The sequence below is a fragment of the Sus scrofa genome, chromosome 1, assembly GCF_054392235.1.
Source record: "Sus scrofa isolate SSC_HxYL_T2T_F1_AM1 chromosome 1, Sscrofa_HxYL_maternal_Yorkshire_Landrace_v2.0, whole genome shotgun sequence".
Classification (NCBI taxonomy): Eukaryota; Metazoa; Chordata; class Mammalia; order Artiodactyla; family Suidae; genus Sus; species Sus scrofa.
The window spans coordinates 161,885,617-161,957,705 of NC_139383.1; positions in this window are offsets into that span (position 1 = coordinate 161,885,617).

The window sequence follows — 72,089 nt, forward strand, 5'->3', positions numbered from 1 at the left end:
GTGACATTGGTAAGAGTGAGACTTTGCAGATGGCTAATGAGCATGTACAGAAAACAGACTCCATTCTGCAGGATTGGGAAAAGGTAATGAACTTGAGCATTTGGCTCCAAGTTTGGCTCCAGGGGAGGCTGTCTATACCTGACCTAGCTTTGTAAGATTAAGAGAAGGCACAAAATTTTAAGAACTTTCCACCCAAGGGGAAACAAGGATTGTGCAGCAGCTGCATCCGTTGAAGATCTGAGAAAGCCTCAGACTCCCCAAGAGGACTGAGAGAAGGCATTTCTGTCCCGGGGTCAGTCGGTAAAGACTGGAGAAGGTGATTGCTTTTTCAAATGCAAAGTTGGCAAAGCAAGACTTCAGGGAACATGAAAAATCAAAGAAATGTGACATCACCAAAGGAACATCATAATTTTCCAGTAACCAACAGTTTAAACACGGAGAACTGCAATTTTCTTGATGAATTCAAAATACAGTTGACCCTCAAACAATGCAGGGGTGAGAGGCACTGATCTTTCTGCAGGAGAAAATCCATGTATAATTTTACAGTCAGCCTTCCATATCTGCAGTTCTGCATCTAGAGTCATCCAAATGTGGATTATGTAGAACTGGAGCACATATTTTTGAAAAACATCCATGTGAATGGACTCACTCAGCTATGTCAATCAAGGGCCAATTATAGTTGTTTTAGGGAAACTCAGTGAGATACAAAAAGCAAACAAACAAAATACCAGAAATATAATTCAATTGAAATTGAATTCAAGTGAAAAAAAAATATATCAGCAAAAGAAGAAATTTAACAGAGACCCAGAAATCATAAAAAAAAAAAGAAAGAAATTCTAAGGCTTGAAGACTATCATGAATGGAATGAAAATGCACTGGAGACTATCAGCGTAGAAGAAATACTCTGTGAGGCAGAAGACAAGCTGGGCATTACTGGAGTTCCAGGAGGAGAAGAGAGGGAGAAAGTGGCAAAAAGCTATTTAAAGAAATAATGACTGAGAACTTTCCCAAATATGGGGAGAGTTTTGGACATCCAAGTTCATGAGGCTCAATGCATCTCCAAATAAGTTCAACCCCCAAAGATCTTTCCCAAGACACGTTATAATAAAATGGTCTAACATCAAAGAGAAAATTCCTAAACCAGCAAGAGAAAAAACAAAAAATCCATCACTTACAATGGAACCCGCATAAGGTGGTAAGTGGATTTCTCAGAAGAAAACTTGCAGGTCAAGAGAGTGGGATCAGGTTAGTAATGGTCTGGTGGGCAGATTTGTCCTATGGCTGTGAGTCTGCATTTTTCTAGAGGCCAGTTTTACAGTGGGTTTGTGGACAAAGTTGGTAGGGTGCTTGAAATGAATGTGAAGCATTTATTTAATCATATGGGTTTCCTATTTACAGAGTTCATGTAACCACTGCCAGTGCTGAGTGCCTGTCTGCCAGTGTAGACACTGGCTGAGTCTGACAAGCTCTACTCCCAGAGCCTGGCATCTCATTGGCAGGGTGATTATGTTAGACCTTTTCCATCTTGGGGATGCTATGGTTCTTCCTCAATGGAATGGACATTTATTCTGGTTATGGGTTTACCCAGCCTGTCCACCATGATGGTTTTTTGTTAGGTAATTAATTAGTGTATTGTCTTTTAAAGGAAGCCTATATTGACTATAAGTTTCCTATTGGCAAGGTCATGTACTTTTGTAATCCACTTTTCTCCTCAAGTCCATCCTGGTTCTTGGCCCATTAGTAAAAGATCAATAAATAGTTGTTGAAACAATGGATACATAAAATGCATTAGGGTGTCCTAGAATAGAAGTAGGTGGGAAAGAGAAGTGGACTAAAAAGTCAGGGACTCATAAAATGGATCCCCAAATGAGACTAATACAAAAATCAATTCTTAAAAACCTTCCACATTTGCTGTGAGTGGGCCACAAAGTTTGCCTCCAGCTTTCTAGAAGCTAATATGAAGAAGGAAGTGGCGTCCATTACTTGAGTCACTGTGTCCATAACTCAGGAGTCCCGTACTTATTCCTGATTTGGAAACATCTGATTTTATAGCATCCCTTAATATATGCCTATTTCCATACTAAGACAAGATAGCATTTCTTTTAAGGACCCTTAAATTATACAGTGTTTAGTGAAACTGAACATCTGTTTTTAGAGCCTATCTCAATGTAGGCCTAATTTCAAAGGAATACAAATGTTTATGCCGTTTTCTTTTTGCTTCTCAGATTTTATCAAGAGAAATTTTAAAAATGGGTTTTTAAAATAAACTTGTACTTTGTATGTATGTAATTTAAAACAGTAATGAGACAAAAATAGAGGGTTTTTTAACTTTTGCATTTTTACTAACAGAACATTTTTTTCTAGTAAAATGTATTTCAATATATTAAGCAATAAAACATATTCTGTATCAGTTCAAGTGGATGTGGTAGGATTTCCTGGTCTTTTTCTTTGCTTTTCCAGTCAAGATCCCTGAAATACCTCCATTGCACATTTTAAGGAATAAATAAAATACAGATATTTTCAGCGGTCTTCCAATAATAGCTGTTTGAACTGAGTTACTGAAAGCTAATTGGTACCAGTAAGCATGAGATATTTAGTATTTTTCAAGTTCTTGAGGTTTAGCTGTCTGAATTCAAAACTAGTCATGAAAACTACAATGAATAATAATAATGACACCATTTGTTGAATATTTCGAGATGTTTGGTACCATGATGAATGTTGTGTGTCTATTGTATCATTGATTCCTTCACAGCAGCTCTGTGAGCCTAAGTTCTGTTTTCAAGTTACACGTGAAAAGACTGACTCTTATGGGTATCATATTGACATGGGTTATATATGTAGAAAATGAAGAGTTAGAATTAAAATCAAGGTTGCTTAACTCTAAATCTTTGCTCTTAATATGCACGCAATATGATTTTTCTTTCCTACATGACAATGCAACTGGTTACAAGACTAATAAGCTCTAATTAAAGTTAAGATATAGGAATAAATCTGTAAGCCTGGCCAGGCTTCTTTCTAGAAAATAATTTTGAACACTCTAATTTGCAGATGATGAATAATTAGAGCCCTAAAATCTGACAATTAAATGTTGATGATAATCTAGATATGGAAACTAAAATGATTTTGACTGAGCATTTTAAAATCAAGTTTTCCAAAGAATGCAAATGGTTATATGAGGTTACATGCTAGGGAGTTCCCATCCGGGCTCAGCAGAAATGAATCCAACTAGTATCCATGAGGATGCGGGTTTGATCCCTGGCCTTGTTTAGTGGGTCAGGGATCTGGCATTTCTGTGAGCTGTGGTGTAGGTCACAGACTTGGCTTGGATCCCACATTACTGTGGCTGTGGCATAGGCCGGCAGCTGTAGCTTCGATTCAACCCCCAGCCTGCATGCTTCCATATGCCACAGGTGCGGCCCTAGGAAAAAAAAAACAGACACACACTATTCTATTCCACTGCTTCCTTGCCCCACCCCCAGTGACACCATTCTAAGGCACTCTTCAGAATTTCTTATTCTGCTTTTCACAGATCCCAGACACATACATTACCTTGTGTACCTGTAGTATGACTATTCTAAATTGTGTTGTGTCAATGAACGTAAGTATCCAGTGCTATGTGGACAGATGTCTAGTGAATTTACTGATTTTTTTTTTATCACAAACACACAGTGTGGCAAAAAAAGCTTTGCATGTGTACTTTTGTGCCATAGCATGAGTATATCTTTAGAATAGATTTTTAGACATAAACATCTGGTTTATTTGGACCATGTCCTTGGAATGATGGTAGATGCTACATTTCCTTCAGTGAAGTTGCATGTATTTCAGGTCACAGTCAGAACAAACAGTGCATTGGCATATAGTTTTGCACTCTTCTAAGAGTTTTAAAATTTTGATCTGTGAAAACTTAGTATGTGAAAAATCATATACTATTCTTTAGGTTTCTATTTTTTAGTATAACTGCATATTTTCACTTATCTTGGGAGGTGAATGTCATTTTTATAACAATACATTGGAGTTTTTCATATATTGAATTATAAGAATTCTCTCTATATTAAATAGATTTATCTATTATATATGTTGCGAATATTTTTCATGATTTTTTGAATATTTCTTCTGGTTTCTAAAAAGTGTTTCATGGTTTTCACTGTATAGATCCATATGTTTCATTTCATTTTATTCCTAGGTGTTACGTCTTTCTGATTGCCACTATAAATTGGAACTTCTTTCTACAATACCTTTTAACCTTCTGTTTATAATTCTTGTAGAGAAAGTTATTGATTTTATATATGTTAAATTTATAACCAGGCATTGTACTGAAATCTCAGTTCCAAATAATTTTAAAAGATTTTTCTGGGTGATTCCCATCGTGGCTCAGTGGGTTACAAACCCAACTAACACGCATGAGGATGCAGGTTCCATCCCTGGCCTCGCTCAGTTAAGGATCCAGCTTTGCTGTGAGCTGTGTCATAGGTCACAAACTTGGCTCGGATCCCACGTTGCTGTGGCTATGTTCTAGGCTGGCGGCTACAGCTCTGATGAGACTCCTAGCCTGGGAACCTCCACATGCTGCAGGTGCGGCCATAAAAAATAAATAAATAAATAAATAAATAAATAAATAAATAAATAAATAAAAAATTAAAAAAATAGATTTTCTCAGATTTTCCAGAAATGCAATCACTAGCCTGAAACATATACTTCGCAATTTTAAAGAAATATTTATTTTAATCACATTGTTTATAAGTGAATACATTATTGTAGTAGTAACAAACTTCAGAAACAAGTCTAGGGCAAAAATCTTAATAAAGTTTCCTAAAGAAAAATCAATATTATCTTTTTCTTAGTATCTCCTACAATGTTCTTTACTTTTTAACATATTTATGTAACTTAGAAAAATATAATTTGTTGCGCATAAATAGACTATGATGTCCTATAAATATTGTAGTTTACTTTTTTGGTTCTGTATGTGATTATACTTAATTTAACTATATAAATACATAGTTTAAAATGCTGCTTAGTATCCATATTTTGACTGTGCCATTTTTATTAAAAGTATTATTTTGCCAATTCCAACTGATGGAAATTTAGATATTTATAAACACTCTTAAGAGATCATATCTTTTCAGGCCTTTTTGACTGGTATGATTTTATTCTCCACTCCACCTCCTGTATTTACATGATGTATGTATTCTTGGTGTGTGTACTCATTTTAAATGTTAAGACGTATTTCTAAATTTAAAAAAAGAATACATTTAGGGAGTTCCCGTCATGGCTCAGTAGTTAACCAACCTGTCTAGGATCCACGAGGATGTGGGTTCGATCCCTGTCCTTGCTCAGTGGTTAAGGACCCGATGTTGCTTTGGCTGTGGTGTAAGCTGGTGTAAGCTGGCAGCTGTAACTCCAATTGGACCCCTAGCCTGGGAACCTCCATATGCTGCAGGTGTGGCCCTAAAAAGCAAAAATAAAAAATAAAAAATAAAAAATAAAAAAATATATTTAGTTGTATATAAAACTATACAACAGAGAGGATGCTACCTACTTTTTTGTGACTATTATCCCTCTGAGGGAAGATACCATCTCTGTGTGATGCCAAGTCAAGGAGGTGATTCAAATAAAGCAAATCCAAGTAAATTTCAGATGTTCATATGAAAGTTGAATAAAAGAACATAGATTGTAGATATGAAAGGAGAGATGCACACTTTTGATAATTTGAATGCCTGCACAGTTCAATGCTAATTCTAATCTGGGACTTCCTGATTCCAGGTGCCAATAAAATCCATTTTGCATAATCTGAGTTCATTTTCATACCTGATGCCTAAGGAGTCCAGACAAATATAACCATTGGCCCAGGGGAGAAAAAAAGGCAAAAGAGATACTGCTATGTGATGTGATCTGAGTGAGGTGTTTTTTGTTTGTCCTACACGGGGACATCAGCAATCTTGTTAAACAGTCTCGAAACTGCTAGCTGTTTAAACCATCACCTCAAAACCTTGGGAGTCATAGTTTTGCATATCGAGTTTGAGTCTTTAGGAAATTTAGGAAAAATACATCAACACTTTGAAATACGTTGACTACTTCTTATTACATTCAATAAAGTTTTAAGGAGAATCACTATGATTAGTCTATGTCGGCATATCTGAAGGTAAAGGGAAAAAAAATACAACCATGATAAGAGAAGTCTTTTCATCCTAATGTGAAATACAGAACGGCTGATATTAATATAACAACAAGCTTTTTTTGGTTGAAAGGAACAATTACTTTCTCATTCCCCACCTCCACGTCCTCCCCCCCAGTTAGTGCCTAGATTTAGGAAATCACTTAAGGAAATTATGAGGACCTGAGAGAAGCTTGGGACCTATCTGACCTCTACCCCAACCCCCCATTCCTTCCCTGCCATTGTGTAAAAAAGGCGCTGAGATGATGTCTTCTTGTGGTGAACGCAATGTCCTGTGCTTTAGAAGACAGGTTTATTATAAACGAGGGCAAGGGAGATGAATGGAAGTCGAAACTCAGTTGCTAAATGGCAGCAGGTCCCAGTGAGGCATCAAGGAGTCAAGAATCTTTTTTTGTTTGCCAGACAATAAATCATTTAGACTTTGCAGGTGGCAGGTTTCTAGCACAAGGAACTCAATGTTGCCACAGGCAGTTGGAAAGCAGCCAAGGGCAGTAGGTACGTGAAAGAACGTGACTATATACCAATCCAGCTTTATTTATGGACACTGAAATTTGACCTTCACATGATTTTTCACACGTAATCAATCATTATTTTTCTTTCGATTAAAAAAGACAATTTAAACATTAAAAAAGGACTTGCGGGAGTTCCCGTCGTGGCGCAGTGGTTAACGAATCCGACTAGGAACCATGAGGTTGCGGGTTCGGTCCCTGCCCTTGCTCAGTGGGTTAACGATCCGGCGTTGCCGTGAGCTGTGGTGTAGGTTGCAGACGCGGCTCGGATCCCGCGTTGCTGTGGCTCTGGCGTAGGCCGGTGGCTACAGCTCCGATTTGACCCCTAGCCTGGGAACCTCCATATGCCATGGAAAATTTTAAAACTCTTAGAAGAGTGCAAAACTATATGCCAAGAAATAGCAACAACAACAACAACAACAACAACAAAAAAGACAAAAAGACAAAAAAAAAAAAAAGGACTTGCTGTGTAGCTCACAGCAAAAAAACTTCTGTATCCCTGTGGTCCAGTGAGGCACATGGTACATACTCATCAAATATTTTTTTGAGGCCTTCCTGTTGCGTCTCAGTAGTAATGAACCCACTAGTATCCATGAGGACTGTGGTTCAATTCCCAGCCCCGCTCAGTAGGTTAAGGATCTAGTGTTGCTGTGAGCTGTAGCTCAGGTCTGGCATTGCTGTGGCTGTGGTGTAGGCCGGGGGCTGTAGCTCCGATTTGACCTCTAGTCTGGGAACTTCCATATGCCTTGGGTGCGGCTCTAAAAAAAAAAAGACACACAAAATTATAGTTTTGAAAGAATAACTGAAGGAATGTAAGGAAAATTACTTGAATGATCTATGAGTGAAAACATGTTGGGTACGGTGTAAAGCAGGGGAGGGCCAACTTCAGGCAGATGTGACTTGCTGCCAGTTTCTGCACTGCCCACAGGCTCAGAATTTACAGATGAATATTCTCAGTTGAACTGGTGAGAGGGAACAAACATAAACTCTAAAAGCCAGTTAGGTGAAGAGTTAGCTCTCCCAGGATTTCTGTTCTTCCTTATTTGTAGATCTGTTACATTTATTTGGTGTTACTGTCTTTTGAATTTGGTCAATAACAAATTTAAGAGTATGTATGTGTTTTCTTGTTATGTAAATACCTACATAATAGCCTCACTTTTGCCTCTTGGCTCGAAAAGCTGAAAATGTATACTCTCTGGCCTTTTACAGCTGGCCTCTGCCCAAAGTTTGATTTAAGTGTTACTGTTATTATGATATATTATGATGGGGCAATTAAAAAATGTAAAATGTTAAAAAAAAAAAACAAAACGCTTTGGTTGGAGTTCCCGTTGTGGCTCAGGGGTGATGAACCCAACTAGTATCTATGTAGCTCAATGGGTTAAGGATCTGATGTTGGTGTGAGCTGCAGAGCAGGTCGAAGACGCCAAAAAAAAAAAAAACACAAAAAACACAAAAAACAAACAACAACAAAAAACCTTTGGTTGAGAGCAGGCCGTGTAAAAACTGGCAGTTTTTTTTTTTTCCCCAAGGGCTGTGATTTGCCAACTTCTGCTCTAGACAATCACTTTGCAGAGCCTTCAGATTCCAGAAACCTCGGCAATGTAAAACAGAAGTCTGATTGCTGGAGTTCCCCTTGTGGCACAATGGAAATGAATCTGACTGGTATCCTTGAGGATGTGGGTTCGATCCCAGTCCACACTTAGTGGGTTGGGGATATGGTGTTGCTGTGAGCTGTGGTGTTGGCTGCAGACATGGCTCAGATCCTGAGTTGCTGTGGCTGTGGCGTAAGCAGGCAGCTGTAGCTCCAATTTGACCCCTAGCCTGGGGAGTTCCATGTGCTGCAGGTGCGGCCTTAAAAAGCAAGATTAAAAAAAAGTCTGTGATTGCTCATCCTCCGAGAGCAATCCTTGCATCCTCCAGATCTGTCTGGACTGGAGTTGAATTTCTTACATAGCATATTCCACAAAGGAGAAAAGCACCCCAATTTATCTCTCAGTTGCCCACATGTTAGATAATTGGCAAGGGAGATCATCTTCCAAGTTGCAGAACCCGGGACAGACAAATTGGTTCCCAAAGTGACCACTTGATTGCACACTCTGCCATCAAATCTTTGTCATCACTTTCCAGCAAATTATGGCCACATAATGTGTTATTTCCTCTGTTTGCCTTTCCTAACTGGCAGCTTTCATTGCAGTTATTTTGTTTTCTATCCATTGCATGATACTAGGTATTTTTGAAGTAGTTACATTCATTTTTTAGCCACAGATTTTCAGATCGCAAGAAGCCAGCTTGGGAACTAAGAGAAATGTACATCTCTTGGGACAGAATAAAGTAGCTGTTATGTCATGTCACAACATTATTTGATGTGGGGACACTGTTAAAAAACAAAGGTTGTGTTGAATGCTGAGCAACAAAGGAGCAGGTCATGGCGGGCCTGCCTTTCTCAGTTTGTCTAAAAATTTTCCCTACTGAGATTTTTCCTTCCTCTTTGTGAGCAACAGAAAGATGGCTGGACAAATTCCTCATTCTTTGAACTCAAATATTAATACTCTTTCCTGATGTTAATCTTATTCACGTGTCTAATTGTAGTGACTAAACGTCCTTCAGTTTGCCTCAGACCTCGTCACTTCCCAACAGCTGATGAGATGTAAGAAGTCAGGAATGAGGAGCTTGACTTTTCTAAACTTGAGCACGGAAATAATCTCTGATGTAGAAACTACAAAAAGACATTCAATAAAGAACCCATTATATGTTCAACTTCAAGAAAATTTCCCTTTCTTTGAGATAACTTGTTTCCCTAATATGCATAAAAAAAAAAGCATAGGTTGCTTTGTTCTAACAATTTAAGCCTCTATACAGAAATTTAAAATCAGGCAATTTAAAAAAATACAAAAGAGTTTTGATTTTGAAGCAGATTCCCTACTACACTTCTTGCACAAATCAGATGGCAGTGCAAATTTTTCATTTCCTTATGTTTTTTTCTTCTTGGAGAAATATATCTAGACATGCTGTGTATTGGTATGTTTATGTGATTTTTATAATGTAGATTCACCACATAGTTTATTGATTCACCGATAAAATATCAGTTCTTAAAATGATTGGTTTTTTTCCACAGTTTCTGTCACTGAAGTATCTGAGGACTCGATGAGTATAAATGCCATTGCTAACAGTTTTGCTTGATAATAGAAGGAACTATTTCAGAAGCTATGTCTTAGGTGCGAGTGTTTGTGATTGGACTTCTACCCAACCACGTCTACAATGCCTGCCCCTATTTTTAGTGTGATTAATGATGAGGAAATGTTTTATTCATCATTTATTCATTTATCATTCAGTGGAAAACTTCTGTTTAGTACTCAAGAAAATAAAAACTAGAAATAATAGGGAAGGAGTTACCGTCGTGGCGCAGTGGTTAACGAATCCGACTAGGAACCATGAGGTTTCGGTTTGATCCCTGGCCTTTCTCAGTGGGTTAAGGATCTGGCATTGCCGTGAGCTGTGGTGTAGGTTGCAGACGTGGCTTGGATCCCGAGTTGCTGTGGCTCTGGCGTAGGCCGGTGGCTACAGCTCTGATTAGACCCCTAGCCTGGGAACCTCCATATGCTGCAGGAGCGGCCCAAGAAATAGCAAAAAGACAAAAAAAAAAAAAGAAAAAAAGAAATAATAGGGAAAATCCAAGCACCAGGTGATATTTGGATTTAGCGACTTAAAAGTTCAATTCCAACACTGAAATACCATGACTTTATGGTAGAACCATAATGTTTAAGTTCCACAAGCAGCTGTTAACTGAAGGAGGACATGAAATACACACTGCTTAAAAGGTGCTCTAAAACTCTTTAATCTCAGGAAAGACCTCATGAAGGCATTTGGATAATTGACACATAAATGAAATATTTGGAGAACATGAAAACCAACGCTTCTCTAAAATGTATTTTTTAGTATTCCAATTCAGGCTTCAAAAAAGGTGGATGGTGGTCACTTTTTCCATACTAAATCTGAAAAGAGAGACAGTACTTGTAACCTTGCCAAATTAGAGAGAAATTTTTTTTCTCCCACTGTCTTCTGGGCAACCCTTAGCGGGGCTATCATGCTGAAATGATTCCAGCTTGTCTTGAAGAAGCATCTTTAACTCAGGCTCATTTTTTCCTCTAGGCAACTATTTATTGGGCACTCCTATAAATGAGTTGAGAGAGACTTGACAATAAATGAAGAGCAGGGTCATGAAAGTCAGAACCACTTGCTCATAGGCCTGACTCGTGCTTTTAAGACTGGATTGAGTCCGTTCTCCTGACTTGCGTAGATGATGGATTACCCTGTGTACTCCCTGTGTTAGGTTACAGAGGGTCAGATAACACCTCGGTAAGGCAGAGAGAGATGGTTTATTTGGCAATTCAAACTCCAGATCATTACTATTATATCTACAAAGTTTTATGAATGTTTTCAGAATAAAATCATTAGCAATAGCCACAGGAATAAAACTTGTATACTTTGGGGAAAGGAAATAACTAATATTTCAGATGTCCTCTTCCCTTTTTTTTTTCCCCATCGGAGAAATAAATTGATAATAAGTCCACTGAAACAGGAAAGGCAGGGAAGAGAGCAGTTACATGGAGAAAAGACCATTAGTTCTAAGTGGTACTAGATGAAAGCAAGTTTGTTTTTGACAGAGTGAGTGGGAACTGTCAAGAGGGCAGCTGAACACAAACATCTGGCTTTTATAGAGGAGATCTGGAATTCAATTATAAATGGGGGTTGGCAGAAACAAAATTATGGAAATGGCAGGCCCAGACATAGTCTCATTCTCTCAGCATCTTCAGTGATCTCTAGGTGCAATGCGATCATAAGATTCTGGGGAATAAAATGAAATGGAAGATATCATTCCTTAATTTCTACTGGAAAGATGAAAGAAAACCAAAAATCCTTACCAGCACATGAAACCATGCATAACTCCAAGAGACTGGGCAATATAACACCACCACCTTAAGGAACATGCCACATTCAACAGTTTTGTCATCTGCCACAAAGTTTAATGTATCTGTGGGCTAGTTTATGACCCCATCAAACTTGAGTTAGCACTTCTGTATATCTTGATGTGTCCCAGATACCTCCCTAAGTGCTTTTGATGCTCTAACTAACTTAATTCTTACAGCAGCCCAGTGAGACTTTATTGTATTATCCATATTTGATAGAAGAAAAACCCAAGCCACAGGCAGGACCTTCCCCAAACACACAGAGTTAGTGTCAGAAATGGAATATAAACCTAACATAAGCATCTAGGCCTGCAGTGAGAATTGGCATTACAGACTCTGTAAAATATTCACTGAATTCATAAACACCTTCACAAATATCTGCATGGAATTGAAAAAGAGGGGGACTAACATTATGAATTTTTTTTAAGCTTTTATAGTGTTTATTTTTTTAGGTGAATGCCTTTGTGGGGATTAAAACAATTTTTCTTTTAAAGTAAGATTATGGGAGAAATACTTGAAGAGAATTCCAAGGAGGTTAAGAAAGTTGAGCTTGCCAGTTGGTATTACCAGACTCTAAGGCTGGACTACCTTTCTCTGGCTAGACATCTGCATCAGGATGGCAAGTGTTGGAGGAGGACACAGGGGTGACAAGCTGAAGGCTGGCTGGGTGGAGAGGAAAAGGATGGGATGTATTTGTACCCAGGAAACTCTCAAGCCTTCAGGAAAGTTGTCACTGCATAGAATGATGAGTGTGTTTGGATTTCCCAGAAAACATAGCAAAGACACATTTATAAGTTCAGGATTTGTCCAGGAGAAATAACTCCATAGGATTTCAAAATGTGGAGTCATAAAGATGTAAGAACTCCCTGAAACGTGCAAGACATCTCCCACAACAATTCTTGCTATTAGAAACTTAATTCAAGTTTGCCTACATCTCTGAGGGGTCAGAGATGCTTGATGAACATCTATATTGTATATAGATAAGCAAACACCAACAAACTGATTTAAAAGTGTGGTCAAATCACTCAAAGCCTAACGCTTGGGCTACAGTTTGGAATAGCATGTTCCTGAAACATACTACAAAATTATTTGTTATGCTGCTCTTTAGGCACTAGATGAACTTAATACAATTTAAAATGGGGATTTTTTTTTTTAATTTGCCATTTTAACCAGTTTTTGCTTGTTTGTTTGTCTGTTTTGTTTGTTTGTTTTTGCCGTGCCCATGGCATGTAGAAATGTGGAAGTTCCTGGGCCAGGGATCAAACCTGCACCACAGCAGTGACCTGAGCCATAGCAGTGACAATGCCAGATCCTCAACCCCCTGAACCACAAGTGTAACTCCAAAATGAGGATCTTTTTTTCCCTATGAATATCAATAATTAGATAGCTAACTTCCTTTTTAAAAGTTGCTATGAATTTAAATATATTCTGGAAAATCATCTTGAATTATTTGATAAAAAAGTAGCAGAAATGATTAAATTCTCTTCTGATTCATTCGATAGATTTTATTCCTTTCTTTTTTTCTTTTTTTGTCTTTTTGTCTTTTCTAGGGATGCACCCATGGCATTTGGAGGTTCCCAGGCTAGGCGTCTAATCAGAGCTACAGCTGCTGGCCTACGCCAGAGCCACAGCAACGCCAGATCTGAGCTGTGTCTGTGACCTACACCACAGCTCACGGCAACACCAGATTCTTAACCCACTGAGCGAAGCCAGAGATTGAACTCGCAACCTCATGGTTCCTAGTCACATTCATTAACCACTGAACCATGACAGGAACTCCTTATTCTAATTTTTAAGAGGTAGATACCCAACTCAAATAGTTTGATTGCATTAATTATCAAAAGAAGAGAAATATTAAGTCCCCAAGAAAGTTTAATCCTTTAAACAACTATTCTACATGGAATATGAAGGAGGAAAAAGGACATCTGGACCCAGGAATTTGGGGCAAATGCATAATTGTTTCTGTGTCAACCTGCTCGTGCTGGGGAGAGGCCTAGAGTATATGGAGTTAACCGTATCAACAATATCTCATAAGGAAAAACCAGAACTTATTTAAGCTCTGCCTAAAATAGCATTTACATTTGCTCTATAACTTGCTGCATTTTGGAAACTTCTACTGGGGGCTCAGTTCCTAGTCTTCTAAGAGTGCAGAGATGACAGGAAATCTGCCCTGCTTTAAGCTCTAACGTCATTCTCTTGGCATCTCCTTTACTCACTGCACAGAAGTTAGGCCTGCTGTGATAGTGATTCCTGTATGAAAAGCTGTTGTCACCACATTTTATTAATGTCCCCCAAGATATTCAGTGATGTCTACACTCCCTTGAAACCGTAAAAATAAGCTCCGTAAACTAATGCACTTCTCAGGGAAAAAAATATCAAGTCATTTATTAGCTCCACAAGACTAGAAAAAAACCATTACCTTGCCACTCACGAGCTATAAATTCTAAGTTTAGGATAGAAGTGAATATTTATTGTTGAAAGTTATGCTTTGTGAAATGCTTTTTTCATAGGTTAAACAATTGTGGGATATTTCTATTTCACTGAAAATATTAACTTAGTCGGTGATATTTTATTAATAGCTGAGGTCCACAGTAATAATACAGTTTGAGGATGATTGCTAAACTACTTAGTAATAAATACAAGGGGGTTAAATGAATAGGAAAATCCCTTTCAAATTCCTTCCACATATTGTAGGTTTACATATTTAAAATTATCTGTCTCTCTATTTAAAATCTATTTAGTTGCTTATCTATCAATATATCAATCAACCTATCTATTTGTCTATCTATCCTTGTATCTATTATCTATTAAATCTGCACATTTTCTTCCCGGAACAAAGACCATCTGCTGGATGTTAGTACATTGCATTATTTCTACTCTCCAATCAGATAGGTTTTGCAATGTCTTTTCAACATAGATTTTTTTTCTTGAATTATTATTATTATTATTACTATTATTATTTTGCAGTTTAAGGCCACACCCACGGCATATGGAGGTTCCCAGGCTAGGAGTCAAACTGGAGCTATAGCTGCCAGCCTATGCCAGAGCCACAGCAACGCCTGATCCAAGCCACATCTGCGACCTACACCATGGCAATGCCGGATCCTTAACCCACTGAGCGAGGCCAGGGATTGAACCGGCAACCTCATGGTTCCTGGTTGGATTTGTTTCCACTGCTCCATAATAGGAACTCCTTTTCTTCAGTTTTTGACAAGTGACACAAACTCCCTCAGCCTCAATTTCTCCAGCATAGAGAACGTTTTTAAACACAAAGAAATGCTGAAGGAAATTACCACAGATAAAAGAAAATTGCCAACAACTGGCCATATTTGTCTTTGCTTTCTGTCTCTCTGTCTCATCTCTGTCTTTCTCTCTCTCTCTCTGTCACACACCCACACATACCCACAGGTGATGCACACTTGAAAGCACAATGTAGAGAGCATACAGCTTTGCATCTAAATACACTGGCATCATCTTGAGGACAATGAGGACAATTACCATTCTCTAACAATGGTTTCCTGAAGGATTATTATACACACAGTTGCAAAATTCAGGGTTTTTGCCATTCCTTCTACATTAGTTCCCAGTTTTCTTGAAAAAAAGATTTTCACTTTTTTTCCTCCTATTTTATCTCTTCTTTTGGTGTAATATTATAGATTCTTAGATTTTTAATTATTTAAACAAGTCATCAATAGCAGTGCACTTGTCAAAGGAAAATAACTTTAATGTCATCTAATATGGAGTTCACATTCAAATTTACCCAATTATTGTAAGAATATTTTCATTCCTTTTAAATCTTATTCAGGACCCAATCTAGTTTTAACCTTCACAATTAATTATGTCTATTTAATCTCTTAGCCTGGAAGGGGTCCATGCCTTGTTTATGACATTGACTTTTTGAGGACTCACGGACAGTTAGTTTTCTTGTAGGCTATTTCTGACTTCCAATTTATTTGATTCCATTCTCTCTCTCTCTTTGAGTCTTAAAATTTTATTGAAGTACAGTTGATTTACAATGATGTATTAATTTCTACTGTACAGCAAAGTGATTCAGTTATGCATGTACACATATTCATTCTTTCCCAGATTTTTTTCCCTTGTAGGTTATCACAGAATATTGAGGAGAATCCCCTGTGCTGTACAGCAGGTCCCCATTGACCATTCATTCCATATACAATAGCGAGGATATGCCAAACCCAAATCTCCAATCCCTGAATTTCCCCCAAACTGGAAAGAAATCTGAAGGTTGATGATATTTCCATTACAAAGCTGAGGGTTTTATGGATGATTTTGTGTATGACCTGTTGATCCCCACGGGGAGTTATCATATCAGGTTTCCTACTGTTAATGGAGTCAGTTTTGTCAATTGGCTAAGGTGGTAATGGACAGATCTCTCCAAGGATTCATTAAAGAGTATCACATCTGCAAATTAGTTTCTCTTGTTCCCTATGCTTTGGTGGCCCTCTGATGCCTTTAAACAGATTACTTCTTGTTTTATCTGGCTTTCTTCTTATTCCTGTTAGGACTTTGGCTTGCTGCATGCTTCTCAGTCTTACCGGGATCAGCAGTCTTCTCACTTTTGATACATCCCTCTTATTTTTGAGCACTTCTCTTATTTCTGCATAACAAGGTGTCCCCAGCTGGTCTTGGCTCTTCCTTCCCCAACTTTCAACTTGACATTTTCCTTGGAATTCTCTGGTTTCTTTTATAAGGATTGGTATATGGAAGACAAGCAGGCTTGTTCTCTTCACAAATAGGATGTTACTGCTTCTTGTCTTCTCAGATTCTTTTTTATTATCTCTCATATTACTGATGCTACTGGTCCCCACTTCCATTGCCTTGAACATCTCTCCTCTGCTCTGTGCATTGTACTGGCTGGCACCCTTTTTTCTTCATGTCCCTGTCCATATAGTTCTAGGGTTGCATCTTCAAGAGGAAAATGCCATGTTAGGAAAATGGGCATCAGGCCTTCAAACCCTGTGTTTTCTGTCTCCTGCCAATGTCCTGACTCTCACCTTGTCTCATTTCCTCCTCAATTGTTGGACTCTGGCCTGAGGTTTACACATCTCCTCTCCTGCTTGTGATATCATTGCACTAAATATGTCTTTATTTCCAATCAAAATGCATTTCTTTCTCCCCCTTATTAAACTTTTCTTTCTGGATATAGGACATGTAACAAAAAAAAGCATATATGATGTCGGAAAGATATATTGCTAAAATTATTGAAAGTTTGCCTTTTACATTTCTATCCTTAATCTTTCTGAAATTGATTTCTGTGCATAATATAAAGCAACAATTCAATTTATTTACTTATTTTTAACTTGTGGTTAAGCAATTGTACCAGCACTATTTATTAAATGGTCCATTTTTCACCCACTGCTCTGTAATTGATCTTACATTATATATCTAGTTTCCACATATTTTTGGGCTCTCTGTTTTATAATATTGATCTATTTGACTATCCCCATGCTATATATGTATTATCTGTTGTTATACTAAAAATCTGGGTACATGGTAGGATAAGTCCATCTGATTAGTTCTTTTTCAGTTTTCATAACTATTATTAGTCTTTTATTTTCCAAATAAATTTTAGAACAATCTGATAAATTTCTCTGGAAAAGAAAAGCTTATGGCATATGATTGAGATTTCAATAGCTCTATAGTTTATTTGTAGTAAATTGATGTTTTTACACTTTTTTTTCTATCCATGATCATACTATTTAACTTCTCTTATTAAAGATTTATAGTAGTTTCCATAAAATCATGTGTATCTTTTCTTAGATTTGTTCCTTAGCATCTTGTATATCTTGTTGTGTTCCTTCATGAATTTTAGTCACACTTTTTTCTTTTTTTTTTTTTTTTGGCTGTGCCTGTGGCAAGCAGAAGTTCTCAGGCCAGGGATCAAATCTACACCACAGCAGTGACCTGAACCACAGAAGTGATAATGGCAACTTCCTTAGTCACCAGACAACTCTTAAGTCACATTTTCAATGTGTTCAGTACTGTTGGAGAGAAAGACAATTTGTATCTTGACATTACCTCTCTCAAACTGATACGATTTTATTTTGAAGATTATTTTTGGCTTCTGCCTAGATAATCATATCATTTCTGAACATTTTCAATATCATTTCTTCTTTTCCAAACTTGCCTTTTTTTTGGTTTTTTTTGGTAGTTTACATATTCCAATCTTGTTGCTGTTTTGGAGTCCCAGTGCAATGCTGAATGTAAATCACTCTGATAGTGAGTACTTACAGCATTCCTTTTTGATCTTCTGACATTCTTAAAGGTAAAGCACAGGCAGCTCTTTCTTTATAAATATCTACTTAACTAATAATATCTAACTGTCCCACATTTCCAAACAGCATTTAGAGCCTCTTCTGTAATGGATTTGTGGTGAAAAACCTTAAGACTCATATTTAGTTGAGCTCAGAAGTACAACAACTCAGAGGTGATGGAAAAAACAACTACCTGGGTTTACAAAATCTCAGGAAAGATATCACTTAATCCTACTTAGCACATGGGTGCATCCCCACCATCCAAAAGAACTTTGTCTACATTGCTGGTTTAAAAAGCTTGCCTCAAATACCACTAGTTATGAAGGAGTCATGTCTAAACCACACCGAATTATGTCAGATAGTTAAGGAGCCATTCTAATCTTAGTGTAGAGATCATGTATAATGAAACAACCAGGATAATAAAAGTTGAATTAGAGGGCGTGATTGAGGGGGGTGATTAAATTTGGGGGATGATTAAACACCCTCTCTCTTTCAATGTACAAGTCAGCTGTGCTATTTAAAGTGCTTCCTTTGTCAGTGAGAATGTAGCCAAAGCCCAAAGAGAAGGACAATAATAGGTGCAAGAAAGATACAGGAATGTGATTTTAAGAAGGAAAAGATAAGCATCTGATGTAATATATGCCAAAGAGGTCTTTTGCAAATGATTGGAGAAGACCTTTTTTTGGTTGTGTGCCTCAATGTCACAATAGAAATCTTGCTATTTAATGAAGAAAATGACACATAATTAATGCACATCTAAAGAAAAAAAATCAATTTGAAATATGATTCTAATGTTAGAATCAATATGAATCAAAGCAAATTTGACAAAAACATCAGTGATATTTAAATCTAGGACAATCATCTCAATCAATGGCTTTATTTTGTGATAAACTGATTATGAAGTAGTATGTTTGAATTAAAAAATAGAAATATTTGTGCAACAAAATCAAATATAACAATTATATTAATATGTTAAAAACATGATTCCATGTTTTAAATTTATCAGAGAAAGCACACTATATGGATTACACTCATAAAATTATCAACTGAAAAAATAATATTTAATCTGAATTTTTAAATGAAATAGAAAATAAATTATAAAAGTTTAAATATATATTCCACTGTTTCCTTTCATTCTTACAAACACATTACTATTTAAACTTGCACCTTTTCTGTTTTCCAAATAATAGTGTGAAGAAAAACAATCAAAAGAAAAAAAATCAAAAGAAAAAATGCTTGGGGAGAATTGTGTGCAGAAGTTTTATTTTTCAAAAAATTAAGTGATAGATTTTCATGTACCCTTACTTAAAAATTAAAACTTAAAACAAACAACAAGCAAGTTGCTAGTGTTTGAATTTGTGAAGGCATGTGACAGGGAATTTTATAGTCATTGGTTGCAAGAGAGCCAGAGGCTGGAGGTACAGCCTTAACAGATATTTTGACAAACTAATACTCATATTCAGGGAAATAAGTTGAGTTTAGAAAAAAAATTAAATGAGTACTTATGTCAAGAAATCAACAGCAAAATAAGAAAGAGAACAGACACCAAAACAAAGGATATTTGTTAAAAATATGCTTGAGGCCTATTTAATTAGAAATAAAACACAGTTCACTCTGGGCTCAAAACATGATTGTTTCTGTGGTATCCATTAACCCTTCATTGAATGGTCTTAAAGAAAATTCCATGATCAATACACTGACAAGCTAAGATAGTCTAAGGACTAAAAAACAAATAAAAAGAAAACCAGGTCAGAAAGTTTTGTTATTTTTAAATAGTTTATTTAACCCCTACAGAAAAGAGAAAAGAGTTACTAGGGTGACCTCTTCAGGGCCCATTAGGGGAAATTCATGCTGTGTATGTAATGGTTAGGATTAATCCACATGTTTTAAAAGGCAACCTAAGGACAGATTAACAAAGAATTAAAAGATATGAGATAGATTTATAAATGAAATTAGAAAGATTTATGCTATTCCCTTTAGATGAATAGAAGACATCCAGCAGATATAAAGAAGCAGATATTCTTAAAGTACCTTAAAGGCAATTATAAAAGGCAATGCTTTTAAAAGCATCATTAACTTTGTGTGTGTCTATGTTTGTGTGTGTGAGTGCCCATGGAGTCCTTGACTGGTAATTACTACTTTTGTGGAAAAAGGTATACATTACTTAGAGAAGTCAGTAAATACATTTACCACATTTTAACTTTTTTCTTAATTCCTAATTCCTTAACTGTGAAAAATAGACCTAACTGATTTGGAAAATATGCTTAAACATATAAAAATCATGAGCTAATAGAAGGGAATCCTCTTGCCTACTCCTACTTATCCTTCTCATAAAGAAATTATAAAGCATGAATTTAAAATGGGTCAGATGAAAACCATTTAAACTGTGATATATATACTCAGTTCAAGTAAGTTAGTGCTATGGGCTCATTGAGACAAATCCTTTATCAAGATATAATGCACTAATAAGAACAGAATGAGCAGTTTATGTAGACAATGCCTGGAAGACAATGTAATTTTACTCTATAACTTTACACTCATCAACACTTTCCCCTGTGCCCATTGGGCACATACCATTGCAGGAAAGAACTCTTGGCGGGGGAGGGGATCTCTCTTAAGTGTGGCTCCGACTCCCAAGGATTTACAATCTAGAGAGAAGCAAATCATTTCTATATAAATTAGGCCTCCAAATTTAATAAGTCTTCTAGAGATTTTTCCCTTGCCATATAAAGCAATGGCTTTAGAAAATACTTTCTGATCTGATAATACATTTGTTAGTTGTTGATTTTTTTTTACATGGATAATTAAAAACATGATATTCTGATACAATCATCTGTCTATTACATGACTTAACATGTTATGAAATGGGACTGGATTGAAGATCTTAGGTAAAGAAATACACAAAAAATTATTATGCAAAATTTGCTTAAACTGAAGAGAATTTTGAATAATCCATAACAGTGAGGATGAGATTATGTGACAATGTAGTGTCATAATACTGGAGTACATATTATTTTTTATAGTATAAAGTTAATTCTGTCCTACTGCGCAGCACTGGGAACTATATCCAATCTCTTGGATGGAAGAGATGGAAGAAAATATGAGACAAAGAGTATATGTATATATATATGTATGACTGGGTCACTTTGCTGTATAGCAGAAACTGATGACAACATTGCAAGTCAACTATACTTTAAATTAAAAAAACTAAAAAAATTAATTCTTAATAATTTAATCAAAAGAGGGTGTCTTCTGGAAGTGTAAATTATATGGTGCTTTCTAGCAATGACTATAACATCAGTGTGAATTATTACAATATATTTTCTGTGATGGAAAATCAAATCTTCTTCTAGTCCTTCATGGATGCTTACAGTTGCCGAAAGGAAGCAAACTAAGGTTGGCATTTTACTCTTTACTGCAGTTCAAAAGGTTAAATTTTGTGCCAACCGCCGATGTGTGATATATGAATTCAAAATATTTACTGGGCACTCTAATGAAAAGGCACTTTTCAGATCTTGGGGTACATCAGTGAATAAAATGGGCAAAAATTCCTACTTTTTGAAAATAATGTTCTAGTAGAGACATCTAGCAATTAAAAATATGCGGAATAAATACATAAGTTATAGAGGGTGTTGGTTCATGATATGCGTGTGGACTAATGATCAAGTAGAGTCAGATAAGGAGGTCAAGAAAACCCAAGGAGAGGAAGCAAAGCCTACTGTGTTATCTAGAATGCTTAGGGAGAACTCATTCAAAGGTGACATTTAGTCAAACTATGGAAGGTGAGAGTAATTAGGCAAAGGTGGTTTGGGGCAGAGGAACAAGCCAGTGCAACCCATGTAAAGGGTAGAGTAGTCATCATATCTGGGGAACAGCCAGAATGTTGGTATGAGTGTGGCTGAAGACAGGGAGGGGGTCCTGAGAAAGAAAAAGATCAGAGAATTTTGGGACTGGATGTTGGAGACTAGACTGGTCATGGGAAGGATTAGGGTTTGGGTAGTCTGAGCTTCGCAGATGACAGTCTTGAAGTGGCCTAAGGTCTTAATGAACTCTAGACAGACTGTAGTGAGTGACAAAGCTGCCAGTATCTGGGGCAGGGTTTGGCGGGTCCCAGGGCTTTCTTGATGATGGAGGTGGATGGTTACTAGAAGCCATGGCCCTACCCTTACTGTTGTGCTCACTCAAGACCTCTTTGGAGGAAAGAATACTTTCCTTGTGAGTAAATGTGAAAATTTAGGAAGTTGGGTTACATCACATATTCAAGCCCCCTGTTATCTTAGATGGTGGGGAGAAATGTTTCTGGGGTACCATCTGATACATCATATGAATATGAAGAGATGCCAAAGGAGATTCTCAATTTCAAATTTTAGGGAACAAAAATAGTACAATATAAAAATCTTCCAAATTTTTGTGTAACTGAAATTTAATCTCTAAATTTTAAATTATAATTCTGCTAGGCCAGGATATAATGAAATATTGTATTAGTGTTTTAATTGTTATTTCAGATTTTCTCACTTTTCAGCCAATTTATTTTATAAGTTGTTGAAACAAGCAATTAATTAAATTCACAGAATCTTGAACACAACATAATTCCAAGTAACTAGTTTATGTAAGTAGCATGTACTTAAAAATCAGAAATACATTATTTCTTGTTTAAAAATTCATTAGGTAATAATTAACTCATTGGGTGAAATTTCCTACATTAATTGAGAATTAACAACTTCTTATAAAAGAAGGCTATGTATAATGCATGTGGAGGCTTGTATAATAATTCCTTACAAGAATTGGTAGGAGTGTAATCTTTTGTATACCAAATCTCTTTTTAAAGCTTGGATGGGGCAGGAGCTGAGCCCCTACTATGGACGCTACAAAAGCCCCCAAATTGCATTCCCTAGTACTCAAAGCTGGAGCAAAGCAGTGTTATCTGTATCTGATCAGGCAAAATCCTATTCTGGAAATGGGATGTGGAGAAAATAATAATGCAAAAAAGATGAGGTCTGGAAGGGAGATAGAAGAAGAGCAAAGGAGGAAGAGAGTGAGGAGAGAGAGATTATTTTTAATCTGTGTAGTGGTGTAAATCATAAGTGATTTCAAATTCAATATCAAGTAGCAGTTGTAGAAAAGATAGACACTAGTATAGGACCAATGGTGTGGGAGATGTGTCCAGCCATGCTGACAGCATCTGGTGGGTGGCAGTGGTGATGATGTTTTAACAGATCTTTCATGTGGCATGAGTTTTTCAGGGATTATGGTCACATAACCATATTCATACTTGCCCATTTTCTGAGCCAAATTCTCCCTCTTTGCCCTTAATTCAGAGTTACTCAATATTCTGGAATAGGACAAAACGGAAAAACAGCTAAGTATCTCATGGAATAAAGTATTCATTAAAAGACAGGGGTTTGGAAGGATATGTGGGCACCTGCCTTTGCCCCTCCAGGTATACCCTCCATCCTTCCTTACCTGCTTGGTACCTGGAGGGCTGACCTCCAAGGATCACATCAGCACACTCCTTTGGCATCAAGCTTCTGGTTGTGTTGCACATAGGTGGGCACCTGTAGAAGACTGGATCACAGAAAATGGTGCTAGCTTTGTGATGGAACATTAAATGTTCCTTTTTTGCTTCTTCTGAACTTTTTTTTTTAATCTGTTGGGATTCTGACTGATATAGAGAGCCAATGTTAAGAGCCTGGTGAATTCAAGAACTTAGGGTGGAGATGCCATTTTAACCAGAAATTAGACAGCCTAGAAAAGAAAGAGAATGAAACCCTCAAAATCTTAAATCCATAGCTCACATAATAGAACAAAACCAAGGGCCTTTCTGTAACCATTGAAATAATTTCTTATCTCTTCCAGCCCTGTGGCAAAGATACTTAAAAAACAAACTCAGATATTGATTTTGCAAGTGGCTGACATACAATGTCAGTTCCATTCACAGTTTTACAAGGTCTCTTATAAAAATTTAGTGCACCGATGATGAACAAGTCTGAGCCTGAAAATTGAAAATGGTGAAATATAGGAAGATGAGAGAATTCAAAGAAATGAAACTCAGCAAAATACTAGCCTTCCCATGATAACCTAAGAATCACAGGCATGTGAAAGGGCTTATGTCAATAAGAGGATAATGTAATTAGAAAGGGCTAGATTTATTTGTGCAGGAATGCTTCCTACAGGTTCTAGATTCAATGTTTAAATTAAGTCATTGAGAGAATTCTATTTATTTCTATGACTCTCAATTTTTTTTTTAAATGAAAAGAACCCAAAGACTTTGGAACCCTAGAACATTTGGATGGATTTCTTATGTGCAATTAACCTTTACCTTCTCGCTAAGACCGTTCCTTTTCCACATCTTTTACAAATGCACAGTTGCAGAATTGTGGCTTCTTAGAAAACAGTATTCTGGCTGATCTATATAGGCTGAAAATGCTGGTATCACACTCTGCATTCAGTGATTGCATGTGGGTGGGTCCTGGGTTGGACCACCAGAGATAAGGCATGTACATTTACTGTTTTAAATAATACCACTTGAATGATAATGAGTGATTTGATTTATAAAGGTTTTGGGTAAATGATGATTGATACCCTGGAACAATAATTGTTTCATAACCCACTAGAGTTCTACTATGCTTATGTAATTATACAAAACTCTATGTCTGAGAAATAGATTAGATTCAGCAAAATAGAGAATCCTGTCTCCTGATTACAATTATGAGTTGATTCATAAGCCATGAACTCCTTCAATGAATGGTAGAGCTTAGTAACCCAAAGGCTGGATCACCATTGGCGATATTACTTAACAGGGCATCCAATGAATAGCACCCAGTATTTGCCAAAAATTGGAAGCAACTGGAGGATAGATAGAGATAATAAGAGATGGGCAAATAAAATACCACGTTCACTACCATACAGGTATGGATTTCGTCTGTGAGCAATTGGGCTTTCTAATGCTGAATTTGGAACTGGAGAGACTTCTTGCAAAGACAATATTCAATTGTACATGTATCTCAATAGAAGAGACTTCATTGGTAAATTTATGACAGAGAGGAACAGAGGGAGACATATTTTCTGCGTTCTGTTGGCAGCTCAGCCACTAAAAGTGAACCTAATACACTCAATTTATTCTTTTCAATAATCAGTTCTTCATGATATTATAATGGTGGATACATATTATTATATTTTGGTAAAAACCCATAGAATGTAAGTTTGAACCCTAATGTGATAATGTTGTACCATATGATTCATCAATTTTAATAAATGTACAGCTCTGGTGGTGGTGTTGATGAGGGAGGCTATGCATGCTGGGGTGGGAGGCTTAAGAGAACTCTGTACTTTCTGCTCAACTTTGCTGTGCACCCTTAACTGCTTTAGAAAAAATAAGGTCTAACAACAAACAAAAAATATCCTTGAATATTACAGTTACTTCCTAGGATGCTATATTTTCTCATTTGAATGCTGTTGTGATCCTACTGGGCTCTACCCCCACCCTCCCAAATGCTGCCTCTACACCAGGATCACACCATGGACTCCTCACAAGAGTGTAGCTCTCTTGATTCCAAAGCTGCCTGAGAGTTACCTCACTTCCCTTGTCTCTTATGTTCACATGGGAAAGTCCAGGAGAGGAATAAATGTGTCTTTATTAATGTTTCATAAATTTAATTAAACACTCATTTTTAGGTCCCAACCCCCCTCTCTCTAGGATGCAGACCCTGGACAGTTAGACTTTCTCATGAATGGCAGAACTTCATTGTGTCTATGGCCACTGCTTCTGCAAGCTTCCGATTTTACGTGTTTTGCTCCTGTCCTAGTGACTCCTGTAGCTGACTTCATGCCTGGCAGGAGATTTGGCACGTTTCTGAATGGCTATATATTTTTCCTGGTCATAGAGATGAACTCAGGCTAAGGTACATAAGTCCACCTGAGCCAATAGACTGTGAGAGACTTTCTTGGAGGCCGTGATGCTCTCACACAGATCTGAAGCTGGAAGAATGGTATGATGCTGTCCAGCTCTCCTGTCACCACATGGAATCTGAGAAGAACCAACACCAGTCCAGAAGTTTTCAGAGACCTGAGCCAACCAGCTAACTTTGTCCAGGCTCTGACTCATTTCTCATTGCAGGTCATCTATGATCATTTTGAAGATGATTTCTGTCACTAATGTAAGTATCTATTTATTATGTTTTCTTTGGAACAAAGTACATCATTGATTTTATGTGTGTAGATTTATTTCTAGAGGTGTCAGTAAATAACTTTTATATTTCATATTGAAATGTATTAGAAAGTCAGTTTAAGAATAAGAGTTTATACAGAGTATCTCTATTCATTAAAATTTTACATATCTAGTACATTTCAATACAAAAGTTTGAACCTCCAAAAATCTGTTTTTCTTATGTTTGATGGCTCAGAACAAGCTAATGACACATTAATGTGTATTGCATAGAGCAGCTACTTTTATTATCCATTGTGATTCAAGAATTTTTGCCAAACTAACCATCTGGAAATCAATGTGATATTTTTAGCAGAACACATCCAAGTTTTCAATTTAACCAAGGGATTTATTTTTAAGTCTACTATTTTCAAGCTAATAACGAATTTCTGTGTGTCCCATTCTTAAATTTTATGCATCATTTCACTTAGAAACATTTTAAAAACTATAGCTGGTGGAACTCTAATTTGTAGTCAGTAGAGAGTTTTATTTTATGAAACGGGTTTCTGACTGTTCTGACAAAAACTATTTAATAATTAAAACTTTCTCCTTAAAAATGGGAAAATACTTTTGATTATATATTGTCTTAATTTTACTTATTTCTTACCTGTGGACTATTTTTTCAAAATTTACAAAGTCCTGTAAAGGAAGTATTTTATTTAGTTTTGGGCTTACTTGAGTATTGTGAATTCTGAATGTTAACATTTTTAAAAATCATAACTCTATTATCATCAAAGAAAATGCATTTCTCCCTGTTTTCTCATGGCTGTCTATTCCTTAGTGCCTTCTGTTAGAAAAACTTTGACGTCTTAACATACCTTGCCCAGTTTAAAGCTTATTTAATACAATTGATAAAATATAACTTTGTTAATTCAAGGAATGTCTAAAAATCTTATGTTTAAGATTTCAAAAGAGTTCTTAAAAATAAACTTCTTGAAAATCTAATAAAACTTTTCTCCCAATATTTTGCAGGACTGAGATAGGGACTGAGATAGAGCCTGAAAAGATGCACAGTTGCAATTGCTTTGAAGATGAAGGTAAATCATACCAATTAATAGAAATGTAATTTTCCGAGGAATTGTGTCTTGATATTAAAAAAAATCTAAAGTTGTACTAGTTTGATAACTAGGATCTACATGTGGCCATTTAAATTCTAGATAATTTATAGAAATGAAATAAAGTCAATTTCTCTGCCTCACTGGCTACATTTCAAGTGCTCAAGAGTTATGAGTGGCTTGTATATGAAATCTAAAACAGGATTGAAATGAACTTATTTGCAGAACCGACACAGACTTACAGACTTTGAGAACAAACTTATGGTTACCAAAAGAGGCAGGTGAGGGGTGGGACAGATTGGGGGTTCTGGATTTGGCATGTGCACACTGAGGCATATGGAATGACTGGCCAAGGGGCACCTGTTGTGTAACACATGGAACTCTTACCCAATATTCTGTGACAATCTATATGGGAAAAGAATCTGAAAAAGAATGAATGTGTATATGCAGAAGTGAATCCCTTTGTTATACAGCAGAAATTATCGCAGCATTGTAAATAAACTATATACTTCAATAAAATAAAAAAATAGCTACAAGTGGTTAATAGTTACATAATATACAATTCAGTTAGAGGATATTACATAGTCATGGAAAATTTAACTGGACAACAAAAGTAGGATTCATTTGATTTTTTTCCAACGATAGTTGGCAGAAGGCATTTAGGTCATGGTTTCTAAGTAATTGCTGTAATGTCATGAATATTGTAATGACAATTTATGTGGAATATCAAGAGAAGAATTCATTAGCACCTTCTAAAAACACTTGGTGTGTTTTTTTTCAAAAGAAATATATAAAATCCATATCTTAAAATCGAAAGTTCTGTTTTTATCAGTGAATAACAGCGCAATGTGTAAATTTATCAATTATTCACATTTTCCACCCTTTGTACTGTGAGTACGAATCTCTGTAATGCCTTCAGCCCGAGGTTTCAATAATTAAGGTGTCTGTGGATGTTGCAGTAATCTTCCCAGAACCTCTATCTGCCAATAGGGCTTCTGGTGGTTTAATGAAATATGAATGAAGACACAATTTTCATTCATAATTTTGAATAGCTCTTACCCAGACTGTATAACTAAACTTAAAATACAATCTATAAGAAAATCCCTACAAATTGACAGCTACTAGATTTAAATAGCATTGAAAGATGGATGAGAAAGTCACCTTATTATCTGGAAATGACAGAGGCTGGAAGAGTTATAGGAAAGATGGCCACCATCACACTATAATATAAAATTGGAATTGAAAACACTATGACATTTATAGTATGCAGTTCAGCAGAAATGAAATGAATTCAGTGTAGATGATTGGAGGAACATTGCAATATAAGAAGATGAGGAAGAAGAATATTCCAGGCCAGAAGGAAGAGCTAAGGCAAAGATCTTCAGGCAGAAATGAATTTGCTCCAATGAAAATATCAGGAGGCTATACAAATGCCTGGATGTTCCTGAGTAAGAAAGGGTGCATGAGCAAGGGATGGGATAGCAGAAGAGGAGGGTGATATACATATACAATATATATTTGATATATATATTTATTTGGTATATATATACCATTTCCTGGGTATTGAGAAATTACAAAAGAATAAAATATTATAATTTATGAGTCAGGCAATGAATACAGAGCCTCCTATCTTTAACCAGATGCTTTCTTTCATCTACAGCCCTATTCAGTATCATATCTGGTTTACATTTTTGTTGATGTTTAGTCTGTATCATGTCTATATCTATATCTTTATCTATCTATAGCCTTGAACTCCCCATGAAATTCCAGATACTGAGCATCTAACTGCCTAATTGACAATAGCAAATGAATTTTGAATAGACATCTCAAATTTTTAAAGAACAAACATATTTTCTTTTCTTTCTCTTGCCCAGTAGTCTCCTGTTCAAAATACTTCACTAAAATACTTATATTTAATTAGAGGCATTATTCATGATTTCTTTCCCTCAAACACTTGCATTTAATCCATCAGCAAGTCAGATTTATGATGAAAATATCTTTCAAACGTATCAATTTTGGCTATTTCCTCTAATAATGCCCTGGTTCAAGATACTCTGGTTCCTTTTAGTAAAGCTATAAATTTTTTCCCTATCTCCATGCAGTCCAAGACTCTGGATCATGTTACATATGGTAACAGCCTTTTACCTGGAGTCCCTGCTTACATCATTCCCTGCCTCGCATCCTTTCTTCCCACGGCAGCCTCCATGATTAAACCTTACTATGTCCTTCTCTTGCTCATGTGGTTTTGGGGCAAGCAGTTTTGGCAAATCACTGGAACAGGTCATAACTTCTCAGCTGCATATCCAAAATGGTGGATAAATTCCCAAATGTGGACAAAGCTCAACCTGGCAGCACCGAAGTCCAGAGGGAGAGAAAGTGTTGCATCCTTGACAGGGAGCTGTGTGATGCTAAGTACGCACTCTCACTAAGAGAGAGGACTGAGAGAAGGTCAGATTGCGCCAGGCACCCAACTCCATTTCCCTCCTTCAGTTTTGATGGGATAAATAAAGCTCTCAACAGAAACTATATAAGTTCATTACATAGCTCAGGGGCTTTTCTTTCTTTTTTTAAACAAATTTTTATTGGAGCATGGTTGATTTACAATGTGGTATTAGTTTCAAATGCACAGGGAAGTGAATCAGTTACACATATATATTTATCTATTCTTTTTTCCCATGTAGTTTTCAACTGAACATTGAGTAGACCTCCCTGTGCTATACAGCAGGTCCTTGTTAGTTGTTTATTTTATAGATAATAGCGTGCATGTATTAATCCCATAGCTCAGGGGCTTTTCAATAGGCATTGCACATTTGAATTACCTATGAAATTCATCACCCATACAGGGGGTACCTCAGAAATTCTGACTTACTTCTGTGGACTTAAATATTTGGGATTCTCAAATTTTGCACTCCCAGTGATTATTATGTTCACATCTATGTTGGGAGTTAACTTAAATGATGTTCTTTTTAATTCCATCATTGCATCATAAAATTATCTCACATTCCCATTCAACTAGCAGCATAATCTGTACAGGTTATTGGATGGCGACACTCTCCTTTATAGAATTTCATTATAACTAGCTGAAGATGAACTGTCAAACATTTTTATTAACTGTATTTTCAGGTCTTTCCATAAAGAAAGGGAGTCAAGTCCAATATCTGAAGTCACTTAAGGTGCTGGGTTAAGAACAAAGAGAGAGTGGATGAAGATCTAGGTACTGTTCTTCTTGGCTAAAACACCATTCAGTTACCTTGCAGTGATCAATTTGGATGATTTTTCTTAAAAGAATAAAATATTTATCTGATAAGGCTCTTCATTACATTTAGATAATGGCCTTTGGGAATACCAAAGCCTTCCTTCGCCCAGTGTACAAGCAATATAAGAAATTGAAAAACCAAGAATTGGGTGTGAAGGTTCGACAGCATGTAGCAGGGAAGCAGCCTCTAAGGTGGCCCCAACAAAACCCACCTCCTGGAGCTGATAACCCTTGTGCAATCCCTTCCCATTGAAGACAGGATGGGTTTTGTTGCTGCAACTTACTAGTAGCATACCGAAGAAGTGATGGGATGTGACTTCTGAGGTGGGTTACACAAAGCTGATGGTTATAAGAAAACTGTGGCTTCTATACCTGATGTACATTCTCCTCTCCCTCTCCCTCTTTCATATCCCTTACTCTGAGGGAGGTTATTAGCCCTGGTGTGAGGTAGCCCTGTGGACAGGCTTGTTTTGTGAGAGATCAGGTCTGGCAGCAATGAGGAGAAATGAGCTTAGAAGTAGATCCTCTTCCCACCGGTTGAGATTTCTCATACCTGTAGCTCCAGCCAATCTCTTGTCTGTGGGTCTCACTCCTCCAGAGGCACCCAGCTAACCTGCCCAGATTTCTGAATCTTATTAGCTGTGAAAGAATAAGTATTTATTGTTTGAAACTGCTAAGTTTTGCAGTAATTTTTTATATAACAATGGACAATGAATATCCATTCTATCAAATTTAATTTTGATAACATCATATATTACATATTGCTTCCTAGAATTATTCCTCTATTTTAAAAACTTTGTCAATAGTATGTTTTTAAATACTGTGCACTGGCAAAGAGCAAATTCTGATTCAGTGAAATAAATAGTGCTGCTATTTAAACAGTTCCAACAAGGTGGTATACATAGTACTATTTTTTTATCTCGTTCATGGGAGTAATATTTTACAAAATGTTTATATGTGCAATTCAAATTGGTGAGAGATAAGAATTTTCCTATTGAGGGAGTGCCTGTCATGGCACAGTGGAAACAAATCTGACTATTAACCATGAGGTTGAGGGTTCAATCCCTGGCCTTGTTCAGTGGGTTAAGGATCTGGTGTTGCCATGAGATGTGGTGTAGGTCACAAACGCCGCTTGGACCCTGAGTTGCTGTGACCGTGGTATAGGCTGGCAGCTGTAGCTCTGATTTGACCCCTATTCTGGAAACTTCCATATGCCATGGCTGCGGCCCTAAAAAAAGGAAAAAAAAAAAGAATTTTCCTATTGAGATAAAAAAATTAAAAGATTTTTCACCCTAACATCTTTATATTTTTATAAGTAGATAAATATCTATAAATATTTATCTACTTATATACCCATTTGTTCTTTTATTTGTTCATACCTTGCTAGGAAAAGTTTAACAAAGCAGATCTGTTTTACTCAATTTTTACTTATCTCTGTAGCCACAGCAATAGATAAATTGCTGAGAATTAAGTAATCATCAGATAAATTCTGAGAATTAAACTACAGAAATGTCCACTGATTAGTGATGTTTTTCTATATACTTGAGGCATCAGATTGAGGTGTACCAGGCTATCAGCATTGTTTAAACATGAAGATTTGTGACGCACACCTGGTGCCTAGTTTGGGGTCTGCACAAAGACTGGTCATGTAGCTATGTGACTAGTCCCGTTTAAGAGTTGTGGATCTCAAGACTTGAATGGACTTCCTTAGATGAAGATCTCTTGCATTTATCTCTATTGTTTGTGGCTGGAAAGAAAAGCAAATCCTGTGGTCCTTACAGAGAAAAGTAAGACTTGAAGCCTGGGAATGACCAGTCTATCATCTTCAAGGTATATATATATATATATGTATATTTCCCCCCCCACGGTCTCTGCTCTGTATCTTCTGCTCCAACAAATCTGTGAGTTTAAATTCTTGTTAAGTCCTATGAATCCTTCCAGGCAATACCCAAACTATTGGGTGGTCATGGGAGTCCTGATATACACCCAATGCCCTTTTGCAAAAATTTGCTGTGGCTGATGAGAATCCTTTCTGGTTAGCTATTAAGTACAGTTCATGTGTAAAATTATATAAATTTAATGTCTATGACATATTAACTTGATGCCCTTATGTATTTTAGGATGATTGACATTGTAGACATACATAGAACCTCTATCACATTGCATAGTTACAACATAATACTGTTGTCTATAAGAGAACTCAAGCTGGGAACTGGCAAGTTAAGTTACAAGATGATTTTTTTTTGTTAGTAGACTTGCATTTACCTTGTTGTTAGGGCTTTTTAGACAAAACTGTAAGAGATATTTGCATACCCATTAGGATGACTATTATAAAAAATAAAAATTGTTGGAGAGGATATAGAGAAACTGGAATCCCTGTGCATTCCTGGTAGGAATGTAAAATGGTGAAGCCAATCTGGAAAACAGTATGGAAATTCCTCAGAAAAATTAAACATCAAATCATGGTATAATCCAGCAATTCTGTTTCTAAGTATATATTCCAAAAAATTGAAATTAGGAAGTCAAACAGATAATTGTTCATGTTTATAGCAGCTTTATTCAATAGTAAAGGTGGAATCAACCCAATTGTCTGCTTATAGATAAACTGATTTTTAAAATAAATTATATACATACATTGGAAATTTATTCAGCCTTAAAAAGGAAGAAAACTCTGACACAGGCTGCAACATGGAAATATCTTGAGGATATTATGCTAAATGCAATAGGCCAATAACAAAATGACAACTGCTATGTGATTGTAATTATACAGGTTCTAAAAGTAGTCACATTCATAGAGACAGAAAGTAGGATGGTGGTTGCCAGGGGGATACGAAAAGGGAATGGGAAGGTATTGTTTAACGGGCACAGGGTTTCAGATAGGGAAGATGAAAAAGTTCCAGAGATGGGAGGTGGTGATGGTTGCAAAGCAATGTGAGTGTACTTACTGCCACTGAATTGAATACTTAAGAATGGTTAAAAAGGTAAATTTTATTTTTTATATATTTTAACAATATAACAATTACCATCTTTTTAAAAAGGTAATTTTTACTCCATTCTTAAAATATCTGAATGCAATTATGATACTATTCCTATACATCCTATCATGTATATACTGCATGAACTTGGGAGTACTGTAGTAATGGGTCAAGGGATAATAAGATTAGGTGTTTAGATTGTTGCCTTCAGTAGCTCCTTGATTTTTTTAAACTGACTGCATTGCATTCATAATTAATATTCCAGAGACTGAAATTCTTATTGCCACAGGCACTAAATTGGAGAAGAAGGAGGAACAGCTCCCAGCTGTCTGGATGTCTAATGTAATGAGAAGCAAACCTCAGAATGCAGAGATGTATGATTGAAAAAACACTAAATAACTGCACTGATGAGAGAGGCACAAATGTGGAAAATAGGTTTTCAAGGATTAAACTTCTATAATGCCATCAAAAAATATAAATGTTGAGGTCTTCCTTAACCATTCACACCAGCATGCCATCTCAGAACAAAACTTCAAGATCAGAGTAACAAGTTTCAGAATTTCTGAGTCTCAAGAACAGAATCTGAATACATGTGCAAGAATTACATTTTTGAAGACTTGACAAAAACTACTCGACCTTCACCTACCTTGAATACATATGGTCAGGCATCATAAAGAATGTAATCTCAATGCCAGATTGGATTATCTTAGTTCTTTTTGATAATTTTTTCTGATATTCAAATTTTTTAATTAAACAAAAGAATATCCGAATATACTTAGCCATCTGTGACATTTATTGCTTCCTCTCATCCACAACCAAATGCTTTTAAAGTTATATTAACACGTCTCCAAAATTGTTCTTTAAATGAATACTTTTCTATCTGTTGTAAATGCTTTTAGTTGAGACCATTATAATCCTTTATCTGGAATACAGAGAGGAAATCATTTTTAAAATTCTGGATAAATCTCCAACTCACACTCATCCTCCTCGTTGTAACTACAGCTGTCATTTTAAGAAGAGAGATCTGAGCCAGTCTTAGTAAAAACCTTCCAGTAGCGCTCTATAATTACCAAGACACATGCTGCAAATATGCCCACTACGTGGTCTCACATATCGACGCTTTTTAAATTTTAACCTAGGTTCTGGCCATATTAAGCTACTTGATTTCCTTTAAGTCTATGATGTTTTATGCCATTGTGATTTTGATTTGCTATTTATTCATCTTTTATTCCTTGTCTGACTAGCAACTTTTTAAAAAGTATCTGCTCCAGTGTTACTGTGTGAAATCTTCCCTGACTCCTACACCTTTCCCTTTTAACACAAGCACAGTATGTTGCACTACATTTTTTGGCATTTCTCTTAATAGTCATCACAATATGATTCAATTTGGGGAATACATTTTGTCTACATCATTAGACTGTGACCCCCTGTGCAATGAGTCTGTGCGTCTTTGTCTCTCATTGTCTAGTATGACATCCAAATTATGGAAAGTAATAAGTATTTTAATGCATCACTGCATGCCTAATTTAGTTATAGAGTTGATTCACTCATGATGGAATAGAATTACTGGGATTGCTCAGTAGAAGATATACCAGTCATTACTCAATAGACTTAACCCACAGAGATGTTTGGGGAAATCTCAAAGTACCAATTTAAGAATGTGCAATCTTTGCCATGCTAGTGGATTGCTGCCAATTCCAGCTTCCCAAAGACAAATTTAAACCTATTCATTGATTCACTCATTCAATGAATATTTACTCATCAGTTACTATGTTTGAAGCATATCTGATGATACTGAGACAGAAAATACCTTGAACAACACCGAAATAATTGATTCCCTCTTGGAGGTTAGATTCCAGTAGGGAAAAAAACCCAAATATTCAATTAAATATATAATATGAATATGTGAGGATAAGCAGAATAATAAGCCTTGTAAAAGTAACGAAGGAGGTATGTTTAAATAAAGTAGTCACAAATACATCTCTCAGGAGGTGACATTTGAGTAAAGACTTGAATAAAGTCCTTGAGAAAGATATCACCATCTGTGGAAAGAATGTCGGCATAGAGAGAGCAAATGCAGACACCTGATATGATGACTTAAGGTGGATCTCACAGAAGTAAAGCCTGAGATGAGATTTCTTGTTCACGTTAGAGAGAAGGAATGTGAGGAAATCAAAATAAGGCAGGAAAAGAAAGCTGAGAAAAGTTGTGATTATAGCTAAAAAGTAGATTTTGTCCAATTCCTTGGGAAAGCTTGGTAAAAGAAATTGCATCACAGACTAGTCCCACCTTCAAGCAAAGAGGCTAATGTTTTGTATTCCTTTGTCAAAGCATTAATTAATTAATAATTAATTAATTTATTAATTAATAAGCATTAATTAATTAATAAGCATTAATTAATAATCTGTCCCCCGCTCCCGGAGGACAATTTTGTAGGTGAGGCAATTCCCAGTTTGGCTGGAGAGGGGAGGGGAAGTTGTCAGTCATCAGCCAATGTATCACATTGGGGGACGGGTTGTCATACTGGTGGTGATGAGTTTGGACTCTTCGAAGGAAAGCAAAAAGGGCAATTTGCTGTGGTTCTCATAATTTAAAGTGTTGTTTTGATATTTGTGTATATTGTGAAATATCATCCCAATTACACTTATTAATCTATCCATCGCTTCACACAGATATCATCATTCTGTGTGTGGTGAGAACACTTAAGATCTACCTTCTTAGCAAAGTTCAAGTATACAATACACTACTGTTAACTATAGTTGCAATCCTGTACTTTGGATCTCCAGAATTTAGTCACCCTGCATAAGTGAATTTCTGTACCCTTTGTTCAACATCCCATTTCCTGGTAGCTTTATTTTTTAATATTTTTAAAAAATTGAGGAAATTTTCTATTGTTTTTCAGAATGACTGTATCAATTTACCATTTTACCAATAGAGCACAAATGTACCTTTTCCTCGCATCCTTACCAAAACCTGTTATCTCTTATCTTCTTTATAATAGCCACCGTAACATGTGTGAGGTGATATTTCATTATTATTTTGTCTTGCATTTCTCTGATTACTGATATGATCACTTTTTGTATGCCTGTTGGCCATTTGTGTGTCTATTTTTGAGACTTGTCTGTTTTTAAATCATGTAATATGTTGTTCTTGCTATTGAGTTGTTTGTATTGCTTATATATTTTAGATATTAACCCTTTAATCAGGTATATTGTTTGCAAATATTTTCTCCCATTCTGTAGGCTGTCTCTCCATTCAGTTGATTGTTTCCCTTGCTCTGAAGAAGCTTATCTGTTTGATACAATCCTATTTGTCTATTTTTGCTTTTGTTGCTTGTGCTTTGGGAATCATATCAATAAAATCATTGTCTAGACCAATCACATAAAACTTCTTTTCTATACTTTTTTCCTAGTAATTTTAAAATTTCAGGTCTTAGGTTTAAGTCTGCAATCAATTTTGAGTTGGTTTTTGTATAAGATCTGAGAGAAGAGTCCAGTAACCTTCTTTTGCTTATGGTTATCTGGCATTCCATGCCACTTATTAAAGAGACTATGCTTTCTTCATTGTGTATTTTTGTCACTCCTACTGAGGGTCATTTGATTGTAAATGCATGGATTTATTTCTGGGCTTTTATTCTGTTCTATTGGTCTGTTTGTTTTGATTATTATAGTTTTATTATATTTTGTAATTTGGAACTGTGATACCTCCATTTTTGTTCTTCTTGCTCAAGACTGCTTTGTTTAGTTGGGGTCTTTTCTATGTGAATTTTAGGATTTCTTTTTCTATGCTTTTGTAAACAGTATTGGAATTTTGATAAGGCTTGCATGGATTCTGTAGATTGCTTAGTATAGATATGCTACTATTAAGTCTTCCAATCCATGAACCCAGGATGCCTTTCCATTGACTTACATCTTTTTCAGTCTCTTTCAGCAATGTTCTGTAGTTTTCAGGGTATCAGTCTGAGGATAGAGTGAAGATGAGGAGGGAAAAAGAAATCAGGAATTGAGGCTTGATCAACTGGTGGTGCCATCTATTGAGGAGGGGAAAATGGGGTGGGGGAGGCATCGAGGGCCTGACAGTTTGTTGATGACAGCAAATTAAAAGTTCAGTTTTGTATATGTTAATATTAAGCTACTTACTAGAATTCTAAGGCAAGAATCCCAGCAGGCAATCAGAGACAGAGGTCAGAAATCCATAGGAGAATAGGAAGTTAGGGACAGGAATGCATCAGTTACCAGCATCTAAATGACCCCTGTGGATGGGGATGCTCTCAAGAGGGACTGAGAAATCATTTCTAAAGAGGAGAAGAAACCAAGAAGTAAATCCTGGGGCACAAAAAATTTTGGAGTTTTTGGAAGAAACTGGATAGTTAGCCAAGGGATTTAAAATGAGACACCAGGAGTTTCCCCAGAAAACCAGCTAAATGTGGTATCTTAGACACTAGGAGAGGGAACAATTAATCATGATGGAGGCTGCTGAGAAGGAAAGATAAAGATTGAAGATAGAAAAATGGATTTGTCAAAACTGGACACCATTTGTGACTTTGATAAGAATAGAGTCAGTGGAATGTATGAGTAAAAGCCGAGTTGAGTAAAATGAGATGAGAGGCAAGTTAGAAGTGGTGGTGAGGACTCTGAATAGAGACAATTCTTGAGGTGTCACACAATGAAATGTAACAGAGATGTGATTGAGTCTGAGGGCCTTAGAATTTAGAAACTCATTTGTTTAATTCAAAGTGTAAAATATTAGAATGTTGTGTTTTGAAGAATATAATTTTTAAAAAGGAAATATTGATGGTAGATGAAAAGGAAGTTATTTAGACTCAAAAGTAAAGTCGACAAGATGATGTAGACTAATTTCTCCCTGATCCTTTCCATTAAATACAACAGCCTCAAAGAATGCAAGAGCTAACCCATTGTTAGAATGAATGTGATGTGAACTGAAAAGATAAATAAAATATGGAACACTTGAAATTAAAATGTTGAAGGCATATGGGAGTTACCTTGTGGCTCGACTATTTAAGGACCTGGCATTATCACTGCTGTGGCTCTGGTTAAAGCTGTGGCATGGGTTCAATCCCTGGCCTAGGAACTTCTGCATGCCTGGGCACAGCCAAAAAAAAAAAAAAAAAACAACAACAACAAAAAAACCAAAAAATATTGGAGGTATATGGTTCCTGGAAAGAACTTAAATCTTTTCTGAATAAAGAGATGTGGGGGAGCAGAAAAATTGAATATAAGTAGGTAAAAGAATCAGAAGGCCAGATGTTCAATCGATAACCTACATGGATGTTAAAGTGATTGTAAAACTAGTGCTGCTAAAGCAAACAAATAGTAAACACAATTAGGACCAAGAGGGTTTGGTGGCAAAAATATTAATTATGTTCTAGAGGGGTCATCTTCATTTCTCTTCTCTGAATAATGATCATAATCATAAGATCGAACCTATTCAAGTAATATAACTAATACCACATGTGAGATTTCTAGGCTTGTTGAGCATGAATTTTATATGTAATAGTGAAATGAATCCAATTAGCAATTTTACTTGAGGGAAAAATTTTAGTAATTCAGTTATTCTCTAACACAGGAAAACTAAAGTTTGATTCAGAAACTGAGACTTATGATCATGATTTTGCAATTCATTAAGTCTGAAAAATGGTTGGGTATCATATTTTCACTATTTTCCCATCTCCTGCTGCAAATATAAATGTTAACACATTGTCATATCAAGTCCTTAAGCAGGAAATAGATATGCATGCTTGGCACACAGAGTTCTAAAGTGAAAATAAACTCTTACAATTTCAGAATATTTGTGTTAATTACCATGTGCTGACCATATCTTGGCATTTCTCTAGCCTGATTTTGTTCTCTACATTGGTGTCTGCTGCTCTATTTTTCCACCTTTTATGATTTAAACATTCCAAGTTACCTGCTTTTCCTTGTACTTTTTTTTTTCATGTTATTTTGTGCTGCACAATCTTCTCATTTTCTGGAATGGAATTGGTCTGCTTGTCTCTCTGGCTAATTCATCCTTTAGGACACAGCAGCAAATGAAGCTCTTTCAAAAGATGACACTACTCCCTTCTTTGCATCTCCTGTGCCATTTTATCACAACAAAGTGTTATTTTTTTGTCAGCATTTTCTTTTTCTTATTAGATTCTGACATCTTTAAAACAAAGATCATGATTTTTCTACATTTTGGGCCCTAAGAACTAGTACAGTGCCTGGTACATAGTCAATGAATCAGTGAGTTGATGAATGAAAAATACTGCTCTTTACCATATAATTTTGGGTTTTTTTTGGCTGCAACTGCAGCATGTGGAAGTTCTTGGGCCAGGGATTGAACCCGAGCCACAGCAGTGACAATGCCTTAACCACTAGTCTACCAGAGAACTCCCATATAATTTTTATAACAAATTAATATCATTTACACATTTGAATTGCAGCTAGAAGGGCATTTGGAATTTACAATAACGAAATGAAGAACAGAAGAAAAAGTGAGAAGGAAAACATGAGCAAGTATTGGAGTTCCCATTGTGGCTCAGTGGAAACGAACCCAACTAGTATCCTTGAGGATGTGGGTTTGATCCCTGACCTTGCTCAGTGGGTTAAGGATCTGGCGTTGCCATGAGCTGTGCGTTAGGTCACAGACATGGCTCTGCTATGGCATTGCTGTAGGCTGGCAGCTGCAGCTCTGATTTGACCCTAGCCTGGGAATGTCCATATGTTGCAGGTGTGGCCCTAAAAAGCAAAACAAAAACAAACAAAAGCATGAGCAAATGCAAAGATTAAAAATAAGATCACAGGCATCATGGTTTCTTAAAAGTAGATTTTAAGTAATGCAAAAAGAGTCTACCATTAAATTACACACAATTTTTACTGGCTACATTCTTTATTGTCCCTAGAGGGTGAAATATGCATAAAATCTTTCAAGAGATAATGCTATAATTCATCATAGGATATCATCTACATGGTATATCTAATTGAAATACTTTGGTTCTCTAAATATTTTTGGGTGAATGTTCTTAAGTTTTTATGCTTGATTGGATGGGAGTAATACTTAGAAACATTTAACAAACTAATGCTTTTAGGAAGAGAAGCCAGTTAGAAGATAAAGTTGAAGAACAATATTGATAACCTCAGTATTGGTCACATTGAGTTTGAGCTGTTTGTCTGTCTTTCTGTGGATATGCAGAAGAAAATATTTCTGAACTCAATGAGAAGGTAATAACTGTGACATTTGAAAGTATGGATGGAAATGGGGACCTGCTATATAGCACGGGAAACTCTACCTAATATTCCATGATAATCTATATTGGAAGATAATCTCAAAAAGAAAGGATGTGTGCATATGTATAACTGACTCACTTTGTTGTATAGTAGAAATTATCACAACATTGTAAATCAACTATACTGCAACAAAACTTTAAAAACTGAAGTTTTTTTTTTTTCTGTCTTTTCTCTTTTTAGGGCCATACCCACCACATATTGAGGTTCCTAGGCTAGGGGTCTAATTGGAGCTGTAGCCTCCAGCCTAAACTAGAACCCCAGCAATGCCAGATCTGAGCCGCGTTTGCAACCTACACCACAGCTCACAGCAACACCGGATCCTTAACCCACTGAGCAAGGCCAGGGATTGAACCTGGAACCTCATGGTTCCTAGTCGGATTCATTTCTGCTGCTCCACAACAGAACTCCAAAAAATGAAGTTTTTAAAACTCCTATGTCTTTCTTCATAGATGTAGAAGAGGAATTACCTAGAGGCTGGGTAACAAGGAAGTGTGAGGCCAGTTACTCCACAGCTAGGAATAGTAGATGTTCATTCCAAAAGCCCACCAGTTTTCCCCTATAATAGGGTTTTAAAACTATAGTCTGTCTTGCCTTAATATTCAATATTGGCACTTCTAGGCCATTACCCCTGCTTCTCTGATTTACTATGCAAATCCCATGGACATCATATCGGGGAAGGGAGAGCGCTGATGTTAATTAAATAAAAATTAAATTAAAAATAATAAAATAAAATCAATTAAAAACCACTGCACTTTAACATGGGTAGATCTCTTGAAAGTAGGATTAATTAAAGGGCAAGTGTAGGATAATGTTCTCACATAGTGATAATGAAGTCTTCTTGTAGAAAGATTTTTTTATGGTGGAAATATTTGACAATTGATCATTTGTAAACACACACAAAAATATTCATTTATAAAATCTCTTATCTCCATTTACTTTCTGTGTAGGGTACCTGTGTATGTATGTAATTGTATGTGCATACATGTATAAAAATACAAAGAAAGAAAGAAGGAGTATGCTCTGATCATAAAAATCAAATAGCCAGACATTATTAATAGATCAAACAAACTGTAACAATTAACAACAATTAACTGTAATTATTAACAGTGCTAACTGTGTTTGTACCTCAATAAAAATTACCAGTATTCACTTATTTATTTAAACTACCAGTTTTTTTTTAGGATAGTAGTGAATAGTAGATAGTGTTGTAGCTATTTCTTATCAAGTGATATTGTTGTGATTTTTCACAAATAGTAAATATTTTATAACTCCGGAGAAAGATATGAGATCTTCAGTTTTCACAGGAAACATAACCATCATTCAAATCAGCTACTACAGCACTTTGTCGCAACCCCTGATTATCTTTCATCTCATTAAAAAGCTGTTGGAAAATAATTTATTATTTAGTTGTTAACAGATGATAAAACATTCATTTTTGCTAACAGCACAATCAGATTATATTTTACTGCCCGATTTTTATTGGCCTCGATAAGAGGACAGTAGATTAATTACATATCTATTTCACCATCTCAGAAACACAGAAAATCATATCTGCTGAACTAGGACTTACTTAGATCAAATAGATTTTGCTATTTTTCAATTAAATGATTTCCAAGACTGAAAAGTGGATATAGCAATTCCAGTACTTTATTATTACGCGCGAATATTGTATTCTACTAGGCTATTTATATAGAAACTACAATTACATTATTCTTAACACATGCAGTGGATCTGAAATATTATCGCCATTATAGTAGTCAACATAATAGACACAATTCTCAAAGATTAGCCTGTTGATGGGCTTAATATAATAAAAGCTGAATATTTCAAAGGTTGCCCCTGAAGGACAAACAGCAAAAACCAGAGTGTTTTCTGGTGTTTATTTTCCTGGAATCTCCTACTTGTTCTCCACATCATTTCTACTCTGCACTCAGGGAAAGCACTGCTATTGAACTGTCCCAGCAAACTCTGGAGAAGGAGAAGATTCCTTTACTTCTCCTTAGCTTTAAAGAGACCAAACAGGAATATATAGAGATATTTTGTTGTTGCTGTTGTTGTTTTTTTTGTTTTTTAGGGCTGAGCTCACTGCATATGGACATTCCCAGGCTAGAGGTCTAATGGGAGTATAGCTACTGGCCTATGCCACAGCCACAGCAACGCCAGATCCGAGCCACATCTGCGACTTACACCACAGCTCACGGCAATGCCAGATCCTTAACCCCCTGAGCAAGGCCAGGGATCAAACCTGCAACCTCATGGTTCCCAGTCGGATTTGTTTCTGCTGCGCCATGATGGGAACTCCATGGACATGTTTACAAATAAGTAAAGCCTGCAAATGATAACTAGCTCATGTTTATGCATTTTTCTTGACTGTCTCTTTTCCTAAATTCCAGCTGTCTTTTGGGAAGAGAGAATAATCACCATCAAAGCTCTACATCCTAACCTTGGTGTTTTATCTGAGAGTGTCCACTAGGCTTTGGATTTTTTTTCCCCCCAGAAGGTGCTGAAATCCTAACTCCCAGTACCTGCTGTGGTCTTACTTGGAAATAGGTTCTCTGCAGTTTATCAAATTACGAGAAGGATATTAGATTAAGCTCTAATCCAATACCCCTGGTATCCTTATAGAAAGAGCACTTAGACAGATACATGTAGAGGAAGGACAATGTGAAGACACAGGGGCAACACCCTCCACAAGTCCTCCCAGAAGCTAGAGAAAGACATGAAACAGATTCTTCCTTACAGCTCTCTGAAGGAATTCACCAGCCGACTCCTTGATCTCGGACTTCAAGCCTCCATAGGTAGGAGACAAATATTTCTGTGGTTAAGTCACCAAACTTGTGGTACTTTGTTATAGCAATCCTAACTATGAAATACTTTTCTCTTGTATGACAAAGGTGGTTAATTGAAGACTTTGCTACAGATAGAGTTAAGTTTGTTAATGAGCTAGCCTTAAAATAGTGAGAGTACACTGGATTATTTGGGTGGGCCTACCTAATTACACAAGTTACTAAATATAGAAGAGGTCAGAGACACATAATGTGAAAAACACTTGACCCTCCATTCCTGGCCTTGAAATTAGAGCAAATGATGCCACGATCCAAGGACTTTGGGCATCAGTTTTATTATTATTATTATTTTTTGTCTTTTTGCCATGTCTTGGGCCACACCCACGGCATATGGAGGTTCCCAGGCTAGGGGTCTAATCGGAGCCGTAGCTGCCAGCCTACGCCAGAGCCACAGCAATGCAGGATCCAAGCCATGTCTGCAACCTACACCACAGCTCACAGCAACACCGGATCGTCAACCCACTGAGCAAGGGCAGGGATTGAACCCGCAACCTCATGGTTCCTAGTCGGATTCGTTAACCACTGCGCCATGACGGGAGCTCCCTGGGCATCAATTTTAAATGATATTAGTGATAAAAATGACTCTTCCTGCCAGTATTGACTCCTTGCCCACTCTTTGGTATAGCACTGGCACTATGGCCATAAAATGTGAGTTCTACTTTTCAATAATAATTGATGTAGAATTTGCCTAAGATTTAATCAAGATTTATACAAAGAAGCATTATTTGGTCCTGCATTAGTTTGTAGCTCAGAGATAATTTTCTGAAATAATGCAACTGTTTCATTCAACACTGAATAACATAGCATAATTACCTTAAAACAAAAGAGAAATGTAGTAAGGAAAACAACAGCAAACTTCTTAAAGTAAAAATATTCTTTGTTTAAAAAAGCAGTATAATTTATAACATACTCATGTTTTACATAAAAATGTTCCAAGCATCCTGTTATCTAGTATTTTCGAACGCCTTTTTTTCCCAAAGACTATGGCTACAAAAGAACTTATGGCAACAATTCTGATAATTTTAATAAAACTCAAATATTACAGGTGTTCTTATTATTCAGTATTGTAATTTCCTTTCACTAATTTGCTCTGTATTTATTTTTATCCCTCTCAACACTGATGACAATTTGTTCATTTTTCATAGTTTTAATCTTCCCTTTTCAACCACAAATAAAGCAGCTGAGGGGTGATTGTCTGAAGAACTCATCAGTCACAACTTTCCTCCTTCCTTTTTCATGTTTAGTTTGAAAGTCCTCTATTCAAAGTCCTCTAGAATTTTATTTTCCACAGTTGTTTTACATCACTTGTTTCTAACATTCACATTCATTCACTATGGTAAATATTCCAGATGTAATTTTTTCATGTAGTTTTTTTTGCCAGAATAGACAATATAATCAAAGCTATAATTATATTCCCCTTGTTTCTACTTTAACATATTTTATTTCTTAGTTTTCAATATGTTTAGAAAACTCTTTAAAACTTTGATCCACTTAATGGTCTGCATTTTCCTTTCTTCTTTTTTTTTTTTTTGGTCTTTTTGCCTTTTCTTGAGCTGTTCTTGCAGCATATGGAGATTCCCAGGCTACGGGTCTAATTGGAGCTGTAGCTACCAGCCTACTACTCCAGAGCCACAGCAACATGGGATCCGAACTGCGTCTGCGACCCACACCACAGTTCACGGCAACGCCAGATCCTTAATCCACTGAGCAAGGCCAGGGATCGAACCTGCAACCTCATGGTTCCTAGTCAGATTTGTTAACCACTGCGTCACAACGGGAACTCCTTCCCATGATATTTATTAAACAATAGTTAATATTCCGTCATTATGTTCTTAACAGTCAGAAGAGAATTTTTCACTGCTCTGGAAATAACCAGGAATATTTAAGACTCTTGAAAAACAGACTGAAAAAAAAAAGTAACATAAATTTCTTTTGGGCATGATATAAGGTCAGATGATATTATGGGAAAATTAGCTTAGGGGTTAGAACATTTTAAAATACAAATTCCACATTGAGAACTATGTCTAGATACTCATGTTGCAACAGAAGAAAGGGTGGGGGAAAAACTGTAATTGTAATGTATATATGTAAGGATAACCTGACCCCCTTGCTGTACAGTGGGAAAATAAAAAAAAAAAATACAAATTCCAGATAGTTGTTGGGACTTCCAGTTTAACTCCCACATGTAAATAACTTGGAAGTATTGCTCCTGTTCTTATAGCAGGAAAAACTAGAAGAAACCGAAAGCAAAGGACTTGTTCCTATCCATCAGAGAACTGACTTGAAAAGTCTATCGCCATCCTGAAATGTGGGGCTGTGAAACCCAGAGAGGCAGAGCTGAGGTTTGCTTACACGTCAGATGACCCATTGATTTCAGCCTTATGAGATGCAGGGTGAACCATGTAAATGTGCTGTTTTCCTGAACCAAGGAAACTGAGATAAAGAACTTGTGTTGTTTTAACCCACTAAATCTCTTACACAGCAACAGAAAATGAATACAGAAATACATAGAGTATATTGCATTCTTCATAGCATTCACTAAACAAATTATACAATCTATATAAAATGTATTAAATATATTCTAGTGTGAGACTGGCATTTCCTCTTACTATTGCTATGTTTGATGTAACATTGTTTAATTAAGTGTAAAAAATTATTTATCCTCTGATCTCTTCATATTTGGTAAATATGATTGTTATGTAGGATCCCTTTGAAAGAAACCATTGTAAAATATTAAAAGGCATGATCTGCCTTGGAAATAAATGATTAGGCTTCCATAACCATTGCCTGTCTCTGATTTCGGCATGAATGTGTGCATCAGGGAGAAGTGATGTCAATAATACCATACAAAATAGATGCTTTGTATGTAAATTTCCCTGAGTTTTTCACCATTTTGTTTGCTGCTGCAGAAAAGTAAGAGAATAGTAATGATTCCCACCCCCTGCTAAGATGTATGGAAATAAGTTTAGTGTGAGAAAAAGTGGGAACTAACCGCTAATTTAAGTAATCCCAACATAAAACGGATAAACATTTGAGGAAAGAATATTTTGTTATGGATGCAAAAGATAAGAATATCTATATGATAAAGGGGGAAGACGGAATATTTGTTTTCAGTGGAATAACATTCACAAATTATTAAATTACATTGTGTCAGAAAATAAATTATGAGAAATAGTGTGAAACTTGAGCAAGGTAAATAAATTAGTTAAGACTCTTCTTCTATCACCAATTCAATGACGTGCAGCATTGGTTATACAAAGTTAGATAATTGAAAGACACCCCAAGATCCCACAAGGTGAATGTATAAGGCTGTGACGTAGAAGATGCAGTGAGCAGGAGACAGGAATGTGCAAGACCAGAGAGCTCAGAGGCATCCAGCTGTGGCTTCCTAGATCCTTTCTCAGTAACTCAGGACACGCTTTCTCTTAGATTATAAAATATCAAGGCACGTAAGGGATTGCAGTTTCAGAGGAGCTTGGGCAAAAGTCAAATGAATTTATTTTTAAAAAATACTTCAGTGGTTACTTAGCTAAGCCCAATGGTGTAACTGTTAAACAGGGTAGAATGTATCAATCTCTCTATCCTTGAACAATGTACATAGACTAACCTCTGTTGCCCCAAAGGCTTTTTGAACTTCAGACATGACATTATAAACAAATAGCTAGCTCTTTATATTCTTTATCTAGCCTCTGGGTCAGGACTAGACTTTGAGACAGTTCTGGAAAGAAACAGAGGTGTGACAAACTCTTTTACACACTTACACCTTCAACCTCAGCCTCTCTTTCTCCAACCTCTAATATTCTCCTAAACCCATATGTATTTTGATAAAGTGTGATATATATATTTCTGTAAATTGTGATATTACATTATAGATATGTATATACATAGTGTACATTGTATACAATCATTTCAAATTTGATTTAATCAAATATGATGTCTTTCACTCAACATTACTTCTCTCATCTTTTGTGGCTTGGATTTTGTAACTTTTCTTAGCTCAGGCTGCAGTAACAAAACATGACAGACTTAGTACTGAGAAAACAAAAAAAGTATTTTCTCATGGTTTTAGAGACTGAATGGTTGGATTTGGGTGACAGCCTGCTTCCTGGATTACAGATGGCCACCTTCTTGCTGTGCACTTCCGTGGCCTTTCCTCAGTGGAGAGAGAGAGACAGTGAGCTCTTGCGTCTTCTTATGAGGACATTAATACTATCAAATCAAGGGTCCAGCTGCATGGCTTCATTTAACTTTAATTATTCAAAAGTTTCCATTTTCAAATACAGTCTCATTGGGGGTTATGGCTTAACATGTGAATTTTGGGGGTGACATAATTCAGTTAATTGCAAGAACCATGTATTTTAAAGTTAGCAGGTAAAAGATAATTAAATAATTCCACACAGTGTGCAATTACAAAAGAAAAGGGAAGGAGGAAGCAAGGGAAATCCCAAGAGTTTCATGCATTAAGAGTAATTATTCTAGAATTATCATATGATTCAGCAATCCCACTCTTGGCATATATATACAAAACTACAGTGTTTATAGCAGCACCACTAACAATAACCAAGACATGGAAACAACCTAAATGTCCATCCACAGATGAATGGATTAAGAAAATGTGTTACACATATACAATGGAATACTACTAAGCCATAAAAAGGGTGCCATTTGCAGCAATATGGATGCAACTAGAGATTATCATACTAAGAGAGTGAGAAAGAGAAAGACAAACACCATGTGATATTACTTACATGTGGAATCTAAAATATGGCACAAATGAACCTATCTACAGAACAGAAATGGACTCACAAACATGGAGAATAGACTTGTGGATTCCAAAGGGGTGAGGGGAGGGAGTGGGAAGGATGGGGAGTTTGGGGTTAGTAGATGCAAACTATTGCATTTAGAATGGATAAGCGATGAGGTCCTACTGCACAGCACAGAATTGTGTCCAATATCTCGGGATAGAACATGATGGGGGATGATATGAGAAAAATAATGATGTATACTCACACACACACACACACGCGCGTGTGCGCACATATATATTTGTGTATGTGTATATGTATATATGTGTGTGTGTATATATATATATATATGATTGGGTAACTTTGCCACACAGCAGAAATTGGTACTACATTGTAAATCAACTATAGTTTAATAAAAAAGTAATTGTTCTGTTTTTAATTCCTTTTTATTCTGTATTGCTTAACATAAATTTGTTGAACCATTTTCCACCAATTTGCTTTCATATCCATTCTCTTTATCCATGGCTCAACTATCTCCTGATTCCAAGAACAGCCAGCCCCTGGCAGCAGAGCCATTTGAGATTTTTGGAGACGTGTCCTTGTCCTCTGGCTCTTCTTTGCATTTTGAGGTTGAGACATATGGCTTCTCTGTGTATAGTTCCTCACCATTCACCCCTCAAGTTCTCTCTAATTAAGACTCACCATGATTCAATAGCTTGACATTTTAAGTCTTAAAACTTTCCAACAAAACTATCATGATACTTAAGACAACTTTTTTCTAAAATAGCTTATTAATTTATATAATGATGAAATTGCTCCACGATATATTATTTACCATCACATTGTATTATGTTTTACCATATTTAAAAATTTAAGAAAATAATGTTTAAATAATTTCATAATGAATTTTTGGTGAGAAAGGTGAGGTGTACTTAAGTTGTAAAATTAAAATTATGGTAGAATTTTACAGGCATGTCAAGGATTTAATGAATGGATTTCATAGGGAATGCTCATTTCCTCGTAGAAAATGACTGTACCTGGGAAGGTAGCTGTCTGTCATGATGATGGTGCACTAAGAAAGGATCGATGTGGGAGACTGACTTAACTTCTCGGGATAACAGCAACATCTGAGTTTAATTGGATGAATAATGATGCATGAGAAATAGTTTTCTTCAGATTCGGTTGAGGCCACGTTGTTACTGGGAACTGCCGAGTAAGAAAACAGAACTGCTGGCTTTGTGGGTGGATACATGATTCTCTACAGAAAAGAACTTGCAAGTAGACCAAAATACTTCAGGTGAATTTGGGGGTATTCTACAGCATTCAGGTTGATTAAACTGCCTACTGCACCAGGAAATAATTGATTTTGGGAATGCAGGACAAGAAAATGTAAACTGGGAGAAACTAGTCATTTCAAGGTGGGACAGAGGAAAATGGAAAAGATTGAAAACTTACTTTTGTACATAATAAAATGTATTCACATTTTTTATACATTAGATTTTACCACTTTAAGTTTCACAGAAACTCATGAAGATACTCTATAATATGTGGGTCTAAAACTATTAAAATAACCTTCTTAGAAATGGGTAATAAATAGGCATCCAACATTTTTTCCTGAGGATCCCAGAAAAAAAATTTCTTCTGAAATATTTTAACCCTTCTTTTTTTTTTTTTGCTACACCATTCTTTTTTTTGTGGTATGGGTAAGTTCCTGAGTCAGGGATTGAACTCATGCCACAACTGTAACCAGAGCTACAGCAGTGACAACACAGAAGTCAACCCACTGTGCCACATGTGAACTCCTTAACTCATTTTTATATGGTTACAGTAAAGTTTCCTTACTGGAGTTAGACATTACTAGAAGTGTGCCCTACCTCCCACTAAATGAGCCAGGCCTGATTCCTACCATAGTCCTATAGGCAGATGCAAGATTTTTTAGTGGGTCACAGAAAACACGCTAACATTCTCAACCACTTTCCTCTGGACATCAGACATAAGAAAGGTAGAATCTACTTTTGTGTTTAGTAATAAGTATATATTAAGTCTACAAGATATTTTAAATTCCCCTGTGGCAGTTATGGCCACATAGCCACAATTCTTTGTAACAACACTGAGAGAAGTCACTTAGAACATCACAACAATTAAAAGCATCAGGGGTAAGAGGATAGAATCTCCTCAGAGTTGATTATATTGATAGAGCAGCCATAAAAACATTTGAAACAACTTTTGGAATCTGGTTAATGAAAAACTCATTTCCCCTATTCTATATTTTTCCAAAGGGAAGAAAACAAGAACAGCCTATTTTTAAATTAAATTATTTACTTTGATATAATTGTAAATTTACCTGAAGTTTTAAGAAATAACACAGAAGTTCTTATGGATTCTTTACTTAGTTTTTTTCCTATGGAATAGTTTTACAAAATTATGTTACAATGTTACAACTAGGGTGTTCTCAACACAGTCAAAACATAGAACTTTTCCATCACCACTTTTCCACCCCCAACCCACCTGCTCCTTGACTTTGACAATCACTAACCAGTGCCATGCTGTCCTGGTTCCTGTAGTTGTATAATTGGCTTTAATATCTGATGGAATTATTCACTTTGTTTGGTCTTATTTTTCAGAATTGTTTTTAGCTATTCTACAGACCTGGCCTTTCTAAATACATTTAGGAATAAGTTTTTCTATGTCTGTAAAAACCCTGCAGACATTTTAATAAACACTGGTTTAAACCTATAGATAAATTTGAAGGGAACTGACATTTTTTACTGTTTTTGGTCCTCTAATACATAAACAGACTATGTCTCAATGTATTTAGGTCATCTTGGATTTCTTTCAGCATTTCTAATTTTTAGCATATACATGCTACGATAATATTTTGTAAAATTAATCCCTAAGTAGTCTATTTCTTCTGAGTCATTGTAAGCAGTATTGTTTTATTTTCAGTTTCTACCTGATCATTGTTAGTATATATAAATGTTTCATGTTTGTATGATGACACTGTACTCTACCACATGATGGATTCATTTATTAGTTTTATGAGCTTTTTTCTTTTTAAGGGACTGTTTGATTTCTTCCCTTTTAGTATTTATGTCTTGTCTTTTTCTTGTCATATTGTTACTTTTACTACTTATGGTTTAATTGGCTCTTTGAATCTATGGAATTATATCTTTTGCAAAATTTGGGAAGTTTTCAGACTTTTTGAAAGAACACTCATCCCACTCTACATTCTCTCTGGGATTCTGCTAATATGAAGTTGGATCTTTAGTTGTTGTCCTGCAGGTCCTTAAGGCTTTGTCACTTTTTCTTCAGTCTATTTTTTCTCTTTATTCAGATTTGGGAAATTATTTTGATTTGGGAATTTTGATTTGAAATTATTTGATTTGGGAAATTATTTATTATTAAGTTCATACTTTTCTAACCTTTGTCATCTCTACTTTTCCCTTGAGCCTATCCAGCAAGTTTTTTACATTTCTGTTTCAGCATTTTTTTGGTTTTAAAACTTTCATTTGGTTCTTCTATATTATTTAAATTTTCTTTTTTTTTTGCTGAGATTTTTCTCTCCTTTCGTTTCTAGATGATTTGCAATTTCTTGTTAAATATTTCCATGACAGTTGCTTTAAAATCCTTGTCAGATAATCCCAGTATTTTATTCAATTCAATGTTGGAGTCATTTTTTTTTTTGATGAAAAAAATTCAACGTGTGACATTTCTGGTTCTGGTTACGATTGATGATTTTTAAAACCATTTTCAGGATATTTTAGCTATTACGTTAGGAGGCTCTGGGCTCAATTTTAATATTTATTTTAGCATGCTATCATTCTGTTGAGGTACAGCACACAGATCCTGGCTCATTGCTGTGGGCTATGGGCCCCAATGACAATCTAATTTTCAGAAACTTGCAGGGGCCATTTTTGTTCACTTGGTTTAATATCACATTGTGTTGCTGGGCCTCCCTCTGCGCCCTGTATGGGGGCCAGAAGGAGCTTACTCTGGCTAGGCTTCTTCTTGTCTCATCTCTTACGCAAAAGACCAACAGTGCTTCTCAGGAGGGCACTGGTTGTGGTGGGATCACCCTTGCTGATGGAGTGTCACTTCTGGGTGAGGAGGGTATATCTCAGGCTCAGTGGTCTAGCATGGGAAGAGCTTTCCTTGGAGTCCTGTTGTCAGGGTGCTTCTAATCAGTTCTTGCCATTACAGCCAGGCTGACTTGGTATTGCTGCAAACCTAATTCTTGTTCTATGTGGGGAATGAATCAACTTGGTCCATCTTTGTTTCTTTGGGAGTATCAGGAAATTCTGAGCCTTGGCAACTTTGCTGGGAATGGAAATGTTTGCAAGATGTACTTTTCCCTCTGCTAATGCCCCTAACCAGTTTACTTTCCTCATCTCAGAGCTGTATTTTGTTTGTCTCTTGAATTACTTTTTGATTTTTTATTTGCACTGAACAAGGAGAACAGGGTCTACACTATTCTGTACCAACTGGAAGTCCAGTATAATTTTATAAGGTACATATAACTTTATAAGGTCCTGCTATAACATAATCATGCATCATATGATTGTTTCAGTCTTAAATATGTTTGCAGAAGGAATCTGTTTCTCTGTGAAATATCACATGCAAATCATTATGATTCTAAAACAGTCATGTACTAGAAACTTTGGAGTAAATGCTATAAAAGGCTTCAGAGTATATGCAAATGTTCATTTTGCACTTGTGAAAATTATGTTTATTAGTACAGGTTCTTATATAACTGTCCTTTAGATTTTTACCATGTCTGATGATTCATCATAGTGACATATCACAGCACAGCTGGTTGCCAGGAATGACATTACAGCAAAAATTTATATAAAATATTTGAAAGTTATGTAGCTATAATGCTTCCACTCCACGGGTAGCACCATCAATACCCACATTTAGGATAATAGCTCTGAGAGAAAAAAAGTCAAAAAGTCAAAAAGTCAAAAAAAAAAAAAAAAAACCTCTAGTAATGAAACTACTTGCTTCTAACACTCCAGCAAATGAAACATGGCTATAAAATTTGTATCTAAAAATATGTTTTCCACATGAAGTTAACATTTGAAAGTTGAAAGTCAATGATTAAAGAAAGTCATTTGGAAGGGCAGAAAGTGCATAATTTTTTGGTAACCTGGTAACCTAGTAAATAAACTTTTTATTTTAGAATAGTTTTATACTGACAGAAAAATGTAAATATAATGTTCATAAGTAATTGCAGCCTAACTTTAAAAGTCATTAGATTGTTGAATTTTATTGGGATAAAAACCATCATTTTGTTTTAAATGTGGTTATAATTTAGTGGATGAACAGAAATGGTTAAATTCATGTTGCAAATGGATGAAATATTGCATTTAAAGATTATTGTTAGAAATCAGCCAGCTTGATTTTGCTTTCCATTTCCTCCACATAAAACTTTGACCAGAAGAGTTCTTTTAAGTATGATTATATATGTGTATTGTTACTCCCTTGTGTTTCCAAAGTATATATAATAAAAGAGAAAGACTCAGTCCTTACTAACCCTCCAGCTTTTAAGGTTTTTCTTTTTCTTCAATCTTTTTTTTCCCCATTTTTTAGGGCCTCACCTAAGGCATATGGGAGTTCCCAGGCTAGGGGTCGAATGGGAGCTACAGCTGCCGGCCTATGCCACAGCCACAGCAATGGGGGAATCCGAGACATGTCTGTGACCTATACCACAGCTCACGGCAACTCGGGATCCTTAACTCATTGAGCGAGGCCAGGGATCAAACCCACATCCTCATGGGTACTAGTCAGATTCGCTTCCACAGTGCCACAGCAGGAACTCCAAGATTTTTCTTTTTAATGCCTCCATAGTGAATAAAATATAAATACTTATGAGGAGAATTTTGGTCTAAAAATTCCATAAGAGATCTAAAACAAAAACAAAAAAGTTTTTATTTATTTAATTTTATTTTTTATTTATTTAATTTTATTTTTTGCTTTTTAGGGCTGCACCGGCATATGGAAACTCCCTGGCCAGAGGTCCAATGGAGCTGCAGCTGTTGGCCTACACCACAACCACAGCCAGGCAGGATCCGAGCTACAACTGAACTATACCACGCTCATGGCAAAGCTGGACCCCCTATCCCTGAGACCAGGGATTGAACCCATATCATCATGAATATTAGTTGGGTTCATTTCTGCTGTGCCACAACAGGAACTCCCTGCTTTTATTTTTAACAACATAATGTGTATTGTGTATTGAATATTTTTATTTTTAACAACATAATGTGTATTGAAGAACCAAATGGAATGGTAAGAGTAAGGCACACATTATTAGATTAAAAGAAAAAAGAACAGAATTTTATTTCTGACTTATTTTTGTTATTTATTACTCTAATAACTCATGGTCTCTAACCTTTATTCTAAAGTGTCTTCAAATTAAACTATTCATCATTATATTGCTTTGATTTAGAAGAATTCTGTAGTTGGAAGTAATAATATTTCTGCCTGGTTTTCAATAGTATTCCCAATCTTAATTTTGCTGGCTATTTGTTTGCATGTCTGTGGAGCAGAGGAGAATGCAATAGCCTATTATGCCTAGGAGAGTCATTTAATGCTTTAAAATGATCCCCACTTAAAAAAAAAAAAGAAAAACATGCATTTGTGAAAGTTTACAGAGAATAGTCACCTTATTTCTAAATCCCTCTCCATTTTACTTATGAGAAATCTAAAACTAAATGGTATGAAATATATTTTTCAAGATCACACAAATAAGTAAAAAATTCAGGACAAATCTTACCATGTGTAGCTCCAAATTCTAGCAAAATTAATAATAATGCTATTTTTATGCTGCCATAGAAGTCTAGGTCATTCTTATATTAATGCTGCTGTTGGGAGAACTAGCTCAGAAGATACCATTTGAGGAAAAAGTGGTATGAGGAAGCAAGCACAATTTTGTGGTGAAAAGAGAGCAGGATTTGAGTTCCAACTTCTAGCTCTGTGACCCTGGTCAAAATAATGAAAATATGGAGTTCCTGTTGTGGTACAGTGGAAATGAATCAGAATAATAACCTTGAGGTTGCAGGTTGGAACCCTGGCCTTGCTCCTTGGGTTAAGGATCAGGAGTTGCCCTGAGTTGTAGTGTAGGTTGCAGACATAGCTTGGATCCTGCGTTGCTGTGGTTGTGGCGTAAGCTTACAGCTATAGTTCTTCTTGGACCCCTAGCCTTGGAACCTCCATATGCCCTAAAAAGCAAATAAAATAATAAAATAAAATAAAATAAAATAAAATAAAATAAAATAAAATAAAATAATGAAAATATTTTACCTTCAGCTTTCATATCAATAAAAATGCCATAACAATTATAAATCTACCTAACTCCAAAACATTATCAAGAAAATCACTGAGGAGTTCCCTGGTGGTCTAGTGGTTAACTAGTTGTTAAAGATCCAGCATTGTCATTGCTGTGGAGCAGGTTTGAGCTCTTGACCAGGACCTTCCACATGCTACAGGAGAGGCAAAAAAACAACAACAACCCCCCCCCCAAAAAAAAAACAAAACAAAAAAACCCAGGAAAAATCACTAAGAAAAATTATGCATAAATGTAAAATTCTGGTTTATAATAATGCATCTTCAATATGAGCACTGCAGATATTTATATTGTGATTGGCAACAACTTAAATATTATACAATCAAATCACTCCAATTTTACAGGTAAGAGCATGAGCTTTGACAAGATAGAATCAAGGAATCTAATAAACTTATAAAATAACCTTCTTATGTCAAACATGGCAGCACTGAAATATCTTTAGTTCAAATAATAATTTTATTTTTAAATGTCATTATGTGTATTATAAAACTGAAAGCAGTACAAACACAAGTGCAGACATATTTCAGTGAAAGCTGAGACACAAGTTGAGATTCATTGATGGCATTCTGCTTCTGCTAAGAGGTAGAAATCTGCAAGAAAGCATTGCTCTCTAATGTTGAGGAAAAAAAAATCTGATAATATACAAAATAATAATTTCATTTCATCGCATCAGGGTCCTGAGTTCACAAGGCATAGAGGTAGACAGAATTAAAAAGATAGACAAGCCCGTCCAGGAGAACACTAGGAGTGTTTCAGCTTTGGCTGAGCCCAAGAAATAGAGGTGACCACAATGCAACAGAGTAAGAAGACTACTAAATTTTAGTGAATTGTTATTGCTTATGTCTGGGCTATCCTGACAGTTAAGAATCCCAGGGACTTTCCTGGCACCTCAGTGGTAAAGGAGCTGACTTTGTCACTGCTGTGGCATGGGTTTGATCCCTGGCCTGGGAATTTCTGCATGCCATAAGCGTGGCCAAAAAAAACCCCAAAAAATCAAGACAAAAACAGGGGTGTGACACCACACCCTGTCACCACGGGAGAGCAGAGGCAAAGCTTCTTTAGCTGAAGAAACTGCAGAGATGTTGCTCAGGCCAGGATACCATCCTGATGAAAACCAACGTTTGGAAATATAAATACCTACAAATATCCAATTAGAGGCTGTCATGCTCTACCTTAGCCAAACGTGACTGAAGTACTTATCTGAACATCACTGACATAAAAGTGAGTCAGCTGATGATTAGTTTTTAGAAAATTTCTGGGGAAAAAGAAAGCATTCCTCTTTTATAAAAGAAAACATGATCTTTACTGAAAACACGCTATAATTGGACTTTTCAATAATGTATACATAGGCAATGCACCTCAATCATATAATTTTGGTGGGTTTAATTAAATAGAAGTTTCTTTTGTGGAAAGCTGATTTTCAAAATCATAAATGCACTTAGTGACCTGATACAAATAATCACATCTTTCCCTCTGATTTCAGTCTCCCTCATGGCTTTCTGTTGGTATAACTGTCAATTTCAAATGTGTTAAATGAAAAAAAGCAAGAGCTAATGATGGTACTAGTTCCTGATGGAGCCAGGTGTGCTTTGCCTGTTTAAAAAATCAATGAGACCCTAAAATAGAGGTTGTCATGATCTACCTTTACCAAGTGTCATATCACTTGTGAGGAAATGGAGGAAGGTTTTGCTTTCTGAATACAGGTAATAAGGCAAAATAGAATGTAATGAAATTCTGGGACAGAAGTCAACAATAGAACACCTTTGACAGCCATTATTATTACATGAAATCTGTAGGCAGGGTCTTTATGATTCTGCAAGTCATTCATGTTTTACTCTACAATTTGGGAGGTTCTTTTAGGGAAAGCATTCATTTTCCAGCCCTGTTTTTTGAGATCAGATACTTTAGGGAAATAATTATATGCAGTTTAAAGCTACATTTCATAGGGATTGATAAATCACGGTGTTTTCACACACATTGCTCACTCTGTTTCTGTAATAGTGCTGAGAGGCTATTCTCACTAATGGTGCAAAATGTTCATTGTACAGATATTAAATGATTTGGGTCAGTTCACAAGACTTGTAAATGGGATATGTAGGATGAGTGTCCACTCTGCTCTTTCCTAACTAGCTTCCCAAGGAAAACAGTCCTCCTTGAGGTGGTGTCTAATACTTCCAGGAATTGGATAGACATACAGTTGGAGAAAACTGAGCAGGTGGCTTATATCAATTATGAAATGTAAGTAACAATCCCTGTCCTTCTGTTCCAGGAAAAGTCATTACTTTGCCTTCTGACGGACTTTGGCTTTAGTAACCAAGGACAAATTTGTGTTAATGGAGACATCCAAGTAAGATCTTCTGCCAGAATTTTGCCTCTCAAGACCAATCGGGTTAGCCTCATGGGCCAGAGGGCTTTCCATATACTATTACTTGCTTATCTATCACCCTCACTCTTTATATAAGCAAATGTAAAATAAGCATTAAGTCTCTAAAATTCTTCTATTTGTAAAAAAAAAAAAAAAAAAAAAAAAGAGCAAGGATTTTAAAACTTGCAGTTTGTGACAATTTCAGATTTAAAAAACTTACTGTAAGATTTGCAGCTCTCTTCCAAGTGAGTTAAGGATATCAAGATTTCACTTTCTCTTAAGTGAAAATGAAAAAAATAAGATGTCATTTCTCTATTTAGCAACATTTTATATCTTTACTACTAAGTACTTCTGTGAAATACAAATTTTCCTAGAAAGAGAACATCTAGATCAATATCATTTAGAAACCCTAAACAAAATTATCAGGAGAAATTATTTTGTAGGGCTAGGTAAATTTTAACAATGATCTCTTTATAATTCAAACCAATAAAAATTCTTCCATAGAATATGTCTTCTTCCAAATCACTGAATGTGTAAAAACATCTGCATTTATTCATTAAAAACCTACATGTATGTTATTTAAAAACAGATGCAGAAGTCCATAATCCTTTGAGACATAACAAGTACTGATAAAAATTGTTATTCTTTGGCTGGACAAACTCATGCACTTGTAGATTGGTAACAGTCATTGTACAAGTAGGATTAAATAGTCCAAACTGAAAAGCAAAAAGAATTTAAAATAAAAATTAAAAAAAGCCATGATGCTTTTTTTTGGCAATAGAAATACGATGTTCTCAGACTGTAAATGCATGTTATATAAGTACACTAGATTGCCAAAAGACAGCTGCATGATACATGACATTATATCAATAACCCAAGGACAGTTCAAATGCACCAGAGGTGAGTTAGCACTACTGTGAGGGTATACAGCCATGAAATTTACCTACTGAGGACAAGACTTGGAGACATAATTTTTATAACATTTAAAAATAATTTTTAATTCTTTTTAACATGTAATTATTATTGTTACTATTATTATATTAAGTTATTACTGATAGCTTCTTTTTCTTAGAAACAAATAAATATGAAAGTAGACTGGTGTTGGCAGGCACTAGCTCTGCTGGTAACTCAGGGCCACATCTTTCTTGATTTTTTTGGTTCTTTGACTATGTTCGGGTGAGAGGTTGGATCTATAGTTCTAAGTGTGACATATGGAGCACATTAACCATTAGCTTCTAGGTCTCAATCTATGTTTATATTAAAGTTTGACTACTGAGGCTTTTTATTCATCTCAAAATATAATTATGATTTGTGTTTATCCTAGTGCCATTGAAGGCTAGATTTTTTTAAATCTACGAACAGACATGGAAATGGTCCTAAAGTATGCCATTTCTGCTCTGGTTGGTTTAGGTCCCTTGTTCTCCTGCAAATGGAGAATGGCTGTTCACTGCCATCTCTGGATTATAAGCACTGAAACATATAATGGACAAGAGTCAAAGTGTTTTCCTTACTTTTGGGGGACACGGCTTGCTGTTGAAATTCAGAAGATGGAGAATCTGTAGTCTAAGAAAGCAACTGTCCTGTGAGATTAGAGGAAACCCCCACCCCCCACATTAATCAGGATTTTTCCTGAGGACATGCTGAATCCTGAGGTTTAATTTAAAATTATTGCCAATTCTATCTCCATTGTTTTTTTTTTTTTGTCATTGTTGTTGTTTTTGCTTTTGGGGGCGCACCTGCAGCATATGAAAATTCCCCAGCTAGGGGTCAAACCAGAGCTGCAGCTGCCGGCCTATACCACAGCCACAGCGACACCAGATCCTTAACTCACTGAGTGAGGCTAGGGATCGAACTCACCTCCTCAGGAATACTAGTCTAGTCGGCCTGTTACTGCTAAACCACAATGGGAACTTCTCACTCAGGGCTATTTTAATGGTGAATTACAAAATACATATTAAGGGAGGAGGACAAGATGGCGGAGGAGTAGGGGGACACGCTCGCCCTCTCCCACAAACACAACAAAAAAAGCACATCTACAGAAGAAATGACTCGCACAGAACAACAACCAATCGCTGGCAGAGGAACCTAAACTCCAATAACGGCAAGAAGTTCGTGACATTATTGGGCAGAACGGGAGAAAAGAGGAGAGTGAGAGAAGGTGAATCCGAGCGGGACGGGCGCTCCCGAAAGGGAACTGCGGAGGAGAAAGGGATCCCGCACCCTGGAAAGTCTCCTACCGGGGGAAAGATCAAACGAACCGGAGGAATCTCCAGATGCAGAGAAGAGTGTAGCAGTAAGTCGGAGTACGGAAAAACGATCAAGAACCCAACGGACCATCTGAACTACGGGCACAGTCACCAAAAATTGAGACGCCTGGGTGGGGGCTGGGCACCGAATCCTCGGCTCCAGAGGTTAGTCCCCGGGAAAGGGCCGGGGGACGCCTGGGTGGGGGCTGGGCACCGAGACCTCAGCTCTGAAGGTTGGTCCCCGAGAGGGGGCCGGGGGACGCCTGGGTTGGGGCTGGGCACCGAGACCTCGCCTCCGAAGGTTAGTCCCCAAGAAAGGGCCGGGGGGCGCCGCCTGGGTGGGGGCTGGGCACCGAGACCTCGGCTCCAGAGATTAGTCCCCGGGCTAGGGGGGCGGGGAAGAGCGGAAACTGCTTGGGAGGTCTCTAAACCATTTGACGGGGCAGAGACTGCCTGAGAGACTAGAAAACAAAGCTGTCGCAGAGGAAGGGAGCAATACTCTAGGGGCGGGGAAGTGGAAAGCCGCCTCAGAGGGAACCTGGGAGAAGAGCCTGGTCTGCGCCCGTGCTGGGGAGGGGAGAGAAGAAGGGGTGGGTCCCCATAGAATACCCCCCACGCCACAGCAAGCTTACAGGCCCGCTAGCTAGCAGAAAGCTGTGCTTCCCAGTGCATTCCCTCCCCCCACCCCCGCCACCCCCTACGCTCTCGCCGAACCTGGGGCTGCCTGCCATCCAGGAGGGCTGGCCTCAACAATTGCCTGAAGCCTACCACCGCAGGGGCTCTCCCTGCACAGGCCTGCTTGCCCTTTGGAGGGGCTACACTTCCACAGAGCAGCACCAAACACCACCAGCCCCCTAGAAAAGGCCTGCAGCCCAGAAAAGCTAGAACAAGCCTAGCCAGGCCGTGAATAGATCGACCTAATTCTCCGACGGTTTTTCTGAGACGGGCTCCCCCGGGGAGGAGCCTCTTGAGTCTCCAAGGGCCTTGCTACACGCCCAAGACCCCAGGGGGTGCTAAGACCTAGGGGACCAGCTGCATAGGACTGCCAGCTCCAGGCAGGACCCCCTGCAGCCCAGAAAAGCTGCAACAAGCCTGGCCGAATTGGGAAAAGATCTCAGACGGTCTTTCTGAGACGGGCTGTCCTGGGGAGGAGCCTCTTGAGTCTCCAAGGGCCCTGCTACCCGCCCAAGACCCCAAGGGGTGCTGAGACCTAGTGGACCAGCTGCATAGGACTGCCAGCTCCAGGCAGGACCCCCTGCAGCCCAGAAAAGCTGCAACAAGCCTGGCGGAATCGGGAAAAGATCTCAGACGGTCTTTCTGAGTCGGGCTGTCCTGGGGAGGAGCCTCTTGAGCCTCCAAGGGCCCTGCTACCCGCCCAAGACCCCAGGGGGTGCTGAGACCTAGTGGACCAGCTGCATAGGACTGCCAGCTCCAGGCAGGACCCCCTGCAGCCCAGAAAAGCTGCAACAAGCCTGGCCGAATCGGGAAAAGATCTCACACGGTCTTTCTGAATCGGGCTGCCCTGGGGAGGAGCCTCTTGAGTCTCCAAGGGCCCTGCTACCCACCCAAGACCCCAAGGGGTGCTGAGACCTAGTGGACCAGCTGCATAGGACTGCCAGCTCCAGGCAGGACCCCCTGCAGCCCAGAAAAGCTGCAACAAGCCTGGCGGAATCGGGAAAAGATCTCAGACGGTCTTTCTGAGTCGGGCTGTCCTGGGGAGGAGCCTCTTGAGCCTCCAAGGGCCCTGCTACCCGCCCAAGACCCCAGGGGGTGCTGAGACCTATTGGACCAGCTGCATAGGACTGCCAGCTCCAGGCAGGACCCCCTGCAGCCCAGAAAAGCTGCAACAAGCCTGGCCGAATCGGGAAAAGATCTCAAACGGTCTTTCTGAATCGGGCTGCCCTGGGGAGGAGCCTCTTGAGTCTCCAAGGGCCCTGCTACCCGCCCAAGACCCCAAGGGGTGCTGAGACCTAGTGGACCAGCTGCATAGGACTGCCAGCTCCAGGCAGGACCCCCTGCAGCCCAGAAAAGCTGCAACAAGCCTGGCCGAATTGGGAAAAGATCTCAGACGGTCTTTCTGAGTCGGGCTGTTCTGGGGAGGAGCCTCTTGAGTCTCCAAAGGCCCTGCTACTCGCCCAAGACCCCAAGGGGTGCTGAGACCTAGTGGACCAGCTGCATAGGACTGCCAGCTCCAGGCAGGACCCCCTGCAGCCCAGAAAAGCTGCAACAAGCCTGGCGGAATCGGGAAAAGATCTCAGACGGTCTTTCTGAATCGGGCTGCCCTGGGGAGGAACCTCTTGAGTCTCCAAGGGCCCTGCTACCCGCCCAAGACCCCAGGGGGTGCTGAGAACCAAGTGAAATCTGCTACCATCGTGGGGTGGACCTCCCAGTCCTGTCTGCCCTCAGGAAGTCCTCCTTTGCTTCAAAGAAACACTGTTAGTCCCATCAACACTCCAGAAAAGCCACACTGCCTCAAAAAAAAGATTGACCAACAACGACAGCCCTCAGGAAATATTCCACGGCAGTGACAAGGCAAACACTACCCGATAACGGAGAGTACAACTCCCTCAGGAGAAAGAAGACAACAAGCAAGATGAAGAAGCTGAGAAACCACCCCCAGTCAAACCAACAGGAGAACTCACCTAAAACAGTCAACAATGAAACTGATCTCTGCAGTCTGACAGACCTGGAGTTCAAAAGAGAAATAGTGAAAATACTGAAGGAATTAAGAGAAGATATGAACAGCAATGCAGATACCCTCAGAAAGGAGCTAGAAAATATAAGGAGGAGCCAAGAAAAACTAGAACATTCATTTGCAGAGATGCAAACTGAACTAGGGGCAGTAAAAACCAGAATGAATAAGGCAGAAGAACGAATCAGTGATATGGAAGATAGAATAATGGAAATCACTCAATCTGGTCAACAGACAGAAAACCGAATCAAAAAACTGGAAAGCAATATAAGAGACCTATGGGATAATATAAAACGAGCCAATCTACGCATAATAGGAATTCCAGAAGGAGTAGAAAAAGATAAGGGAATGGAAAATATATTTGAAGAAATTATCGCTGGAAACTTCCCAAATCTAAAGGATACTGGATTCAAGATACAAGAAGCACAGAGGGCCCCAAACAAACTGAACCCAAACAGACCCACACCAAGACACATCATAATAAAAATGGCAAAAGTTAGTGATAAAGAGAGGATCCTAAAGGCAGCAAGAGAAAAACAGAATGTTACCTACAAGGGAACCCCCATAAGAATATCAGCTGATTTCTCTACAGAAACACTACAGGCCAGGAGGGAATGGCAAGAGATATTTAAAGTGCTCAAAGGAAAAAATATGCAACCTAGAATACTTTATCCAGCAAGAATATCATTTAAAATAGAAGGGGAAATAAAAATTTTTCCCAACAAACAAAAACTTAAAGAATACAGCAACACAAAACCCAGGTTAAAGGAAATATTGAAAGGGCTTCTCTAAACCAAAAGAAAGGAAGGAAAGGGAAGAAAAAAGAAAAGAAAAAAAAAAAAAAAGAAGAAGAAGAAGAGGAAGAACTAGGACAGAGGAAGATACAATCAGAGAGCAGTCATTCAAATAAGCCAGCATACAGATTTAATCATGAACATGCTTCAAACAAAATAAAATTAAAAAGAAAAAAATAAAAGAGTCATCAAAACCATAAAATGTGGGCAAGGGATGTTAGGAGGTAAATAATCCTTTTTGTTTGTATGTATGTCTCTCTTCTTAATTTTAATATAATAATGAAGTGTTTGAACTTACAGGACCATCAGGCTAAAACACACAATTATGGGAAGGGGTTAGCATACTTAAAAAACAGGGCAACCACAAGCCAAAACCAAATATTGCATTTGCAAAAAATGAAAAAAAAATACACTCAAGCAGATAATAACAGGAGACCATCCAACCAAAAAAAAAAAAAAAAAAAAAAAAAAAGAAAGGAAGAATGGAGAACCATAGAATCAACTGGAACACGAGGATCAAATGGCAATAAATAATCATCTATCAATTATCACCTTAAATGTCAATGGACTGAATGCCCCAATCAAAAGACACAGAATGGCTGAGTGGATAAAACGGCAAAAACCTTCAATATGCTGCCTACAAGAAACTCACCTTAGGACAAAAGATACATATAGATTGAAAGTGAAAGGCTGGGGAAAAGTATTTCATGCCAATAGACATGACAGAAAAGCAGGAGTTGCAACGCTCATATCAGACAAAATAGACTTTAAAACAAAAGACATAAAGAAAGACAAAGAAGGACACTATTTAATGATTAAGGGATCCATCCAAGGAGAGGATGTTACTATCGTCAACATATATGCCCCAAACATAGGAGCACCCAGATACATACAACAAATATTAACAGACATAAAGGGAGATATTGATGAGAATACAATCATAGTAGGAGACCTAAATACCCCCCTCACATCAATGGACAGATCCTCTAGACAGAAAACCAATAAAGCAACAGAGATCCTAAAGGAAACAATAGAAAAGTTAGACTTAATTGATATCTTCAGGACACTACATCCAAAAAAATCAGAATACACATTCTTCTCAAATGCTCATGGAACATTCTCAAGAATCGACCACATATTGGGACATAAAGCGAATCTCAATAAATTTAGGAGCATAGAAATTATCTCAAGTATCTTCTCTGACCACAATGCCATGAAATTAGAAATCAACCATGGGAAAAGGAAAGAGAAAAAACCTACTCCATGGAGACTAAACAACATGCTACTAAAAAACCAATGGGTCAATGAGGAAATCAAGAAGGAAATTAAAAACTATCTTGAAACAAATGATAATGAAGACACAACCTCTCAAAATCTATGGGATGCTGCGAAAGCAGTGCTCAGAGGGAAATTTATAGCAATACAGGCCTTTCTCAAAAAAGAAGAAAGATCCCAAATTGACAACTTAACCCTCCACCTAAATGAATTAGAAAAAGAAGAACAAAGAAGTCCTAAAGTCAGCAGAAGGAAGGAAATTGTAAAGATCAAAGAAGAAATCAATAAAATAGAGACTCAAAAAACAATAGAGAAAATTAATAAAACCAAGAGCTGGTTCTTTGAAAAGGTGAACAAAATTGATAAACCCCTGGCCAGACTCACTAAAAAGAGGAGAGAAAGAACCCAAATCACCAAAATTATAAATGAAAAAGGAGAAATCACAACGGATACAGCAGAAATACAAAAAACCATAAGAGAATACTATGAACAACTATATGGCAATAAGTTTGACAATCTGGAAGAAATGGACAATTTTCTAGAATCTTACAGCCTGCCAAAACTGAATCAAGCAGAAACAGACCAACTGAACAGACCAATCACCAGAAATGAAATTGAAGAGGTCATAAAATCACTCCCTACAAATAAAAGCCCAGGACCAGATGGCTTCACAGGTGAATTCTATCAAACATATAAAGAGGAATTGGTGCCCATCCTCCTTAAACTCTTTCAAAAGGTTGAAGAAGAAGGAATACTCCCAAAGACATTCTATGAGGCCACCATCACCCTCATTCCAAAACCAGGCAGAGATACCACCAAAAAAGAAAACTATCGCCCAATATCATTGATGAATATAGATGCAAAAATTCTCAACAAAATCTTAGCCAACCGAATCCAACAACATATCAAAAAAATTATACACCATGACCAGGTTGGGTTCATCCCAGGTTCACAAGGATGGTTCAACATACGCAAATCAATCAACATCATACACCACATTAACAAAAAAAAGGTCAAAAATCATATGATCATCTCAATAGATGCAGAAAAAGCATTTGACAAAGTTCAACATCCATTCATGATCAAGACCCTCGCCAAAGTGGGTATAGAGGGAACATTCCTGAATATAATCAAAGCCATTTATGATAAACCCACAGCAAATATAATCCTCAATGGGGAAAAACTGAAAGCCTTCTCACTCAAATCTGGAACAAGACAGGGATGCCCACTCTCACCACTGCTCTTCAACATCGTTTTGGAAGTCTTAGCCACAGCAATTAGACAAACAAAAGAAATCAAAGGCATCCATATAGGAAGAGAAGAGATCAAACTGTCACTGTATGCAGATGACATGATTCTATACCTAGAAAACCCTAAGGACTCAACCCCAAAACTCCTTGAACTGATTAATAAATTCAGCAAAGTGGCAGGATATAAGATTAACATTCAGAAGTCAGTTGCATTTCTGTATACCAGCAATGAAGCATTAGAAAAGGAATACAAAAATACGATACCTTTTAAAATTGTACCTCACAAAATCAAATACCTCGGAATACACCTAACCAAAGAGGTAAAGGACCTATATGCCGAGAACTATAAAACCTTAATTAAAGAAATCAAAGAAGATGTAAAAAAATGGAAAGATATTCCATGTTCCTGGATTGGAAAAATCAATATTGTGAAAATGGCCATCCTACCCAAAGCAATCTACAGATTCAATGCAATCCCTATCAAATTACCCATGACATTTTTCACAGAACTAGAACAAACAATCCAAACATTTATATGGAACCACAAAAGACCGAGAATCGCCAAAGCAATCCTGAGAAACAAAAACCAAGCAGGAGGCATCACTCTCCCAGACTTCAAGAAATACTACAAAGCCACAGTCATCAAAACAGTGTGGTACTGGTATCAAAACAGACAGACAGACCAATGGAACAGAATAGAGAATCTGGAAATTAACCCTGACACCTATGGTCAATTAATCTTTGACAAGGGAGGCAAGAACATAAAATGGGAAAAGGAAAGTCTATTCAGCAAGTATTGCTGGGAAACCTGGACAGCTGTATGCAAAGCAATGAAACTAGAACACACCCTCACACCATGCACAAAAATAAACTCCAAATGGCTGAAAGACTTAAATATACGACAGGACACCATCAAACTCCTAGAAGAAAACATAGGCAAAACACTCTCTGACATCAACATCATGAATATTTTCTCAGGTCAGTCTCCCAAAGCAATAGAAATTAGAGCAAAAATAAACCCATGGGACCTCATCAAACTGAAAAGCTTTTGCACAGCAAAGGAAACCCAAAAGAAAACAAAAAGACAACTTACAGAATGGGAGAAAATAGTTTCAAATGATGCAACTGACAAGGGCTTAATCTCTAGAATATACAAGCAACTTATACAACTCAACAGCAAAAAAACCAATCAATCAATGGAAAAATGGGCAAAAGACCTGAATAGACATTTCTCCAAGGAAGATATACAGATGGCCAACAAACACATGAAAAAATGCTCAACATCGCTGATTATAAGAGAAATGCAAATCAAAACTACCATGAGATACCACCTCACACCAGTCAGAATGGCCATCATTAATAAATCCACAAATAACAAGTGCTGGAGGGGCTGTGGAGAAAAGGGAACCCTCCTGCACTGTTGGTGGGAATGTAAACTGGTACAGCCACTATGGAGAATAGTTTGGAGATACCTTAGAAATCTATACATAGAACTTCCATATGACCCTGCAATCCCACTCTTGGGCATCTATCCGGACAAAGCTCTACTTAAAAGAGACACATGCACCCGCATGTTCATTGCAGCACTATTCACAATAGCCAGGACATGGAAACAATCCAAATGTCCATCGACAGAGGATTGGATTCGGAAGATGTGGTATATATACACGATGGAATACTACTCAGCCATAAAAAAGGATGACATCATGCCATTTGCAGCAACATGGATGGAACTAGAGAATCTCATACTGAGTGAAATGAGCCAGAAAGACAAAGACAAATACCATATGACATCACTTATAACTGGAATCTAATATCCAGCACAAATGAACATCTCCTCAGAAAAGAAAATCAATCATGGACTTGGAGAAGAGACTTGTGGTTGCCTGATGGGAGGGGGAGGGAGTGGGAGGGATCGGGAGCTTGGGCTTATCAGACACAACTTAGAATAGATTTACAAGGAGATCCCGCTGAATAGCATTGAGAACTATGTCTAGATACTCATGTTGCAACAGAAGAAATGGTGGGGGAAAAACTGTAATTGTAATGTATACATGTAAGGATAACCTGACCCCCTTGCTGTACAGTGGGAAAATAAAATTAAAAAAAAAAAAAAAAAAACAAAAAAAAAAAAAAAAAAAAAAAAACAAAATACATATTAAGCACAGTTTGTATGAAAACAACTGGGAAACACCTTTTCCTTTGTTCTTAGTTCAGGGAGGCATCTCTTGTTCCCTCCCCTTCCCTCCCCTCCCCTTCTCTCCCTTTCCCTTCCTTCCCTTTCCTTTCCTTTCTCTTTTCCTTTCCTTTCCTTTTCTTTTTAACTTTAATACTAACTTGTTCCTACCTTATGATACTGTATCTACTGGAAGAAGAGCAGGTTCTTCTGATCTGTCAAGTAGGCTATGTCATTTCTAACATGGCTTTTTGTGTTTTGCTTACTAAATCATTTTCAGAATCTCCTTCCCTCACGCTTCAGGGTAATACTGTTATCTTTTGTTCTGCAGAATCATTCTTGGCCCCATGTTGGTTTTTTGCCACTGAATGTAGAAAGATTTATTCAGGTTGGGTGTTTACCAGCATAAGGGATTTGTGAATCCTCTTCACCCCTCCCTTTTCCTCAATGCCAAGGAGTTTCCTCTCAGCTCTACAACTGTATGTAACAATGCATGTGCACAGCCCAGGATGTCCAGCTCCCAGAGTACCACGGACCACAATGTGCTGCTTGGGGCTCCATTGTCCAGCCTTTCCAAGGCAGATCAAGAACTTGGTGGTTTTCTCTTGCATCACTTGAGCCAATTTCAGCAACTTAATGGCTCCACGTTAGGTGAATTAACAAAAATTTATAGGAGACACAGAAGTTAAAGTGAAGTAGCGCCACTGTCCTCTGAGTTGACCAGGTTTCCAGCGGCTTCTGTCCTGAGGCTGACTTGCTGCAGAAGTGGGCACTGTGGCCCCTCTGATTTTCACTGCACCATGTCCCTGTCCTGGGTCTTCTCCTGAGTCCCTCTGAGGTGCATTTGCCAGCTCATTTTCAGATCCCACAACCTCCATGCTTTTTTTAAATGCTCATTTTGATGGGGTTTCTTTTCCCGAACTTTTATGAGGTTCGGAATAGCTTTCCTAACATCAGAAAGCTATCTATTTTGCGCTTTTTTACTTAGTGTTGTTAGCAGAAATTATTCCATCATGTAACTCCTTTCCCCTAAGAACACTCTGAAAAAATAATTCTTTTAGAAAACTTTTTGGAAATATTAATTCCCTAGCTTAAAATATATAAATTTAATGTCTTTTGAACAAAAAGTTATTATATGTTGTTATAATAAATAAACTAAAATTAACTTTCAGTGTTTCTTTGCTCACATTTTTAATGCTTTGAAGTCAGATATTTCAAGACTGTTTTAGAATAATTAGGATGGAAATGAGAAAGATAGTCCTGTGACAATGATAATTTCAGATTTTATCATTTAATGATCAATATATTCCAGGATGATTCCTACTGCATTTCAGGAATCCATTAAAAATTTGCCTATTTCCAGTCATTTGGCATCTCATTTTTGACACCTTTTTTTTAAAAAAATTTGATGGTTGGTATGAATACCAAAGAAAGGGATAACACTGCTTCTTAAACCCTTGGTCACCTTATGAAAGATGGTGGCAGGTTTGGAGGAAAAAAATGATCAGCTTCAGCTTCACATTCAGCCCTACCTCTTTAATACATAATATTTTCTTTTTCACAAACAGGACCAGTCCAGGAGTTACATATATACATATTTATAGGAACATAGGTATACTCAAATGCATTTAATCAGAAATTCCCTGTAAACAAACATGTTGCATAGACATAGATTTGTTTTTTTTTGGGCGGGTGGGGGAGAAAACCCTTTAAATTATCCAAGAATAATTTACCCCCTGCATAGTTCTAGTACAGAAATTAATGATGGTAATGCCTATTACCATCTGCTCTTTAGATGCCCTGGTGATCCAGTTATAAAGAAAAGTAAATACTCCTTACAACTGGAAAATTATGATTTTCAAATGGACATTAAGAAATATTTTTCCTCTTATTCTCTTTCCCAAATCAAATAGTTTTGTTATTAAAACAGGAAAAAAAACCCAAATATTACAGCAAATGCCTCTATAATGTAAACATTAGACTCTGGTTGATCTGATAACATCTCACATACTAAAAATAAAACATTTAATAATTATAATCTTTTGCAATCATTCTCTTTGAAACTGTAAATTATATATGTGGATAGCTTTCAAAATTACGTTGTAAAATACACTCATATGATTTTGTTTTAAGCTGCAAAAAATTATGACTAAAAGCATAGCAATATCTAAAAAAGAAAAAATAATAGAAATTAGAAGCAAATTTAATTTCTTGTTTTTTCTCCTTACAATATTTTTTAAAGTATAAAATAATATAAGAAACACATTTCCCTTAACCAGATGATTACAAACGTATAAAAACAAATAAAAAGCAAAAAAACAAAGGTTTTATTATATAGTCTATCTCAATAACCTATTTTAGCATTTCTTGTATACATAATTATTGATAATGTACTATAGGTAATTAAGTGCATTATGTGCTCAGATAGATCAAAGATGACTTTTAGTTAATCTTCTTGCTTAGAGGAGCTTAAGCTACTTTAGAGGTTGTTTAAATACAAAAATTTCCAGTAAGACAGTACTAAAGGTAACTGACAAATAGATTGAAACTTTCTCACAGCTCTTGACTGTGAACCTAGTAAATGGACCATGGATGATTCTGTACATTATTATCTGGTATGAGTCACAGCCAATTAAAAATGGTGACACTTGTAGAATATAAATAAGGAATTTGTAGAATGGGAATCAAACACTTCCTTACTGCCTAAGCTCTGTAAGAACCTTAAAGTGATTAGCAACATCATTTCAAACAGCATCTCCTAGTATCTTCCCTTTAAGATCTTCCATCTGCATCACCCACTACTGTGCTCTAAGCACCAATCACCAGCCACGTCGTGTCCCATCCTTCTTCTCTGCACACTTTCACCTTCTGAACCCTCTTTCTGAAGTGTTGTCTCTCTGTGCATCTGATATCGACCATCGAACTAGCATCTTCATTGGCCTTTTCTAATTTTCTCAATCAGTTAGGATTTCCCTCTCTACTTAATTCCTATGGCACTCGATTTATGACATTTATAATGTTATGGATCCTGTTTTAGTTGCTTGTGGGCACACAAAGGAAAAGGACTGTATTTATCTTAACATTATATTTCTGTAATAATGAATATCTCTCTCTTAATAATCTAGAAATATGTTACATCCTTAGCTTCTAAGCACGCTTCTCATGTAGGTCTCAATAGTAGGTATTTAATTTTCTGAGTGAAGCAGCATATGTTCTATCAGTGGTACTGATGAGAAGTGTCTGTTAAGTGGATAATGATAAATGCCACGACCATCAGTAACAAGCTTGATTTTGTTGCCAATGTGAGGTAATGTTACTATACTTGCAGCCAATACTTTGATTCCCCTCACGTACTGTGTTATGAGTTCTGGATGACTGTAATTCCAGAAGGAAAAAAGACTAATTATTTATGATGAGTTTTGACATCAGCTGTACAACTGATAAAATCAAAGCTTATCAGGTGGGTCAAAATTTGAAAGATAAAAGTGTTTAAGTATACGAATAACTCATCTTGTAATTTATCCTCAATCGATAGATGTTAAGTGGATCTCAATTCCTGCCTGTCTTTTCTTGGTGTAGAGTGATATTCATGATGATGTTTTAGCATCAGCTAAAATCATTGATTTGAAATCAGATGACCTATATTCAAGTCCT